At 38.5% G+C, this 57,800-nt stretch overlaps 2 protein-coding genes across 4 annotated transcripts in view; both read right to left on the reverse strand.

Moving 5' to 3' along the window:
- Positions 1–8,895, reverse strand: part of LOC137259887 (mothers against decapentaplegic homolog 3-like) — an 85,895-nt gene extending 77,000 nt beyond the window's left edge. For all 3 annotated transcript variants that reach the window (XR_010954714.1, XM_067797527.1, XM_067797526.1), the window contains exon 1: positions 8,542–8,895. Coding sequence is in view for 2 of the 3 variants with exons in the window: in XM_067797527.1 (XP_067653628.1) it covers positions 8,542–8,744 (203 nt within the window). In the remaining variant the exon portion in view is untranslated. The remainder of the gene's footprint in view (positions 1–8,541) is intronic.
- A 24,296-nt stretch (positions 8,896–33,191) lies between these two features.
- LOC137259854 (phosphatidylethanolamine N-methyltransferase-like) lies at positions 33,192–55,265 on the reverse strand. The gene is made up of 7 exons (XM_067797482.1): positions 55,144–55,265; positions 54,281–54,373; positions 47,206–47,321; positions 41,859–42,004; positions 39,466–39,577; positions 38,070–38,144; positions 33,192–37,004 (listed from the first exon to the last, which is right to left on the reverse strand). The coding sequence occupies exons 1-7, from the start codon at positions 55,201–55,203 to the stop codon at positions 36,959–36,961; spliced, it is 648 nt and encodes a 215-aa protein (XP_067653583.1). The 5' UTR covers positions 55,204–55,265; the 3' UTR covers positions 33,192–36,958.
- Positions 55,266–57,800: the final 2,535 nt, after the last annotated feature.

The raw sequence follows: 57,800 nt of genomic DNA on the forward strand, positions 1-57,800 counted from the left end.
TTGCAGCATGTATGTTACCAACAAGGCTCTTACCAACAAGGCTTGAATATTGCTGATTATAGTTTTAAAGAAAACACTATCGAATACTACATTTGCAGCATGTATGTTACCAACAAGGCTCTTACCAACAAGGCTTGAATATTGCTGATTATAGTTTTAAAGAAAACACTATCAAATACTATACTTGAAGCATGTATGTTACCAACAAGGCTGTTACCAACAAGGCTTGAATATGGCTGATTGTAGTTTCAAAGAAAACACTATCGAATACCATATTTGCAGCATGTATGTGTTGACATTATATGTGTACATATGTATATACATAAATGGTATTTTCATGAAAATGGGCTGCTAGTAATATTTTTACTATCACCTTTTCAGGAAACTTCTGTATTTTCTTTTTAAAGAGGCAATTACCTGCTCCAACAGAACATTGTCTGTATTTTCATTACCTAAGAAGGATTAAATATCAAATCAAATTACACGCATTGTGAATGCAACCCTAGTAACATTTTCTTTTTTGTCTGATGACTATGGTCAAATACATTATATATGAGTGTTTTCATAAAGATATTGGGTCATTGTAAAACATAGATGAGAGCCATGACAACCGGCTGATTGCCAGTTTCTTTCTGTGTCTTCCAGATTTTCTCAAGTTGTTTGCAGCAGAGGGATAGCATAGTGAGTAAAGCGTTTGCTAATCACACCAAGGACCCCAGTTTGATTCTCTTCATGGGCACAGTGTGTGAAATCCCTTCACTTAAAGCGGCACAAAACCATACTCACTCACTCTTATCATAAACCAAATGCAATCGTATCTGAAGTACATGCATGTAAGTGAGTTTGGTTTTACACTGCTTTTAGCAATATTCTAGCAGTATCATGGGATTCCTATACTCTGTACCAGATTTTAACTCAGGTCTTAGGTGTGTTGAACAAAGGTCTTAAATTTAAGTCCAAATAAAACAAGAGTCATCAGAAGATGACATATCCCCCCAGCCCCCACATATTTGAAATGACAAATCATCTGACAGTTACTTGATGTTTTCTTAGATTAAGTTTGAATCATGTCCATGGAAGTCATGAAAAACATAAATGCCATATATCTGTAAACAGCAAAAGGTACCACTTCAAGATCCGTCTCATATATCTACCAAGATCTGTCAAAAGATATCAAATAGTTTTCTTGTTGTGCTCCGAAGCGAAGCCCATCCCTCCATTTTGAAAGTAAGTCCGAAACGTTTCCATGGAAAAACAGAAAATGATAAATCACAAAAACCTGTAAATAGCAAAAGGCACCACCGTTGGGGTCTGCCACATGAATTGTTTCCATGGAAATCAACAAACTAAGAAATCACAAAAACCTGTAACTAGCAAAAGGTATATCTACCAAGTTTTGCAGAAAAATAAAGAATGGATTTTGATTCCTGCTCCAGAAACGAAGCCCATCCCTCCATTTTGAGACTAAGTCCGAAACGTTTCCATTGAAACCGAAAAAATAATATACCACAAAAACCTGTAAGTACCAAAAGGCACCACTTTAGGTTCTGAATGATGTATGTAACAAGTTTTGCAGAAAAATATTGAACGTTTTTTGAGTTCTGCTCCGGAAACGAAACACAGCTCTCACTTTTGAGACCAAGTCTGAAACATTTCCATGGAAACCGAGAAAATAATAAACCACAAAAACATGTAAATACCAAAAGGCACCACTCTGGGGTCTGCCACACGTATCTACCAAGTTAAGCAGAAATATATTGAGTATTTTTTTTTGAGTTCTGCTCCGGAAAAGAAGCCCACCTCACCATTACATTAACACCAACTTATTCCATGGAAAAACAAAAAAAAAATAAACAGGCCAAACCTGTGTAAATAGCAAAAGGCACCACTACAGGTTGAGATTATTATATATATCAAGTTTGGTCTAAAAATATTGAACAGTTTCTGAGTTAGGCTCCGGAAATAAAATGATTACGGACGGACGGACAGACAAGGCGTCGACTATATACCCCCGCATTTCATGCCAGGGAGATAATAAAAAATGTAGTGGTTCTTATCACACCTCTTTAAAATTTAGGGCAGGTAGGTCACAATTGTTTTTGTACATATTTTTTAGAAGCAACGTACACACTAAACACACATTGATCACCCTATCCCATTAGTCACCTCTTACAACAAGGCCTATTCTACCCCGGGACCTTCACGGGTCACCAGAAATCAGAAAACTGCTCAAATATACATATACTGCAATGGATTCAATGGCATGTGATTATCTCAGCAAGAATATTTTTGTACAGTTATGTTCATATCTAACTAAACTGAACTCAACCATGTCTAGTTATAGAATGAGTGAGTTTAGTTTAACACCACTTTTAGCAATATTCCAGCAGGATCATGGCGGTACCCATGAGGGGAATTGAACCTGAGTCTTAAGCATGATGAGCCAATGCTTTAACCACTAGGCTACCTCATCATAAATGAGCATCACACACTTACCAACCTTTCACTGATACAACCTTAACTGTATTCCATGAAATTGTTTTCAGGTTATTTGAACTCACTCAAAACATGGGAAGAAATTTTACGACTTGACCTATAAGGAATATGTATCAATCAAGGCATTTGAAAGTAGAAATAAACAAAAAAAAATTGAAATCACTATATAACTGATATTCTTTGCTTTAACAATTTCACATCTCTTGACGTTTCAGAAACAGAGCCTTCTGTGTTATAACTTCTGATTTCAACTTTGGAACATCTACATCCAGATGAAATATTGACAGGAATATAAAAATACGTACATGAAAGACTACTGTGTGAAGTTTCAAATAATAAAATTCTGCCAGCTGTAAAACTGCAAGGCACCAAGAGTTATGTCCCTTTACCCAATTCAGCCCCACGATTCAAAGTTAAGCAGTTGAAAGTTTAAGACCAGTTTCAGTAGACAATTTAAAAGATACTGGAGCAATCAAAATATTTTCCCTTAGTTACAACTGTCAACTGTGACTGATAAGGATCAAGGTTAAGCTCGTCCACTAGGCTATGGGAAGTTATCATAATCCAATTATTCAGACACTGCACCCATGAAGGTCCTGGGGTAGAATAACATGACCATGGTAATCCTTTGAGCATTTGATTCACTATGCAATCAGTTCCTGGTTATCTAACAAGACGATTAATTAGTGCATTGAATTATGGCTCCTTGTTTGGACTACTCCTATCAATGCCAGTTTAGACAGTGTTAATTACAATTGCTTGTTGGACCAGAAAGTCATGCCAGAATATGAATAGAGTGTAATATGATAGTGAAATTCCCAGATAATTGTGGAGGAAAAATCATATGACTGTATTTTTTGTAATTTTAATAAATGTTTGATCAGCATTTCCATCTCGTCTGTTGTGTTCATAACAGTCAGTGAGTCACAATATTGGTGAAGCTGAGGTAGTGCGGCAATGTTGTATTTACATGCATAGTGAAATGAAATGAATTCAGACGCATTTTCAATCCAAAAATTTTGAATTGCATATGTGGAAAATTCTGGAGTCCGCGTCAAAATCCATTGAGTTGTTGTTATTATGACCTACCATCATTGTGGTCAAACAGAAGTAGTTCTCACAATAACATTTGTTAATGCACGGTGAAACGGCATAAAATCAGATGAGCGTCAATCCAGAATTGATGAAGTCTGGTTTTTCTGAACAACCAATCAGAATCCAGTATTTCCTTGAGTCATGGTAGAATATGGACAGGTACCGGGTTAAGCCATGTTTTAATAATCATAATACCGTCAAACTTTACCACTGTTTTAACAGTGTGCTGGATTAGACAGGTGGCAGTGTTGACAGGTTTCACTGTATAGCCCAAAACAAACTTCCACTGTCCATATCACTAAGGTGAGATAGAGTGACAACTCTCAGGTAATATCACTACGATAAAATTACGTCACAATGCTTTGGAGGCCATTGTGACATCATCAGTGTACACATCCTCACCGTCATATTGCTATCACTAATCTTTCTGTACCAAAGCTGGACAGCTGTAGATTTTGCAATCAAGGCAGAATCTAACACTTGCATCATTGAATTGAAAATACTTGAAATAAATCAACACTTGTTGATGAAAGCTTAAAACTACTTGACTTTTACATGTAAACCGACTAATGATTTATTTGATATTTCGATTCTTCATTAATCATTAATATGGTTCACCAAATGATCTCAATTTAAACTGTCATTAATCTCTATGATATATATATGATTTCTTCAGCATTATTTTACAGTGTCATTCCATTCCCCAAACTGCTATGAATAACTTTTAGTAAAAAAGGAACAAGAAATGTCAAAATTAATCAAAACTCTAAAAATTACAACTGACAGAAAATATTAACTAAAAAAGATGAGATTATGAAAATCATGCCATACACAACACCAATGCTTTTCAACTTTCAGGTTGTGAGCTTGAGAGACATAATGAAAGGGAGATAACTCCTCATTGCAGATTTCATCAGGCACTAGATTAGATATTTATTGCACAAGAGAGAGAAAAGTGATGTGGTCTAAGGGAGATAATTCTTGGAAATACTAGTTACTTGAGTGCAATGGTATCAAAATTTGAAACAAATGTCCACACAATGATTTATCTTACCTTCATGTAAAATACTTCAATTTCACTGGTCAATGATGCTTTAACAAGTCTCCGTGTCAACCCTCTGAGGATGGTGACACGTCGAAAAAATATTGCCACGGTAGACACCAAACTAACTGCCGTGAAGTTGTGTTGCTAACAATGGTATGACGTCATAATATGATGCATGCAGTGCCTTGAGTTCAAAAAACGTTGGATGAGCTGTTTTTGTAGACATAGCCTTATTTAAATTATTTTATATATTGAATCATTTGCACACTCAATGTAAACATATTTAACCATTCTTACAGCAGTTTTATGCTTGTCAAAATATGTTCACTGATTTTAAAAATCCAGCCAAGAGGCAGATGCCATTTTGTTTACATGTCATATAGTTGGTAACGATATTCCAAATGAACTAAAATGATATTTTGTACTTTTAACATGGCAGTAAGATAAATATGTTGTATGCGTCTCACTGGAAATACGGTCTGATGTACCATCTTACTCGCCTGACGACTTGGATCACACTGCCACCAAGATGGTACATCAGACCATGTTACCCTCAAGATATGCATCAAAATAATAGACAAGGAACATTTTCTTCTTCATTATGTTAATATTATTTCAGGGCTCTTTCTTGTTTTATTTATTATTATTTTTCATTTTTTATTATTTCTTGCATGAAGTGAAGCAACAAACATTTAGATTTTTTTTAAATAATAAAAATACCTCGGATTCTGTTATAACTTTTGTTTCTCTTGCTTTCGGTACATCAGATACTTTCCTGTGCCACTAAATCTTAAAACTATGTGTGAATAATATTATGTGTTTATCCTTGCACTTTGGTGTACAGTTTCCTTGAAAATCTTGATTCCAGTTTCGTGTATATTCAGATATATTCAGCATATATACATCCCTGTACTTGTCAGTGCAAAATAAATACTCTTATTACTATTATTATTATGCCATACCATAGTTGTTATTTATTGCTATGATACTAAAAAAAATTTGGTCATTACAATCGAATTGCCGAACAAACAACAGTCATCTTTGTGTCATATTTGCAGGTTCGTTGCCATGGAGAATATTGCATGGAAAGGTGTCTCTGAGTTCTTATGACGAAGATAAACTGAAGGTGTGATCAAGTGAAGTGACCAGTGAAGTGAGGTGAGATTTAACAAGATCAAAACCTTAACATTAGTTTCAATGATGGCTGTTATCATAAACAAAGACATGTTTAACACCATCTTTATAAATTTAGGCCCAACCAATTTTATTTTTTGTTTTACAGATCCACCAGTAATCTTGTCTCTAGAATAAGAAGGAAAAGGCCTAAGTTAATCTTTCTTGCTCAAAAGAGGGGGGCTATCATAAATAACATATGACAAAGAGTTAAGGACCCTTTTTCCCTTATGGTAAATGTGATATAACAGCAACATATTCTAATTATTTACCATGTTTAATGATAACAATAATGGATAGCATTTATTTAGCACTAATCTCCGAAAGGACACTTTGCGCATTTCTCTCACAAAAATTGGATGGAAAAGTACACATTAAGGGAAAGCCTGTTTAAATAAAGAGTGTGAGTGAGTTTAGTTTTACGCTGCACTCAGAAATATTACAGCTACATGGTGGCGGTCTGTAAATAATTGAGTCTAGACTAGACAATCCAGTGATCAACAACATGATCACAATTGGGAACCGATGACATATGTCAACCAAGTCAGCAAGCCTGACCACCTGATCCCGTTAGTCGCCTCTTGCGATAAGCATAGTCGCCTTTTGTGGCATGTTTAAATAAGAATGTTTTTAAACCAGTCTTGAATGAACTTAGAGAAGGGGAATTGCGGAGAGCATTCCATTTGGAAGAGCATTCCAGACTGAGGGCGCACCGTACTTGAAAGACTTTTAACAGTTTTAGCATATCAAAAACAGTTATTCTTCATATGCCGTGTACCAACTTAAAACTGGATATCAAGTAATTATATAATGACATTCTCACCTCTCCCAAACTGTGCCTAAGCCTTTCAAGTACAGTGGAAGCTGTCTAAACCGGCATTCATCAGGACTGAAGAAAGTCTGGTGTAGACAGCATGCAGGATTTTAGAGCTGATGATAAATGTACAAGCCATGGATGGGACTAGGACTTTATACTGGTGTTGACAACTTCCTGGATTGGACAGATGCCGGTTTTGACAACTTCCACGGTATTCTTGGAATAGTCACATTAATACACTTTTCCGCAGATCAGTGAGTAGTCAGTCGACAATGACAAACAAGTAGTTCTACCAATAGCACACCTTTCAGACACAACTGTAACTAAGTCAGTAGCCATCATATAATATTTTAGGTAATTTTAGCAAGAACAAAAATAAATATATTAGTAATTTGACGTAATCAAGGGGAAGCTACTCTTTTCCCTGAGGCAGCACCTTGCTTAAAAGGCAAAATCCATCTTGGTGCCATTAAGGTTTGGGAGCTACTATCAATTTTGTGCTGCAATCGCCCTGTACAAATGCCATCAAAGTTACACAGTATTAGGAAATTATGTCTGATGTACAACATAACAACATGGAATAAAGTAAAATTTCAGGCTTCTACATTCTCAAAGTGAAAAATTCAGAACATTCAGACTATTTGCAGTTCCTGAAACACTTTACCTTCCCTTCCGACAAACCCCTTCTATAGCACTGTACCCTAAACTGCCTCTGGTTTAAGACTGATTATTTACAGACCGCCACCATATAGCTGGAATAATGCTGAGTGTGACGTAATAGTAATCTCACTTACTGAAAAACTGATGTGCCCTTATTGCCCCTGTAAATCAACATCAAAATTATCATGATGATGAATAAATAAGGCCTCAAACTGTAAATAGCTCTACATTCCTGTGTATATCACTCTAAACACCTTAGAATGATCTGAAAGTATTATTATTATTAACATCATTACTAATCATAATCATCATTATCATCGCCATGTAACACTGACGCAACAAACTGTCATGTGGCCTATATTCTCCTATAAATCATCAACATCTAGAACAAGGTCTCAAACTGTCATCAGCGTTAAATTCTGATGCCTCAAACTGTCATTGGCGCTACAATCATCATCATAATAATCATCACAAACATCACAACTTAAAACTGAACCTTCAAACTGTGGTTGGCACTAAATTCCTATGTAAATCATAATCACCATCATTATCATCATCACCACGTAAAACTGAACCTTCAAACTGTCATCCATGCTATATCCCTATGTAAATCATAATCACCATCATTATCATCATCACCACGTAAAACTGAACCTTCAAACTGTCATCCATGCTATATCCCTATGTAAATCATAATCACCATCATTATCATCATCACCACGTAAAACTGAACCATTAAAGTATCACTGGCGCCATATTGCTATATATATCATTATCATCATCATTATCATCATCACCTAAAACTGAACCACGAAACTGTCATCGGCGTTATAGTTCCTTATATAAATGACAGCTAATATCTGATTCCAATTCCACACAATAGAAAATGAGCGCAGTGTCTCTTTAGTACCTGCCATGATGTACAGTACCACTGAAATATCACATAATGAATTCCACATTCAGTCATCTGAAGAATGCATGACAATCATGAATAACAGATATTCCTAACCCTGTTTTGATGTCAGGGATTCAAACCTCCAAGAGGTTGAACTTAAGACATTTTACGATACTATTCTTCAGGTTCCATAGCAGTCATCAATTAGTGGTATGCTCTCTAAGGGCTGTTGTCAAAAAAGGGGCGGGGTGGCCATAAAAGCTGCCAAGCACCATGCACCTCCCTGTGAGGGGTGAGAGTAAACAACTCGGCATCACTTCAGGGCATCCTCGTCTCGTCATCGTCATGCTCACGTCTTACCTTGGGATCGTGATACACTTCGTGTTGGGATCTTGTGTCGACAGGGCTTTCTTCAGCTCGTCTATTCCGCCTGTCTTTTTCAACTTTTTAACTAAACTTTTCACAGCCTTTTCGGACCATTTGTCGTCTCGATCGTGTTCACCCTTCTTCCACGCCAATAGACTCTTCACAATCGGCGGCGTGAACGGCGACAGGGTCGTCATTGTTTCTGCACGACTCACTCGACACGGCTTCTAACTTGTCTTATGTATCGTACACGTAGATTCTTAGCACTCGGATGATAACGGCGATTAAACGTTATCAGGCGAATAACAAAAGTTTGCCTTCGGAGAGGCCATATTGTGATCTGAAGACCGACTTCCCTCTAAGCTGCTCCTCCGCGCACAAATATAGGCCCAGGTTTCATTCGTAGTGTTGTAACACTTCAGCTTTTCACACCATAAATATAATTCTTAATATGACTGAACATCTAGGCAATGCGGTATGCGTTTGTGACAGGACTATTTGCAATGTTTACATTGAATATATTACTACGCGATGGTTATGTAATTCGGCCTTGCGAGAAGCATCAAAATATAGGGACCAGTCCGTATTGTGCATAGAAGTGCAGCGCTGAAAGGAACGTTCTAAACAAAGAATTAAATGGTGTGTACTTTTATGACAATGGTTCAACTCGATCCAAGCAAATCGCAAACCCTTTCGATGTAAAGGACAGCCATTAGGATTCAACATTAACGAAGGCTATAAGTGTAGTAAGTTCAGTGACCGTCAGTTGATGAACGCAACCTTTAACCCAGTGCGGACTTGAGGTCACGGCACTAGATCTGTTAACCTGTCCAGTTAAGAATATACAGAATCTTAATTAAAGGAGGCTACGTAATGTATTGAGCGTCAGCGTTGCACCATGATAGTAACTAAACTATACTGTGACGCTTTCTACTTTAAGAATTATCAATTTTCTCAAGAATGTACCCATACATATCATTTCAAATATTTCTGTGATGCGTCATGTTCGTCTCAGACATGGTGTATGCTATTTATCGCACGGTGAGCCGTTCCAAATTGTTGTAAAGTGTCCAAAGGGAGGAGGTTGTATTTTACTCATAAATGTCGTACAATTTATTCTGTTTTTGGACATAGTTACACAAAGAACTATCAATTTCCATTGGGGTTTACTGAATATTATATTTGTACCAATTATTTTTCTGCGTGTTCACAAGAGTAAGACACTGCTTGTTGTTGCTAAACGCCGCACTTAACTCTGTTTCAGGTAAATGGCGACAGTCTGTGATTAATCGTGATAATCAATTAGAACGTCGATCGCTATATTTTATCAAATATGATTTATTTGTTAATAATAAAAGATTACCTTTATTTCCCCGTTTTGTTGTATTTGTTTTATAGACTAAACATTTGAGTGAGTGAGTGAGTGAGTGAGTGAGTTAATATTTAACGTCACATCGGCAATATTTCAGCCATATCGTGACGAGAACATTTAACAAATGAAAAGGAATACATGGATATTGTAAAACCTGTCAACGAAGGACAGTAAAACAACTAGAATATCACAATCTGAATTAAAACTAGCATGGAAAGTTAAAATTAATATCACTATTCAGAAAATACAATATAAAAACAGGCTAAAGATCACCAACAACTGAAGGTAGGTCACCATACTAGAGGCCATGGGGACTTACAGTGTTTTTGCTTCCTGCATGGTCCCCAGCTGGATTTACACCATCCCCTCAGCTGCTAGCGACTGTATGCAAGATTAGCCAAAAATTAAAATGACAGAAATACTACGGCTAAAAAGAAGGAAGATTAAATTTGCCTTCAAATGTTTCGGGCCTTACGTACCCTCTCAGGAGGACAATAATTTTACGGTACTTCAACCCCCCTCGAGGATACAGCCACTAACAATCTCAGTTACTGATTTAACTTCCAATCACAAAATACTTATTTATTTACAAGTCACTCAACAAATCTAATTCTTTTTAAAAAGCAATAATTAAATGAGAACTTGCGTTACTAAAAAGGACCTTCATAGTTCTTGATTTACAATAGTTATCCCTTGTGATGGAATATTCGATACAGTCAAGCAAGACATGCTAGACCGTGATTATTTCATCACAAGGGATGCAGAACGGAGGATCCTCACCTTTCAATAGGTATGCATGAGTATATCGTGTATGGCCAATACGACATCGCCGTAAAATAACCTCTTCAAATCTAGACTGACAACCCAAGTAGGTGTAACCAGTATACGGTTTTATTTCATGTAATTTATTTATACCTACTTGGGTGTCCCACCTCTTCTGCATCAGATCACGGATATTGGATCTAATCGTAGCTTTATAATCGGTGTATGGAATAAGAAGTGGTATCACAGATTTGTTGAGTGCTGCCCTAGCAGCAAGATCGGCCATTACGTTACCAGAAATGCCAACGTGGCTGGGTAACAAACAAAAGTGATGTCGTATTGGCCAGTAGCAAGATCATTATACAATTTAATAATGTCAACTAAAAGTGGAAATATTTTTAATAGCCTGAAGACAAGAAAAAGAGTCGGAATAGATTATATACTGTTTACGTTTAGGGTGTCTTTGAATATATCTGAGAGCTGTTAATATGGCGTTTGCTTCTGCAGTAAAAATAGAGCTGTTATCTGGAATTCTAGAAGATATTGCTCTGGATCCAATGACAGTGGCACAAGCTACTGCACCACCGTCCTTGGATCCATCTGTAAATAAGGGTTTGTAATTGCTATATTTAGTTTTTAATTGATTATATTCTTGTTTATATTGTAATTCATTAGTTTCGGATTTTTAAAAAGAAGTTAATGTTAGGTCGACTTGTGGTCTAACCAACTGCCAAGGAGGAGAAGAAAGAAGGCGAGAGGAAGCTATGTTTTCAAGCTCAATGCCGGCTGAAGAAAGAAAGGGTTTAATTCTGTGACCTAGAGGCGGAACAAGAGTAGACTTCTTGTCGTACAAATCCTCATAAAGTGGATTGAACACACAGTTATATGCAGGGTTAGAATATAATTTAGTAATGTATTGTAAGGATAATTTTGTACGACGTTGTGTAAGAGATGGTTCATCGGCTTCATCGTAAAGACTGTCAATAGGGGAAGTCCGGAAAGACCCAAGACAAAGGCTTAAACCTTGGTGGTGTACAGAATCAAGAAGTTTAAGATTGCTTTTGCAGGCTCCACCATATACGATGGAGCCGTAATCAAGTCTCGAACGGACCAATGATCGATAAAGTTGTAGGAGGGTAGCTTGATCTCCCCCCCACTTACAATTAGAAATGACTTTCAACAAGTCACGTGCCTTCAGGCATTTAGTTTTTGAGGGATTTGATATGGGGGAGAAACGTTAAATGCGAGTCAAAAATCAGTCCCAAGAACTTGGCCTCTTTTACAACTTTAATAGCAGTGCCATTTAGAAACAGTTCAAGGTCTTTATGTGGTTTATATCGTCTACAGAAATGTATACAACTAGTTTTTGATTTAGAAAATCTGAAACCATTCTCAAGACACCATTTATTAATTTTGTTTAAACACAACAATAGTATGCATATTTTTACCACGACAAGAAATATACAAATCATCCACAAAAAGTGATCCGTCAATCGAATCATTTAAAACTTTTGATAAACTGTTGATTTTAATGATAAATAAAGTAACAGACAAAATACTGCCTTGTGGAACACCCTGATCCTGATTATAATGATCAGACAGGGTAGAACCCACTCGGACTTGAAATTGCCTGTCTTGTAAAAAGTTGGATATAAATTGAGGCCTCGCAATCCAAAGTCATGTAAATCTTTGAAAATGCCGTATTTCCATGTAGTGTCATATGCTTTTTCTAAATCAAAAAAGATAGACACTGCATGTTGTTTTTTAATTATAAAGTTTTTGACAAAAGATTCTAAACGCACAAAGTGATCAATGGTACTTCTGTTTTTACGAAAGCCACACTGAATATCGGTTATGAGGTTATTGGTTTCTAAGTACCAAACTAGTCTATTGTTTATCATGCGTTCCATGGTTTTGCAAACGCAGCTTGTGAGAGAAATTGGGCGATATTTGAAGGATCGGTATGGTCACCTCCAGGTTTAGGTATTGGGACTACTATAGCATCTCGCCATGATGACGGAAATTTCCCCGACGTCCAAATACCATCAAAAATATTTAAAAGGGTTTCTAAACAGGATTCCGGTAAGTGCTTCAGAAGTTGATAATGTATGTTATCAGCCCCTGTAGCAGTATCGTGGGTCTGGTCAAGAGCAGTATGGATTTCATGAATTGAAAATACCTCGTTATAATCTTCCCCATTATCTGAAGTGAAATTAATAGATTTCTTTTCTTGTTGTTGTTGATACATTTGGAACTGAGGTACATAATTTGTGGAAGAACTACCCGTGTGTTTATTAGCAATACCAGATTTATTAGTTAATAACTGGTCTCCGTCTTTGAAATGTTGAATGCTAGATCTACAGCCCGTACCTTTGATTTTCTGGATCATATTCCATACCTTAGAAATCGGCGTACGTGAATTGATTTTGGATACATAGTTTTGCCAACACTGACGTTTATTTTGTTAAAAAGTACGCCGCGCTTTAGCGTTTAAGATTTTACATTTGTTCAAGTTATGGACCATAGGATGACGACGGAAATAATGTTCAGCCCTTTTCCGTGCCTTGCGAGCCTGTTTGCATTCCACATTAAACCATGGTTTTGTGATACACCGATCAGCTATGTCGTTCAGTTTATCAGAAAAACATTTAATAGCATCTGGAACATTAATGAAAAATTCAGGTTTAAGTTTGTCAATGACGAGAGTTTCATATAAACTCCAGTTGGCCTTTTTAAAATTCCACCTAGATGATGGAGGGACATCGGATGGGTTCACGGGTTTTAAGATTGTAGGGAAATGGTCACTTCCACAAAGGTCGTCGTGGACTGACCATTCAAACTCACTCAATAGGCCAGAATCAGTAATTGACAAATCAAGAGCTGATTAAGTTCCTGTGCCAGGGTGTAAATATGTATTTGAAGAATCATTATATATGCATAAATCATTGTTTGTAATGAACTCCTCCAGTACTTTCCCTTTAGCATTAATATCTGTACCACCCCAGAGTGGATTGTGGCCATTAAAATCACCCATAATAATACAGGGTTTCGGGAGTTGATTGTAAAGGGTTTGGATATCAGCCTGCTGAAGAGTTTAAGATGGTGGAATATAGCCGAGAGTAAAAGTAACATGCAAAGTAAGTCGTACTGCAACGACTTGAAGATTAGTTTTAAGTACAACAGGGCTTTGGAGTACATTATGCCTCACAAGGATGGATGGTCCTCCCGTGGCTCTATCACCCGGAGGAGAAAAAGAATGATATGCATTGAACTGACGCAAAATGAAATTGTCTGTCTGCTTTAGATATGTTTCTTGCAGACAGGTGATGGACGTATGTCTTGGACCAACAGTAGTAAGTCATTAAAGTTGGTCTTTAGCCCTCGGCAATTCCACTGTATAATATTGCTTTGAGAAGCTATCTTTTGGGAGGTATGACTGGGGATCTACCCCGTACCTTTTTAGAGGGCGATACGCTATGCGTCCGTGGCGGGATGTTTTCAGCCACATCCATTCTTTCAAGAGATCCAAACATATTAAATAGTTGGATCGGATTATCTGACCCCTTTGAAATCCTATCACTTTGATGTCCGTTCGAAGATTCAGTTCTTGATCTGTTTTGTTTCACATTTCTTTGAGATATTTGTGGTTTATGTGCTTGAGACTTCTTCTGAGTGAGAGATGATGACTGGCCTTGAGAAAGAGTCTGTATGTCAGAGCATGATTCAGATGTTTGAGTTGACTGTTCATTTGAACATATTTGAGGCGCTTCGGAGTTTAACCATGTCACGTCTGTCTGGCAGTCAACAGAAAATGTTGTGACTTTGGCGGTTATTTCAGAGGTTGTCTGGAGGACAGACGCATACGTTTCTGTGCTTTCCTCAGACTGGACAAGTTTCTTTGCTTCAGAAAAACTGATGTTTCTGGAAAATTTAATTTTATTTATTTTCATTTGGTGTTTCCAGACAGGACAGTCTTTAGAGTATGATGGATGACTCCCTGAACAGTTGGTACATTTTTTAGCCTCATTGTCACAATCTTCCGTTGTATGAGTTTGCTCACCGCAGTGAGCACATGTGACAGGTCTTGTGCACGTATTGACCTCATGGACAAATCTTTGACATTTGAAACACCTTAATGGGTTTGGAATAAAGGTGTCAACTTTGATATTGTTGTAACCTGCTTTTATTGATGTTGGGGCAGTCGGTGTTGAAAATGAAAAAAAGGTACGTATTAGTTGGTTGTGTTTGTGAGTTCTTTCGTGTTGAGAACCGTTTAACAAACATGACGCCTTGATCTCTCATTTCAAACACTATGTCCGCTTCAGTCATATCAGTAAACAACTGATTCCTGTCTCGTACCTTTACTGGTATTGAGCGTTCTATGTGCTGTAACTGAAACAGGAATGCCGACAAACGAAACTGTTGCCATAAGGTTGGTAGACTGCTGTTTCCTGTTGCATTCTATCAGCAAAGAACCTGATCGTAATCGTCTGAGGTTTTTAACCTCACCGGCTATGCCTTGAATACCCTTAGATATTGCAAAAGGGTTAAGTTTGAGAGGTGCTTTGTCAACTGTCTCAAGCACTAAAAATCGTGGCCAATGTTCTACAGATTTTAAAGGTCGCTGCTCATCTTCATTATCCAGTGGACGTTTGCTATTTTTGGAAGGGGTTTGGTATTCCACGTTTGTTGGTTATATGGTTCATCATTCGAGCTCTCCACTCACCACGGGGTATCACAAGGACAATGCTAAATACAAGTGGGTCTCCAACTTGCAGCACCAAGGATACCCGGATGATATACTCCAGCAGAAACATTAAAACTATTAACAGTTCCACCAGATTGTCCCATGAGCCACCGCCTTCTGGGCATAAGACGCTAGGCAAAGTTCATGTAAACAAAATCCAAGTCAAACAATATTCTATGAACAAAGGGATCCAAGCCTAAAATTTAAACAATTCCAAATCAAATTTTGTGCAATGACATAAAATCCATGCACAGGGCTTGACATGACCAGCCGACTGGTTGAACCGGGCCCAATCAACCACCCGTCTAGGTGAAGTCAGGGCCAAAGTGGTGTATTGAGCAATAGGAACACTGGTCCTGCTCCCATGCCCTCAACCACCAGGATCCCTTCCTCCACCGACACAGGGCCGCAACCCACAGCAAACGGGTTGGTGGACCAAATATGCCCCCGGATCCACACGGGGGGTTGGCGACCACTTAGCGTTACCCAGCACCCACCACGAGGAGGTGGCTTGCCGCAGGTGCCCCGAGCAGGTTCATGCTCATGCTGTTGATCACTGGATTGTCTTGTCTAGACTCGACCATTTACAGATCACAACCATCTAGCTGGAATACTGCTGAGTGCGGCGTAAAACAATATACAAACGAATAGGTTCCCAATTGCGCAGGTCGATGCTCATGCTGTTGATCACTGGATTGTCTAGTCCAGGCGTAAAACAATATACAAATTACTGGAAAGATTAGAGCCTGACATTTCCAAAATGCTAAATATTTTGACTGTAGACCTAAGGACAGCGGTGTTACGGTCTGTTAAAAATCGTTTCCTTGGCTAATTGAGAACCCGGGGAGTGGTCAATGTTGCTAGATTTTACTGGCGCTTCCTTCAGTTATCTGTGCAAGATGCCAAAATCCGAAGCACGCACCCCATCCAACTCTTTGTGGCGTAACTGTGGCATAATTATTGACTTTTACATGACAATAATGTGAAGCAGAAATGTTCTCCATTTAATTATCTACCGGTTGATATCTTCAGACATCATATTCATTGTGTTTTCGAAGAGCAGCGATATGTTTAAAAACCTTAAAATCTGCGTTTTTACAAAATTGACCAACTTCCGAGAGTGATAACTCTGTAACTATTCAAGATATCAATATGTCTTTTATCAATATAAGTAGCCCGGGGTGTGCGCTTTCGATCGACACATCAAGCACTATGGTACTGTTCAGTGTTCAGGAGGAGGCAATCTTGAAACACGGGCAGTCAAAACTTGCGAAAATGTGTAAAATCGCAAAGTTTCTCTTTGGGTCGTTATTGTGACGTAAGTATTGATTTTTACATAACCATAATGTGAAGCAAAAATTTTGTCCATTCAATTGTCTACTGTTTGGTGTCATATATGACGACATCTCACAATTGTTATGACATATTTATGAACCATATAAAAACACGTCTTTGAAAATTTGACCATCTTCCAAGTTCGATAACTCTAAACCAATCAAGATATTGACATGCCTTGAACAAATCAAGCTTTCCAGGGCATGGGCAATCTATCGGCGTAACAAACGCAATTGTGTCATATGCCGTTCTGGAGATGAAGATTTTCAGAGACAGGCACCGTCAAAACGCGAAAATCGGCGTAAATTTCTCCTTTTTTTCCGAAACAGCGAAAACTTTCTTCTGCTGCAAATCTTTTTTTGCATGTTGAATCGATGGGGAATGGGGTTGTCTACATTGAGTGTAAATCTGGTGCATTCACCTCTCATAGTTTTCGAGATATTCAGGGTGTCAGAAAATCACATTTTGGGTTCTCTGCCCTTACCGGAAACCGGAAGTCGGGACTTTTTTGTTCATTCTATACCTTTCAGCACACAGGCTATCATCCCTGAAAGCTTCATCAAAATCGGCACCGTGGTTAGGGCAGGAGAGCTGGTACAAAAATCGTACAAATAATAATAAGAACTAGGATTGCCTCAAAGGCAATACTTATCGGTCTTCAGACTTCCTCCATACACCCACCGTGGCTATCGTCACTTGAGCAGTTTCTTTGGGCGCAAGCTGGACCGTCCCTTACTATGTTTTTTTTATTTAAATATCAATTTAGCACTGAGTCAACACTGCTGACACACACACAAAATTCACAAACTCCAGAAAAAGAAGCTGGAGCGATTAGAGAGTGACGTTTCCAGAACACTAATTGTTTTGATTGCAGACCTAAGAACAAAGGAGGGATGGCTTGTCATAGTTACGTAATTGCGCAGATCGCGGTACACCGTATGCCTTCTTCACATTGTTGAGCATGTGTTGAGAGATATTTCTTATGTGAAGCATGTTTTAGTTTATTATGCATGCTAAATATATAAATATAATTATATATATCTGTCCGTTGAATTCCCAGAGATGCCAGCTGTATTTCACTAGACAGTAGTCAGCAGCTATCGAGGTATACTCACCACTGTTTTCGCGTCAAATCTTCGTCTCTTTCATATGGAAAAGGAAATAACTTACTGCAAACGCCGATACACGGCACTCACGGACAACTGTTAGTGTGAAAACATTGTGAGTTAAAGCTGACACGACATAACTGACATGTTTTGCTATATATACTTTCCTCGCGTATTTATGACTTCTATACTACAAACCAGATTATGGGAACACCCTAACATTTGATCGTCATATCAGCTTAAACGTGATGGAGTCCTTTTACTCTTTTTGTGCTCAATGGGCACATTAAACGACATGTTGGAACATGCAATGAAACAACTGAATTTGAGTGAAATGAAACATTGTTTAAACAGCAAGAAACAAAGGTGTTGAAACACATCAGCACCACGTTTCATTCAAACACAGACAGTATTTACCTTGGAGTATAAAGGCCCTCGACATATGAAAGTTTATATATGACTGGAAACATTATCTCTTTTGTATTTTATTTCCGTGGATCGATTTTCCTACAGTTGATCACTGGATTGTCTTGTCCAGACTTGATCATTTACAGACCGCAGTTAGATAGCTGGAATACTGCTGAGTGCGGCGTAAAACAATATACAAACTACTGGAAAGATTAGGGCCTGACATTTCCAGAACACTAATTGCTTTGATTGTAGACCTAAGAACAGAGGAGGTACTATCAAACAAGGTGGAATGCAGCTTACTGAAGACACTAATCTGGCAAAATGTACAGATATATACTACAAGAGACATTACGCAGCGGGAAATGGTATTTGACATATGAATTTTCTACACTACTAAAAATATCTACCTACAGGAACACAAACAGGAATGCTTGTCAAGACAGAAGAAAACCATCCGGCAAAGCATACAGATATATACTACATGAGACATTGAGTAGCGGTAAATGCTATTTGAAATATGAATTTTCTACACTACTAAAATATCTACCAACATGAACACAAATAAGAGTGCATCTCAAAACAGAAGAAAAAATATCTGGCAAAATATACAGACATATCCCACAAACGACATTAGGTAAATGCTATTTGAAATATGAATTTCCTACACTACTAACAATAGCTACCTACAGGAATACAAACAAGCAAGCATCTCACAACAGAAGAAAAAAATCGGGCAAAATATATACACATATACTACAAGCGACATTACGTAGTTGTAAATGGTATTTGAAATATGAATTTCCTACACTACAAAAAATATCTACCTACAGGAAAACAAATAGGAATGGCTCTGCAAACAGACCAAACTAATCATTCAGGATATACAGAACTGTCTGATGGCATTTAGAGGTCAGTAGCGGAATACAACATACTTGATATGGTTATGCACTTTCTTCATTATCAACACATTGGTTTCTTAAATACACACAAATATTATCTGCAAACATCTGTAATCTTTGTAAGGGAATATAATGGACGTGATGTAAACCTGAGCTTAGCAGTGACGAAGATGTTTAGTGCATTTATACACTGACACTATGGGTGCGTTGCAAGCCGAAAATCGCTTAGAGTAAGCAAATGAATCGCTTATTCCGGGCTTGCGACAGCTCAAAGCGTTTATCGCTCTTCCAAATATTACCGTTTGCTAAATTGGCGCTAATAAAGAACGTATTAGGAGATTCTCCATGACGAGTGATGAATTTATGAGTGTTGATGACTACATTGAACCTGTGGAACAAACTTAGGATGCTGGGATATGAGCTGTTCTTGCCATCTTGGCAGTCGAAAAAAATTGTTCAGCCTTCGAATTCAAATTTTCCTAAGCCGCCATTTTGGTTTGAGAAGGAAGCGACCTCATCCAGCGATTGCTGCGACTGCAAGCGGTTGAAAGTTAGCGCTCCGTTGTCAGGTGAATCGCTGTACATTGCTAGCAAGCGATTTGTTGTTTGCAACGCAAAGTTTAATTTCAATGTATATTCCTTACTTGCTGCCGACTATGTTCATTTACATCATGCAAATATTTTGTCATTCTCTTCCCACAGTGGTTACTTGTCGCATTTTCCTACGTAACCTCTGTTCTAATACGACCCTTTCATGGTCCGAGTGTTCAAGACTCGTGATTGGAAGCAATCAGATGTAGTAGTGCAATCAGCGACCATGTTTCAAAAATGATCGTTCGAAGGATCTCGGTAATTTCCGGATGCATCCTGAAAACTAGAACCTCTTCTCGAGCGCGATACTCAAATGTTTCTTCTAGACAGAACTCAGTCATGTCATTTTTGTTTCTCCTCATTGCTTGTATTTGTCAAGTTGAATCTAAGTCGATGTAACACGTGTTCTGATTGGACAGAAAAAGGGAGATAAATCTGCTGTCATTTTTGCCGCTAGGGGATTTTATGAGAACCGCGAAATATGGCCGTATGGGGGTAGCAAGTAACCTCTGTGGGAAGAGAATGATATTTTGTATAATCCACCCACTATTTTCAGTCACTTGATATCCTTTAGTGGCTTTGAACTATGGTGACCTAGTCACCTTATGCAAATGTGCGGTATGAACATTACACAGATTCTGATGAACGCGTTTTTCTCCAGAAACTCTTCCAGAAATTTAGCACGTAAAAAGAAAGACATGGTTTTCCATTGTAACTTACAGATAAATACAGAAAGAAACAATGCTGAATGATACGGCTTGAAACTACTGAAGTACACCAAATGTCTACATCTATTTGAACACCTGGTTACAGGAAAGAACACTTCATAGCATGGCCGTTTAGAGATGTGAATGCTTGAAACTGGCTGAAATCTCTGAAGATGAAACTGATTTTAGATAAATCATCTGGGGAAGAGATGGTAGTAGCGGTTGTAGTGGTGGAGGTGGCGATGGAGGTTTGAGTTGGTGAAGTAGAAGGGAAGTAGAAGTAGAAGTAGAAGTAGAAGTAGAAGTAGAAGGGAAGTAGAAGGGAAGTAGAAGTAGAAGTAGAAGTAGAAGTAGAAGTAGAAGGGAAGTAGAAGTAGAAGTAGAAGTAGAAGTAGAAGTAGAAGGGAAGTAGAAGTAGAAGTAGAAGTAGAAGGGAAGTAGAAGTAGAAGTAGAAGTAGAAGTAGAAGTAGAAGGGAAGTAGAAGTAGAAGTAGAAGTAGAAGGGAAGTAGAAGTAGAAGTAGAAGTAGAAGGGAAGTAGAAGTAGAAGTAGAAGTAGAAGGGAAGTAGAAGTAGAAGTAGAAGTAGATGTAGATGTAGAAGTAGAAGTAGAAGTAGAAGTAGAAGGGAAGTAGAAGTAGAAGTAGAAGTAGAAGTAGAAGTAGAAGTAGAAGTAGAAGGGAAGTAGAAGTAGAAGTAGAAGTAGAAGGGAAGTAGAAGTAGAAGTAGAAGTAGAAGTAGAAGGGAAGTAGAAGTAGAAGTAGAAGTAGAAGTAGAAGTAGAAGGGAAGTAGAAGTAGAAGTAGAAGTAGAAGTAGAAGTAGAAGGGAAGTAGATGTAGATGTAGAAGTAGAAGTAGAAGTAGAAGTAGAAGTAGGCTGGGACATGTCCTCCATTAGAATGGCAAGCAGTGCCATGTTATCAGCCTCCTCCTCTCTCTTTTTTTCAAGCTCTTGCCTGAGATATGCCTGCGTCCTCTCTAGGTTAATAATCCTCTGAGAGAGGATGTTTCTCCCATGGATGTGGTCAACGTGATTTTGAATGGTGGTCATTTCTTTCTCAAACTGCTGTTTGAAAATTGGAATCTCTGTACAGCACTTCTGCAGATTGTGGTGCGCCACACCATGGCTATGCTGCGAAAACGTGCACAGCGCAGCACTCATGGATGTGTCCATATTGTCAAGGAAAGTGGATAGTTTCGATTTGAAATTCTGGAGCACGTACGGCAGTCTTGGGGAGTTCGAAGGCAGAGATGCTGGAGATATTTTAATGACTTTCATGGCAGTAGGAGGAGGAGTCTGAGAACATGTTTTAGTCGGTGTGTTTTGAGAGGCCATGTTTAAAAGTTTTTGCAATAGACAAATTGAAAGACAAATGAAATAACAGTCTAAGCAAATGGAACCTAAATCTAGCCTAACAATATTAACACACGAAAGATAGGCGGTAAATACAAGAGTATGAGCAGTGAGTAATGGTAATTGGAATCAGAATGAGAATCTCTCAGTAACAAATTTAGTGAAGAAGAAAGGACATCTGCGAACGTGAATGAAATCCACGGTATGTCTTCACAGAGCTGTGGCATTTTCATATATATATATATATATATATGTGTGTGTGTGTGTGTGTGTGTGTGTGTGTGTGTGTGTGTGTGTGTGTGTGTGTGTGTGTGTGTGTGTGTGTGTGTGTGTGTGTGTGTGTGTGTGTGTGTGTGTGTGTGTGTGTGTGTGTGTGTGTGTGTGTGTGTGTGTGTGTGTGTGTGTGTGTGTGTGTGTGTGTGTGTGTGTTCAGCAGATGGCCAGTGTGGTCTCGCTGACCCCTCAGTGAACAAGCATCAGTGTTACCTGTCGAGAGATGAGTCCATTAGAACACACCTCGGCGACCTCATAGAGGTTATGCGTCGTGAGTGTGAAAGTTGGCTATGAGAGAGAAAGAGAGGAACTGAATCGTACATATAGAGAATATCCACCCTATTAATCTTTTCACAAACACTGTTAATATCAGTTTAATCATGTTATACACAGTGTACATGTTGTTTTGAATATGAATTCTACTGAATATCTTTTTTTTTAAATATTTGAACACGCTAAGCTCGTAAAGGCAGAAACAACTTTGCATTGCATGTACAAACAGTGACAATATGTATACATAGTCCTAAAATATGTGTACTAAGAGTAGTGTATGGAAGGATATCAGTAGTTACCTAAGTTACAATGAAAGTAACTTGTAACGTGTTTGCAGACCTGTTGAAAAGCTCAGTCAATCTGCCAAGTTTGTTTCCTAGCAAGGTTTAAGGCCCACGTGTAATAGAAGATAATAATGCAAGTGTAATTATAAGATACTGGTAAGTTACAGTCAGATTCATATACATAATGAATCAATGTAAATACATCCTTATGTATCTAAAACCGTTTGTTCCTGTTGGACAATTGGTCCGTGATAGTGTTTTCGTGTTCATTTCGTGTAATTTGGTAATGCTTTTAAATACGATGACAAATTTTACATTCAAATAAAAAGTGATTCACCAAGTGCTTTTAATTGTCTTGAACAGTGCAAGTTGTCGGAAATGTTGCGTGAGGTTGTTACATGTTCAAACAACGATGTTTGGGTATTCACAAACAATCTCACAAACATATAACCTAGGGCAGCTAACATTTCATAAACACACTAAAGAATTTCGTGTGTCTGAAAGCTGCTTATCATCGGAATGTATTGATGCTTATGGCAGTGCTCAAATCATAATGTATTGGTTGAAGTTGTTATAAAGCATAATGCAATAGCAGAAGATAGGTTATAGTACAGTACATATGCAGGAATCTGAGTTTCTTTGCTTATTACAGTGTCCATGTTATTCACATCCAAGGAAGAGTGCTTTGCCATATGACTATTGAAAGTTCAATCAGTACCGAAATCGATTTTGCAATTTTAAAAGTAATAATTTCTATATTGTAAACTGAGCAGAGAAGTATGTCTTGTTTAGATTGGAAAAACGTGCTAAGTTTCTTGTGAAACCATTGCACACCATTACTGCTAAATACATCGTTATCACAACCAAGTATTCACCGTTAAGAATGTATGAATGAATCAAATCAACCATACAACATTTAATCATAATTCTTTACTCATGTCGAAAGCATTTTAAGGCATCAAGAATATTTCAGCACAAATACTTTACAGGCAGAAGAAATAAAGAATATATAAAAACCATGCAAGGAACACACACATTTAAGCGCCCATTACAGTGTTTTTTTTTAGATTAACTTTGTCAAATGTGATCATGTCACGGTCAGGCGATAGGTAAATAGAATGCATTTTGTTGATGTCGCGTACATGACGCGAGGGCAGAAGTTAGTTAGAATTTGACAGGTTGGCAATTGTTTGACGAAATGAAAGCAATATCATCCGGGAAACGATGTGCGTTTTGTCGATGCGCGATCATTTCTGTGAACATTTGATCCCATTTGAGCTAAAAAAGCTGAAAATAAACTGAAGTTAGCCCGAGACACTGTGTTTTGCAAACAGAAATGTCTTTGATAATGTTTTGACCATAACGTGAAGAGTAGAATTTTACTACAACTGAAATTGATTCTCAAATTTCTTTTGAGGCATCGGTAAATGTTTTCGGAATAAGGTATTACAAACAATCGGCAAGACACACATCGCTTCGCGGATATTTGTAGCGATGGATGTAAATATTGTTTTGCCCCTTTTAGGTTGGACCATGGTCATTGTGTATCCACACTAGCTTGCTGGTCCTAACGTGGCGTGATTTGATATAAGTTGTTGAAATTGCGATGTGTTCGCAATTCTCTTTGCCCTTTGTATCTATTATATTGGTTACATTTTATCCCCCCGACATGTAATGCGGGGGATATAGTTGACGCCTCGTCTGTCCGTCCGTCCGTTCGTCCGTTCGTCCGTCCGTCCCCCGTTCGTCCGTAATCATTTGGTTTCCGGGCATAACTCGGAAACCGTTCAATATTTTTAGACCAAACTTGATAGATATAGTAATCTCAACCTATGGTTGCGCCTTTTGCTATTTACAGATTTTTGGCATTTATATTTTTTTTGTTTTTCCATGGAACATTTTGGTGTTAGTCTTATGGTGGGGTGGGCTTCGTTTCCGGAGCAGAACTAAAAAACCGTTCACTATTTTTCTGCAAAACTTGGTAGATATATCAGTGAGAAGCTGAAGTGGTGCCTTTTGCTATGTACAGGTTTTTGTGATTTATTATTTTCTCGGTTTCCATGGAAACCTTTTGGACATAGTCTAAAAATGGAGGGATGTCAAAGTCATTCACTTGAGACTTACCAACACTCAACTCATTGATTTGACACATTTGGTTTTAATTATCATCGTGTTGATGTGTGTCATTATCAGTTAGCCATCAACAACAATGCCACGTAAGAAATACTGGAAGAAGTCTGAGGCTAAGACAGTGAGAGATCAAACAGATCCTACTTCAGATGACGTAGCGGTAGATGATGCAAGTGGTATGTCTGTAGATGATGACTGCAATGTTATATCTATGGACCTGGGCCCCGTTTCACAAAGCTCTCGTAAGCCTAGGATCTATTAACTTTTCTCGTAGCATCCGTACCCCCTATACTGTAATATAGGAAGTAGGAATGTTACGAGACCTTAGGCTTACGAGAGGTTTGTGAAAGGGGCCCCTGGTAGATAGTGACAGTGATGGACAAAATCCCATTTTCCATCAGATAAAGCTGACAGTCGTTTTCATCAAGGGGATGAGCGCTTTTTGCCAAATTCCGGTCGTCAGTGCACTTGCTGTGCACTCATATTTCTGCACAATACACATATTAAACCATTATATAACTGAACAGTGGATCATCTAGACAATGTTCTTATTGACGGAGATGAGTTGTGTGGGCACATTCAAAGATCTTCCACCATATCGGCAACACACCTGTTAATCAATGAACTGCCGGAATATATTTGTGCTTCTGATGATAGCACTTTCAGACTAATGAGGCACGAACCAAACTCTGGGTTGTTATGGCCTGCAGAAGACATAGGCAATTTTGGAGGTTTTGTTGGTCTTGAGCTTGCATTAGAAAGAGGGTTATTAGCTCATGTTTTGTGAACTTTTGTGATGTTGTATTTGCCGTTGTACAACGTGGAGGCTCATTCTTTGTTTCTGATTCACATTCTAGGAATGAGGAGGGTACAATGGCATGTGATGGCACAAGTGTCCTCATTTCGTACAGCTCTGTTCATGGGGTTTATGAACATTGTATGCGTTTGGCACCGTCCTTGAATGCTAATGTTAATACGATGTTTGAAGTGACGCCTGTGTCCATCCATCGGGACTATGAAATGGAAACTACAATTCCAGCAAGGATGGAAAACCTGTCAAACAAAATTTAATTGAATCTGCTGAAATGATCTTCTCAGACAGTGAAAACTGTGAAGCATCTAAGAGAGAAAGCGTTGTTGATGAAAATGTGATAGTTGTGAAACAAACACAAAGAAAAGAGTAGATAAAAAATTCAGAAGCGTGAGAAGAGAAGGAATGCTCATTGTCTTTCACAAAATGCACCTAAAAAACGGAGGAGTCAAATAGCTAGAGAAAAATACAAAGCAAATGAAGAATATCACTCTAAACTGAAAAGAAAAAGTGTGGAAAAGTATGCACACGATCAGAAATTCAGAGAGCGCGTAAAACATTTCAGTATCCAAAAGTACACAACCAAAGAGAATTTTAGGGACTCCGTGAAATCCTCAAGTACTGCAAAGTATCTTGTTGAATCATCTGTTCAGATGATCCGCGTCAAGTTGCAGCGGAAGTAGGCTTTCAAGGGTCATTACCAATATCAGTATGTTAACAAAGAAAACATTAGAGCAGCTATATCATATATGAAAACAAATAACATTTATTACAGGGATGTAGAGTTCAACAAAGACTGGATCAACCCTCATGGTGCTGATACAGAGCATGGTGAATCAACAAATCCTGACAATGATGTGCCGGTTGAAATTGTTGAAGATGTTGCAAGAACGCTTCATTCTGATTATTCAAGTGTTCCAAAGTCAAATTCTGCTTCAACTTCAAAGGATACATCTGAAGTCGAGAGTGATGAAAATGGACTGTTATTGGATACATGTCTTCAACCAGCTGATATTCTGCAAGATATTTTGGACAATAATTACGAGAATGACATCAACATTTCTCCATGTGAAAATAACATTCCAGTCGCAATTTCAAATGACAAAACCAATGAAGCTAAATGCTTTCCTGCTTTATTTCCAAAAGGAACACCTACATTTCACGATGAAAGAGAGGGAAGGCTGACATTAGGTAGATACCTGAACACCAGATTAATGAATGCAGATGGAAGGTTTGCTCGAAATACTGATTACATATTTTATGCTCAGTATCTCTCTGAACTCGAGCAGGTCAAATCTAATGTCCAAATTTCCATTCGTAAGGGGACTGCTTCACAAAGCAACAGAACAGTTGTAGCCAGTAGTCTTGCTGACAAAGAATCTCTTTCACAAATTTTAAAGCATGATGAAGGGTACAAATTTTTGAAACCGATTAGAGGGACACCTCCCTTTTGGCAGTCAGTTCAAAGGGACCTTTTTGCGATGATCAGACAATTGGGAATACCTACATGGTTTTGTTCATTTTCTTCTGCCGAACTCACGTGGAATGAGATCATTGATTGCATCCTGCGTGAAACATCTGATACGAGGAAAGCAAAAGACCTTGACTGGAATTCCAAATGTTCAGTACCGAGAAGAAATCCAGTAACAGCTGCCAGAATGTTTGATCACAGATTCCATACTTTTCTTAGGGATGTAATCATGTCTCCAGCAGCTCCGATCGGAAAAGTCATTGACTACTTTTATCGAGTGGAGTTCCAGCAAAGAGGTTCGCCACACACCCATTGCCTTTTCTTGATAGAAAATGCTCCAAATATCGAATCTGACTCTGATGAAAGTGTCGACATGTTGACATGTGAACTGCCAGAGGATGACAAAGAACTTTGTAGCATTGTTGACAGTGTTCAAACACATAGCAAACGTCATACAAATACCTGTCGGAAAAACCTGTCGGTTCAATTTTCCAAGACCTCCATCGTGCAAAACGTTCATTTCTCACCCTGAGTCAAACAATCAAACAAAAACTGTTGACGACTTGCCTAAAGATGCCCATGGCAATTCAGGTATGCGATGCCTGAATAAAATTCTACAACCAAAAATGTCGTCAAAAACAGCAAAAAAGATACTAACCCAAATTTGGAGAGCGATAAACGATGTGAGTCAGTATGTTTGAGGCAAGTCAAGAAGATGTCAAGAAGATGTAGAAAGTGCATGTGCTGCACTGTGCAAAAGAGCAAGTCTTATACTGCAAAGACGACTTAATGATGTATGGATTAACCGGTATAATCCTGCTCTACTGAAATGTTGGAATGCCAACATGGACATTCAGTATGTCATTGATGCCTATTCATGTGTAGTCTACATCATTTCATATATCAGCAAAGCCGAAAGGGAAATGGGTTTGCTCATTGCCCAAACTGAAAAAGAAGCACGAAGTGAGGACAGCATCAATGCAAAGCAAGCACTTAAAATGCTCGGCCACACTTATCTCACTCACAGAGAAGTAAGTGCTCAAGAAGCCGTGTACAGAACATGCAACATGCATTTGAAAGAGAGTTCTCGTTTGGTACAGTTCATACCTGTAGGTATGAATACCACACGGTTAAGCTTGCCTCTTGAGACAATAAAGCAAAGATGTTCTTCTGGAGATTTCGAAGAAGAAGACATGTGGGCAACAAGTATGATTGATCGGTACGCTCACAGGCCATCTGGCAAAGAGATGGATAAGGTGTGTTCAGCTCAATTCTGCTCCGAGTACTAAATAGTAACAAAATCAGAAATGTCTCACGTGAACAAGGAGAAACGCAGAACAACTATACTCACTCTTCAGAAAGGCCTTGGTTTCATGCAAAAAAGAACAAAGAGCAAACCAGCAGTCATTCGTTATCCCAAATTCTCCCAAATGAAGGATCCAGAGAAGTACTACCACTCACTGTTGCAACTATTTCTGCCATACAGAGTCAATGCACAACTCAAACCACCTGCTTGAACTGCATGAACGTTTCTATTATGAGGGTAGTGTAAAACCTGGCAATGCTATTCTGTTGGTGAAAACCATTGTTGATGAAAACAAGAATCTGTTCGAAAAAGATGCGGATGAATTAGACAGAGCTGAAGAAATTTTAGAGAGTGCTGGTTCTTTAGAAGATGCATGGTCCCAAATTTGTCCTGAAACGGACAATGCTGTTGAGGCCGGTCTTGCTGTCAAGGCAGCACTCAACAAATCTGTGACACCACTTCTTATTCCATACTCTGATTATAAAACTAGCATTACATCCGTGATCTGATGCCGAAGAAGTGGGACACCCAAGTAGGTATAAATAAATTACATGAAATAAAACCGTATATTGGTTACACATACTTGGGCTGTCAGTCCAGATTTGATGAGGTCATTTTGCCACGATGTCGTGTTGGTCATACAAAATACACTCATGCATACCTATTGAAAGATGCGGACCCTCCGTTTTATATCCCTTGTGATTAGAGAGTCACGGTCAAGCATATAATTTATTTTGCATGTTTAATCTATGGGGAATGGGGTTGTCCACATTGTGTGAAAATTTGGTCCATTTACCTCTTTTCGTTTTCGAGACATTCAGGGTGAAAGATTTTCACATTTTGGGTTGTCTGCCCTTCCCGGAAGCCGGAAGTCGGAAGTCGGGATTTTTTTATCATTGTATACCTTTCAGCATACAGGATATCATCCCTGAAAGGTTCATAGAAATCGCGCCAGTGGTTAGGTCAGGTGAGCTGGCACAAACTTCGTACAAATAATAATAATATTCTCAAAAGGCTCATAAGTGGTGACTAATCGGGATCGGGTGGTCAGGCTCGCTGACTTGGTTGACACAGGTCATCAGTTCCCAATTGCGCAGATCGCTGCTCATGTTGTTGATTACTGGATTAGATTATTTACAGACCGCCGCCATATAACGGGACTATTGCTATGTGCGGCGTAAAACTAAACTCACTCACTCACTCTTCGTGTCTTCGGAGTGACGAGCGAACGCTTTAACCACTAGGCCACCTCACCGCCTTCGTTTTACAGAGTGAGTGAGTGAGTGAGTGAGTGAGTGAGTGAGTTTAGTTTCACGCCGCACTCAGCAATATTCCAGCTACACGGCGGCGGTCTGTAAATGATCGAGTCTGGACCAGACAATCCAGTGATCAACAACATGAGCATCGAATTACGCAAATGAGAACCGATGACATGTGTCAACCAAGTCATCTAGCCTGACCACCCGATCCCGTTAGTCGCCTCTTACGACAAGCTGAGTCGCCTTTTATGGCAAGCCTGGGTTGCTGAAGGCCTATTCTACCCAGCGATCCTGACCACCCGATCCCGTTACTCGTCTCTTATGGCAGACATGGGTTGCTGAAGACCCATTCCACCCTGGGACCTTCACGGATATATAAAACAAAAGCACAAGCTGTGAAACATTTTGAAACCGCCTAAAGGCCAATGATTATTGTACGGCATTTAGCCATGAGTGAATGAGTGAATGAGTCCATGAGTGAATTTTGCTTTAGGCTGCGTGTAACCCCAAATATAACATTTGACCACTTTTTAAATGGCGTTGTGCAGTCAGATTTTTTGTTCTATTCGATTGACATTCTGGAATTTGGTGAGTGATGAAAAAATATAACATTTTTATCTACGTCTCTATTATATACGATGCGTCGTTTTAGGTATAGATTCTTTCATAGCTAAACTGGATAGAGTTATCATTAAAACGCCCGCATGGCCACCACGACCGAAAAAAGAAAGATCGCGTCGCTGGCAAATGAAGCGTACGTAAAAGATACAACTTAATTCGATTGAATGCATACAATCCTGCACTTAAACAACTGTGTGGCGGCATTATGTACCATGGGCCAGTCCATGCAGCAATCAACAGCATGAGCATCAATCTGTGCCATTGTGAACCTGTGACGTGTGTCAACCAGGTCGTCGAGCCTGACCACCCGACCCCGTTCGTCGCCTCTTACGACAAGCAAAGGGCTGCATAAAGAAATTAAATGTTTCTCAAGCACATATTTTTTTTTAAAAAGTGACGAGGGCCTTCGGCAACCCAGGCTTGCTATAAAAGGCGACTATGCTTGTCGTAAGAGGCGACTAACGGGATCGGGTGGTCAGGCTCGCTGACTTGGTTGACACATGTCATCGGTTCCCAGTTGTGCAGATCGCTGCTCATGTTGTTGATCACTGGATTGTCTGGTCCAGACTCGATTATTTACAGACCGGTGCCATATAACTGGAATATTGCTGAGTCTGGCGTAAACCTAAACTCATTCACTTCTATTACCTTCCCTAGACTCAACGCATGATATGCACGTGCACAACGCAGTAGCCCCTTACACGTGCATGGGGTTCCATTCTTGATTTTGACGTCTTTCCAAGAAGGTCGAGAAATCACTTAGAACATTAATTCTGACACTCATCTTGCATCACACATTTGTTAGTGTTTGTTTCTAGTCGTGTGTTTTAAAATGAAAATCGTGTGCATGCAAATTACATGCCATACACCAGTCATCATTCAAAAGCGACTACATTCCAAATAACTACGGTTGTAAAGAAATGCAAATGGTGATGCAGTCTCAAAACATTCAGTAATATCATATCAACATTCACTGACTCCGATAAATATCCTAAATATTTTTAACCGAAAAATAAGGAAGATCCCCTACTAAGAGTATATGTTAAAGAAGCTGTAATCCATAGACCTCTCGTTGTTGTACAGACCCCAAGTTGATGGCTCTGCAACACAGACTGCAACACCGACACTGCAACACTGACTCGGGACAGATACCATAGACCTCTTCCACTATCCTGACGCCGTCTCATATCTGTTGAAGCTGTCCTGAATTTTTTTTCATATTTGTCATTTAACTACCTTTCTTGATAGCCATGTTTTAGTTATGTATTTTTGTGATTTATGAAACTGACATCAACCCATTCACGTGTTTCACAAATATGGTATTACACGGGACATAGTTCAGCATTCTCTATTTATATCAGAGACCATATAATATGGTCTCTCTTTATATTTATCATATAAAACTGTGTTCCACGGGAGATATCGCTTGTGTGAGAGTAAAGTGAAGAAATGGGTGCATACCTCTGAGATATTTTATTTTGACATGAAAAATATTTTTCGAACCGAAGCGAGGAAAGTACGTTGCCAACCTTTGCTCGCTTCACTCGCATGTAAGAAGACTGGTACTGGTCATTTTCTCTATGATGCGCAGCCCATTTACGCTACAGTTTGCCTGTCTTGTATATCAACACTCTTTGATAAAGGTAAAAATATCTGGGGCAAGCCTCGGATATTTGTAATCAGCTCCTGTTGATATCGGTATACACTTGGTTGAGATTCTCTCTATATTTTTACAGAAATATGTATTTCTGTAAATTTATGGAAAACAAAACATGTATGTATATTGTATGCAACCAGGGATACTCTACAATTTGCCTGTGCTTGATGACTTCCAGAGAATATCATTTCTAGAGAATTAACTTGAATCTATGTAAAATATGCCCATGCTGGTATGTACCTTGACATTGTAGGTCTATTTGACTACTTGCCCATTTCTACAGCACTAAGGGGAAGCTATGTAAAATCTATTGATGTTAGTTTGTATCTTGACACTGTAGGTCTAGTTGTCTACTGCACACGGATCTGACTTTTATAGACAGTCTATGTGACTAAACACAATAACTTCCAGAGAATATCTTTAACCTGAAGATACACAAAGCACCCTGAACGAACCTGTCACCCCAAGCTCGCTGGATCACATGCCTGGCGCCTTAGCCAGTTCGCTAACCATGCCCCATACTCGTGTGTGGTCGTCTTGAACTGTGTTTTGTTGTCTTGATACGGTGTATCTGTTCCGTTTGCACAATGTTATGACTGTGATTTCTGTGGAGGGGTTAACGATTGCAGTGGTTTATGGATCAGTTACTGAGCTCTGATTGCTCATCTGCATATTGTGCTCGACAACAGTGCACAGTTATTTTTTATGATACACACAAAGCGTCACATTTTATGTACGTCAAGTTCTGTAATGAGAGATACGACACCCAATGCATTCAAGTGGAGTTCAGAAGCTGGTTTACATACAATCTTCCCCTTCGGTTGGTTTGCTTGTTGTTTAACGCGGCATTCAGCAATATTCCAGATATATGGCAGAGGTCTATATAATCAAGTCTGAACCAGGTAACCCAGTGACCAACAGTATGAGCATCAATCTACCCAATGACATCAGACAACCAAGTCAGCGAGCCTGATCACCTGATCCCATAGTCCCTCTTACAACAACTATGAGGTACTGTTATATAACGGTCTAGGGGCAAAACTGCTTCTTGCTTGACCGCAAGGGACAGCAAGGAAAGGAGTATATTTTGAAATGACCTGACATTAAAGTCCAATTATATAATTACTGCATTTATATCATTTGGTATAGCTGAATAATGGATGATATATATTTGCGATGCTTGTATAAAAGATCCAACATATTATGAAAACAAAGACACTGATACTGAGAAGAAATGTATAAAAATAATTTATTTTAAAACAAACACACCCACAGAAATTCGAAATATAGTGCATCAAATTCTTACTTATAAGAAGCAACACTGTAACGTGATTCTTCCATTCCTCTATTGTGGAGTATCACAGTTGACCTCATGCTTTTCACTCCCCCGAAACAAAGGCTAGCACACTGATGCATGACATTGGAATGCTGACAATTGGAGTCTTACCTGAGTACCCTTTGATATCAAATATACATCAATATTCATCAAGTTCGAATGATCCTGTGTGTGTCAGTTATGCCAACAGGTGCATTGAATATATTATACAACTGCAAATTTAAAGGCATATTGTCACACATTTTTGACAATATTTTGTCTTATATTACATGTACTAGGGGCATATACAAACACTTTAGCTTTCTATTGAGGTAGCAAAAGACTTATTATCCCCTTGCTTGAAATCAATAATTGAAACCTCGAGGTGAACTGCTGCCAATCAGAGAAGACTTGCCATATGTGGAATGTAAGCTTTAACTCCACGGTGGACAAATGGTGGTGTCAGTATTTGCTGAAATTGTTCCAATCACACATTAATGGATATTGATAAAGAACGCTCCAAGGGATATATATCTCTATGGGGTTTGCAAGAAGTAATAGTAAAGTTTGCTGGTACAGACGTGAGAGTCGATTTAATGCAATGTTGAACTAATTCATTCAAGTTTTTCTATTAAATATTGTAATCTAATACACATAGTTTCTTGGAATAAATTATATGGTCACTTCCATGAGAGCTGATAGTATTACTGGGAGAAATGCATTATATATTGTTTTTGAAGTGTGTTGAAGTTATTTCCCTTACCATGTCTCTTTTTGGCACCCTTACCGATTAGAGTCAACTCACCTACCAAATCCTTCTATGGCGCTTTTATGTATTTGAGTTACTTACCTTACTGAGTCCCTGTTTAGCTCCTTTATCAATTCGAGCTATTTCCTTTACTGTGTCTCTCTGTGGCACCCTTACCGATTAGAGTCAACTCACCTACCAAATCCTTCTTTGGCACCTTTACTGATTAGAGTCACTTCCCTTACTATGTCTCTCTTTGGCACCTTTACTGATTAGAGTTATGTCCCTTACCATCCATATCTTGGGGATCTTTACCGGTTATACTTACTTCCATTACAACATCACAGTTTGACACCTTTACTGATTAGAGTCACTTCCCTTACTATGTCTCTCTTTGGCACCTTTACTGATTAGAGTTATTTCCCTTGTCATGTCTCACTTTGGCAACTTTACCAGTTCAAGCTACCTCCAGAATTCTACCTTTACTATTGACAGCCCCTCCCCAATCCAATCTTAACACTATAACTACCTCAGCTCTATGCTAAAGTATTAACATGAAAACATAGTGATAATACTTAGTGGCATGGCACCCTGTGTTGCTTTGAAGATTCATATCGTGTTCATAAAAGACGAAACAATCCCACTATTCTACACATATGACATTTAAATGTGACTGAACCAGCAATGTATGACAGTTGCATTTACGGGTCGGACCAATAATTTCCTTACCTCCCTTTGCTAGCTCCGCATTCTCAAGTAAGCCAATCAGCAAAGCCGACGTAACAGCCAAGCTTGTCAACAAAGATAGTGGTTGCAGCTGTGATGGTTTGTTTGCAGTGTGAGTCAGATTTTGGAGAAATCACACTGACAAATTGACAGGTCTGAAACGTTTTAAAAATATGCAAGAACTCCTTCTTCTTTCATAGTTCCTCTGCATGGTTTGTTTTTGCCAAGTTTGAGTGGATAGATAATTTAAAGAAAGTGAGTTGTGATTGGTACACTCAACTTCCCAGTGTAGACACTTGATTGGATGAACAGCCAGACAAGGGAGATAACAAATTCATTGGGCTGAGCCACAGATGCATTCAGGGTATAGTAGAGACTTATCGGAACATATACCCTGGAGATATCGAGGATGGCTCAGTTATTGCTATTTAACATATAAATGAGTTTGCCCAAGGACTGATCTACTCATAATATGTGTACCAGCCAGTTTATACAGTCACAATTTGTTATAAACAAACCAATATAATAAGCCACTTGAATTTCCCACGAGCCATTAGCATATGACTTTATGGAAACAACATCTTAGTTATTGGATACAGCAACATTTCAGTGATTAAACTTTTAGTTTGATAACAGTGTAAGAACCAACACTGTAACAGGATTCTGTGCAAAAACAAGTTGTCATCCATAAAGGCATATGCATCATTTTTGACCCACTAACTTCTAGAATGTAAACAACAAGATCAACTAGCTCAAACAACGTTGACAGTGGCCCTTATGGTTCATTCGATAATGATTAATTCCTACAAACTCGTTTATAACTACTGCTTTACTACTGCAAAAGTTGCATACCTTTGCAAAACTATTTCATGAGTTCCATATCTTCACAATACTATTGCAGTACTTGAATATCTTTGATATACTATTGCTTATACTTGCATAGTTAGAGTTCATTCTAATGCATCAGTTTCATACCTTCGCAATACTATTGCAATAATTGCATATCTTCATCATACTATTGCTAATAAATTACTGTTGAAAATAGAAAAAAATGGGATTTTTTGGGTCATGTTTATCTCTACAATTTATGTAGTGAATATGCAAAAGTGTGAAATATCTGTTAAAATGAGGTTGGTCTATCTACATCCCACTGAATGCCCAGTTAGGCCGAGGTGAGTTATTTTGACATATCCTTTTTGCAGTTGTGTAAATTTGTTGAGATACAACGTAACAGCTTAAAAAAGAGGTTTTTTTCCATTTCTGACAGTACTCTAGTTGCATACCTTTGCATTACTACTGCAATAATTGCATATCTATGCTATACTTATGTTTATAGCTGCATACCTTTGCAACACTTTTGCAACAGTTGTATTGTCTTCACAATACTATTGTAATAACTGCAGTCCTAGTGAACTTATCCTCAGTACTTTCCGTTACACTCCACTACTGAGTCTAACAAAACCTTATGCGAGGTCGCATCAGGAAACCTTTGAGACTGACCAATCACAACACAGCTTACCAAATCGCGAAAGTGTACATTTGGACATACCTTTTGAACTTTTTATCTCGAAAAGATTCGTACCCGAACGATTCCAAATGTTATTTAGCGTATGCTTGCTTCTGGGTGATGCACATGGCGTACGTACAACCATGACATCGGTGAGTAAAAAGTCACTGAAAACAGTGTTTTTGGCAATAGTCAAGGATGTTATCTTGCGGAAATATTAGCTAATGGTAACAATGTCAACAGAAACTCCAACGCATATATCCTGTGTTATGTAGGGATTTTTGTTCGCAGAGAGATCTGTGTCAGTGACTTGAATATTTTGAAAGTCCCTCTGATCCCTAAATAGTAGCCGTTGTGTGATTGATTAAATCTATTTAACCATCTTGTGTTTGATTGGACGGTCATCTGTCACTCAAAGGTTACCTGACGCGACCTTCTACTAGGTTTTGTAAGACTCAGTGGTGGAGTGTAACGAAATACACTGAGACTAAGTTTACTTCGACTGGTAATAATTGCATGCATTCGCAATACTATTGTATAGTAGCATACCTTGGCAAACTGTTGTAGCTATATCAGAAAATATCCCAATAGAGAAAAAAGTCATCCCTAAATGCTGTGGATCTGAGAAGATGAACAATATTATGAATTCTAGTCTGGAACTACAATACAAACATTGTGTAAAAGTAATGTAAACCAAGCTGCTGCATAGGAATGGCTCTTCTGTACTAACAAGTCTGAAGACTATGATTATGACCGTTTCTTCTTCCTCCTGTAGATTTCTTCTGTGAAGGGTCTGAAAAAATTGCAAAAGGAAACATAAGTCACATGATATTATCTTATATATATATATATATCTTATATATATCTTATATATATTACATAAATGTCGCTTTCCAATTGGCGAAGCGCTATTCTACTATTTTCAATGTACCCCGCTTACAGGCGATGTATTATTTTCAACGTACATCGCTGGAAATTCCGAATTCTACTGGTGCTTCATGGCAGTAATTCTTTATCTTGAATAACATTGAATCACGCATCAAGCACAGAAATTACCGATGACAGTAAACTCTAAATCTGTTTACTTTGTGTCGTCTGCAAAATGGCGATTCGCCTTGCATTCAACAGAAGTGCTTCAAACAGTTCAAAATTGAAATTCGGGTGTTCGGTAAGATAAATACATTGTTCACTGGTCCCTCCGGGTCCATGGGCTCATGAACCTTCGAGGTTTGTTTATGTTCCCCTCGCCCGCCATGAGTCCATCGCCCCCTCGCAACCAGTGGACAACTTATATTAAACATTTCTTGAATGGTTATGATACACTTGAACATATTGTTTTAAGCCTTGCACAAGAGAGAATATAGGAGACGGGGAGCAAGGTGAAATTTTAATTCTTTTTCACTCGCCATGACACAGAGTATGTCCAGCAGAATATTTTGGTTTGACTAAAAAGCTGGGGGAAACTGGCAAATTACGAAATACCGCCACCCACAAAATCAAGCTACTGATCCCTGAGGTTGAACAATTCAATTTTGGCTTTCTCATGATGATTTGTTTGTTTGTTTGTTTAATGCTGCACTCGAGCTGTATGTTGGTGGACTATAAATAACAGAGTCTGGTGATCAACAGAATGAACATCGATCTATGCGATTGGGATACAACTTGTCAACCAAATCAGTGAGTCTGACCATCTGATCCTGTTAGTCGTCTCTTAGCATGAGTTGACCACCAATATTTACCTGAATCTTCTTGGGTTTTCCTATGAAAGAGTAAACTACATGTAGATGGTCTATAAATCAATACACAATGTCCAATATCTCTCATGACAGTGGATCTTTCATCAAAGTGATGTACTCACTCCTCAAATAAAATTGCTACATAGTAGGCCAGTCCTACAGCTGCTGTTAGAAACAATCCAGCACTGCTAGCTCGTCTGAAACACAAGCATAACAGTACTTATCCATTAGTTAATCAACAAATAAAATGAAAACGTATTTAACGAGGCATGAGTTAAAGAATTGTTTTTCTTTTCTCAAGAACTTTAATTAAAATACATCTGAATAGTGAATTCAATAGAAAAGGTATTTTGGAACTATGGTACCAAACGGGCAGTCATACACAATCATACTGAAAGGCACATGCAGAACGTGCTTAATACACTAACTTCAAAAGAACAAGCACATACCAACACTTACATGAGAACTATGCTTGACTGTGCCTCCAACATCCCCAAAACATACGCTTGCATGAGAGCCACACAGAGGTAGCTGACTGTACTTCGGACACCCTGACACCCACACTTACATGAGAGCCATACCCAGGTAGTTGACGGATTGTCTGACATCCTAATACCCACACTTATATGAGAGCCATACAGAGGTAGTTGATTGTACTTCTGACACCCTAATACCCACACTTACATGAGAGCCATACCCAGGTAGTTGATTGCACTTCTGACACCCATACGTACATGAAAGCCATATCCAGGTAGTTGATTGTACTTCGGACACCCTGAAACTTGCACTTACATGAGAGCCACAGCCAGGTAGTTGACTGAACTTCTGACACCCACACTTACATGAGAGCCATACAGAGGTAGTTGATTGTACTTCTGACACCCCAATACCCACACTTACATGAGAGCCATGTCAAGGTAATTGGTTGTACTTCTGCCACCCCAACACCTATCCTTAAATTAGAGCCATACCCAGGTAGTTGATTGTACCTCTGACACCTTGACACCAACACTTACATGAGAGCCATACCCAGGTAGCTGATTGTACCTCTGACACCTTGACACCAACACTTACATGAGAGCCCCAACACCTATCCTTAAATTAGAGCCATACCCAGGTAGCTGATTGTACCTCTGACACCTTGACACCAACACTTACATGAGAGCCCCAACACCTATCCTTAAATTAGAGCCATACCCAGGTAGTTGATTGTACCTCTGACACCTTGACACCAACACTTACATGAGAGCCATACCCAGGTAGTTGATTGTACCTCTGACACCAACACTTACATGAGAGCCCCAACACCTATCCTTAAATTAGAGCCATACCCATGTAGTTGATTGTACCTCTGACACCTTGACACCAACACTTACATGAGAGCCATACCCAGGTAGTTGATTGTACCTCTGACACCTTGACACCAACACTTACATGAGAGCCCCAACACCTATCCTTAAATTAGAGCCATACCCAGGTAGTTGATTGTACCTCTGACACCTTGACACCAACACTTACATGAGAGCCATGCCTAGGTAGTTGATTGTACTTCCAACATACATAGGATTGCTGACAAGGTTGAAAGGGAAGCTTGTTACCTTCTCATCCATCAGTATTCCAAAATAATCACCTGAAAGAACATAACATCCAACACTGTAACATAGGATTTCCCTTGGTCTGTTGTGCGAGTAATCATTATTTTCCTAAGACAGGTATTGTGAGTGAGTGAGTGAGTGAGTGAGTGAGTGAGTTTAGTTTAATGCTGCACTCAGCAATATTCCAGCTATATGGTGGCGTTCTATAAATAATCGAGTCTGGACCAGACAATCAAATTATCAACAACATGATCATCTACGATTTCATTCCATATCTGCTCAAAATGTTGCTTATAAATCTTGTAATAATAAAGTAGAGTTATCTTTCTATGCTATTTGTCACTCTTGATTATGACATAAAATCAGGGAAAGTTGAAAATTAGTCAGGACAAGTTACATTCTTAAAGTGGCTTGCTCTGTGACAAGTGGCTTCTAAAAAAGAATGAATCCCTGGACAGTAGTGGTGTACCAACTGTTTGAAATGATTGAAGACTCAGCAATATCGAACACCAACAACTTTGGAACTACTATTTTAATATTTGAATTGCTTGATGAAGGAACATTTCTTGAAGCTGGGCCTGAAAATGGTTTAATTCTTATGAAATTTATTTCACTTGCTGAAAAGTCATGACTCACTATTTCTTGAAGAATCCAAGAAGTTTATGTACATGATATATTTGTAATCACTTTAAAGTAGCAAGATGTATAATTTTAAACTGGATGCGACATATGCAAATTACATTTGCATAGTTTGTAATTTGCATACAGTCAGGCCGCGTTAGTCCGGACCCCGACAATCCGATTCCCGTGATATCCGAACAATAGCTAGCTGTAACCAATCTTGTTTACTATGTAAACTCATTACCTGTTGATTCAGTAATCCGGTGCTTCACTCTCTGTATCCAAACGTTAATCAGCGGTAATAGATTAGCTAATTACACATAGTTTTGCTTCATTAATCCGGCGTTACATCAAACAAGGTTCGGATAATCCCTTCACACCATGAGCCCCATTCAGTGGTAATTGTTAAACAACACTTGCGAGTTGAAGATGTCGTTAGTTTGTGATTTTGATCAATTAGTAGGTCTCACTTTTGGTTAGTTGGAGTAATACCTGTCATGCTTACTTCCTGTATAAAACAGTGATCATGTCAAAATGAGATCACCTGACGCTTGTCAGTCATGGCAAGTCCCGCCCCTAGGTGTAAAAGATGTGAAATTACTGCCGCACAAAAAAAGAGAAAACCCTAAAGCCAATTTTGATCTTATGTGTAAACATTTTGGTCAAGAATTCGGACATTCTATCGGCAAGAGCACAATTTCGGACATCGGATATGTTTTGTGATTGGTTATGATCATTTGACAGACACATGCAATCACGTGGTTGACATGTGATCTTACTTCGTGACAATGCTGCCAGTCACAACTGTGCCAATGTCAAACTGACCAACGTGAAAGTTAATTTCTTGCCCCCAACCACCACATCACACATTCAGCCAATGGATGCTGGGATCATCAGAACTTTCAAGGCCCACTACAAGAAATATCTCGTCAAGCATTTCATCCAGTGTGCCGACTGGCCACAGACGCTTAATCTCCGTGAAGCACTGAGAAAACTGAATGGTCCGAAGTAAAAAACTCCACCATTCAGAACTGTTACCGTTATGTAGATTTCTTTCACAAGTGAGTTTTGTTACGTGTATGTATAATCTATCCAAACATGATTGTATGCTTTGACTGATTATTATATGAATAATCAAGTTATTATGTCTACAAACTGTAATAAAGTCTTTTGAAACTTGTATACGTTTGTATGTTTTATTGCCATGTCAAAGGGAAGTAACCCTACTGTAGTTGTGTTCATAAAAGTTCGTTTCAGTAGTCCGTACATTTCCGAACGTTTTTGATGTAAAACAGAAGTGTCCGGATTAACGCGGCCTGACTGTAGTTTCTAAATAAAGCAAAAAATAACAGATGACTGTGTTATACTTATCTGCAACAACAACCTGAACAGGAAAATCTGCAAAATGACGCTAACCAAGCTTTTTCAATGACTGCTCACTGGTTATGAACCAAAATGAGATTTCAACCAGTTCCGAACACTACACTAGGGAGAAGTATAGTACTCAATACTACTCACGGTCACCCAGTGTGGTTATTTGGTGGTTAAATCGTTCACTCGAAATGACAAAGACACAGGTTCAATTCCCAACATGGATACAATGTTAGAAGCCCATTTCTGGTGTTCCACGCCATGACATTGCTGGAATATTGCTAAAAGGGGCACAAAGCTAAAACTCACTCGCTCACTACTCACCCAAGTAGGTGCCAAAAAATCCTAGAGCTAGGAAACTACTGACAACCAGCAGCACACCCACGTAAATGAGGAAGTATCCCAGCCACAGGATCCAGTTCTCGTGGAGTAAAATGCAGCGAGGCTGGCTGTCCATTGCCATCTTGAACCTGAGATGACAACAATTTGTCTGGTACAACTAACAAGGGCTGTTACAATGCATCGAACTTCGATGGATTGCAAATGGTGAGTCTCTGATAGCAAATAGTCAGTGGTAAAAACAAATCAATATAAATTCCGTTGACAAATGTGCAAAATACAGGACATACCAGATTCATTCACCTGTTACCTCTTAAACAAATATGGTAACAAATATGGTGACACACGCGGCATGTGACTTGGGAGTTTGAAATTGTGAATAACAAGAAACTGTTTTCTTGATCTGGGCTGCAAAATTTTTGTCAATATATCAAGGATGTTTGCTGGTAATATAAATAATATTTAACTTTTTTTCTAACTGGTATATTTTTTATGTATGACGTTTGTCTTTGCAAAAACAGCCCAGAAAAGCAAGAGTCACTGTGGGTTTTCATGAGATATGGACTCTCAAAAATTCCTTGGTCAGCCAAGACTTTTAACATGGGAGTCAACGGGAAAATCAGCAAACTTTTCACATAATCCCTCATTTTCATAATTTCTAGTATTAAACTTTTTCCTAAAGTGAGATATGTTAATAACAACAACTACTTCAACTTGTTTTTATTTCACATAAACCATACATTCGTTTGGGCAATGACTTCAGATGAGACAATTCAAGGAGAAAAACACTACAATAGTATTTCAAAAGTTGGTTGCAATAGACTATTGCTGTCACAGTAGTTGTTTCACTCTCAGTAGTCACCCTTATAACTAACTGACAGACACAGGTTCCAGCTGCACAGAGAGAAGACAGTGAGTGAGTTTTGTTTTATGCTGCACTCAGCACTATTCCAGCCATATGGTGGAGGTCAATATTACCTTCTCTAATGTGCGATACATTGTGTTACAAATGGCACATTTGTTATTTGGTCTGTAAATAATCGTGTCTGAACCAGACAATCTAGTGATCAACGGCATGAGCATCGATCTACACAATTGGGAACCGATGACATGTGCCAACCAAGTCAGTGAGCCTGACCACCCTATCGCATTAGTCACCTCTTACAATAAGCATAGGCGCCTTTTATGGCAAGCATGGGTTGCTGAAGGCCTATTCTATCCCGGGACCTTCATGGGTCTGGAGAAGCAAGAAACATGGATGGCAGGCCATTGCAATCCTGAACCTGGGAACAACAACCTTACCATTCAAATGACAGACAGGGGAACTGGCAGACAAGAAATACAAGCCTCCTTTCACCAAAAAATTACAAAATCAGGGATTGAGAAATGCAGGGGTCATGGGCCATTTTGCATATTAGAATAAAAAAATGGTCCTCTAAAATTTGAAGTTTACTCCTGATACAAGGACAGTTGCCCAATCTAGATTCAGAAAATAGCTAATAATCCTGAAAATGGCCCTTGAGCAAAGTTATCTATCCCAATCCCTGCTACATCTGTCAGTTCAGTGATCACTTATAATGACTTCTGAACTTCTAATTTTGTAGGTCAAGGCAACATGCTGAACATCTGATTAAAAACAAGTTCCTGACTTCAAACCAACCTTAGTGATTAAGGGTGGAGATTATCAATCATTAGAGCCGTCAATCAGAAAACAAATCCACTATCGATTATCTGAGGACTTGTGGGAAACAGACATTGACTATGATCGATATATACCCTTCAATACTTAAGGGTTTTTCTGACTTTTTTCAAATTAATGTTTTTAATAATTATTACTGTCGTATAATGAAATGCATGCATGCAAGAATGACACTTTTATTGTAATAAAACAATAAAAGTGGTTAAAAACTTACAATGCACACAGCTTTACATTTTTGAGTGCATGTTTGTTCGTGAATATTCTTCAAATTAAATAATTAACTTCATACAAGATTGTCACACTAAAACAACAAAATTCTAATTGATCAAAAATTCAATCCTTCTATCTTTCATTTTCTATCAGTTTTTTATTATTTTCCTTCATTGGAGCACACTATGCTGTTTACCAGTGACATGACTTTCCATTGTCTATGTTTTGCTGTGGTGAGTTCTATGTTTAGCTGTGGTGAGTTCTATGTTTAGCTGTGGTGAGTTCTATGTTTTGCTGTGGTGAGTTCTATGTTTAGCTGTGGTGAGTTCTATGTTTTGCTGTGGTGAGTTCTATGTTTAGCTGTGGTGAGTTCTATGTTTTGCTGTGGTGAGTTCTGCCGTGAGTTGACAACAAAGTGGAGTTACCTAATCGAGATTCCAATCATTGACAGGCATTTAGAAGTGGAATGGAAAAACAAGATTAATGCAGGGCTCCAGATAATTTTCCAACATCACGAGTACATACTCAGTATTTATTCCATACAGGGCTACTAGAAAAACCTAAAAAGACACTTAGAGTACTGACAGGATTTTAATGGAGTATCAGTAATTTTGTGTTCCGTTTCATATATGCACCACAACATTGCTACTCTTGTGTATACAAGTCAATAAACAATAAAATAATACTTTCTTCAGATAGATACGCCTGTAAATGATTTTAAGCTAGTACATCATTGCTGTAGTATCTGCTACGTTTTCTAAATTATTTCCTTCTGTATAGTGCAGATTCTTTATCTGTACACACGCCGCTACAGTCCTATCTGGAGCCCTGGTTATGGGTGTAAACTTCTTTTTTGTGATCAACACAATTGGGAGAGTATGCTTGCTTCTTCATCATCAGGTTGACAGAACTTTGAAATGCTGATATCCATGAACCGTGCTTTTCCTAATTGTAGCTTGGCTATTTGTCTTTTTCTGGCTAGTTGAACACATTGTGTTCAGTTCCAGTTTTGGGGAGTGAGTGAGTGAGTTAAGTTTTACACGTCTTTTAACAATATTCCAGCAATATCACGGCGAGGGACACCAGAAAATGGGCTTCACATATTGTACCCATGTGGGGAATCGAACCCGGGTCTTAGGCGTGACGAGCGAACGCCTTAACCACTACGCTACCCCACTGCCCCTCCAGTTTTGGAGAGAAGGGATGTGCTATGTTGGCAGGGAGTGAAGCGTAAACTCAATATAACTTGTCAGCATGATCTGAATGAAGTACTCTGCACTTCACATTTCTTACTACAGATTTATGTTTTGACATTGAGTGGATCGTGGAAAATGATTTCAACAAGGAGTAAGACTATTTAACATCAGGCTTCCATGAAAAAGATGTTAACCTACTTGCACCAGGTGCAACCTAAGATGAAAACCTAGCTGCACCAGCCAAATTCTAGTTGCACTACTTTTATTGCAATGTGTAGATGATTGAGATGTTTTACTCAGAAGTTTATCCACTGAAAAATAACTTGCACCAGGTGCAAGTTAGACTTTTAACTAGGTTGCACTTTGTAATATTAGGTTGCACCAGTGCAAGTAATAGAGCACTAAATCAAGCAATGAACATATTCATCTGCTGTCACTAAAACCTGCTTGCCATTGTACCTTATGTGAAATATAGTTAGTCTGTCAGAATTAAATTGTCCTTGGATTTGTAACACATTACATTTGAAGTTACACTTTCTCAGTGAAGAACAAATTCCCATTTGGGATTTGAATCCACACCCTCAACGTCAGGCATCTTATCTCCAGTACATAAAGTTAGCCATCTAACCCACTCAGCCACCTTGGCTCCCACAGCCTTGTATGCTGGCAGTAAGGTGGCCCTGAGAGTGTTTGTTTAAATGGGACTTAAACAAACAAAAAGTACTAGAATCTGTCCTTTACCAAGAAAGTGTTGTCCAAAACATATAACACATGTTACATTTGTCTACTTTCTAAATGGCATTGTCCCAAACATATACTGTAAATCATGAAATTAATGCAAACATTTTATTAATGCGAAAAATGCATCTGTACATGTGTCGCATTATTAAAATGACGCATTTCAGTCTGGGGGTGTACATTTGAATAAACGTCAGAAAACGGAAATCTCTTCCTTTCATTGACACTACTTAATACCTATTGAAATTATTCATCGGCAAATTTTGTCACTAAGCAGAAGTGTTGACACTACACACTACACTAGTGAATACAGGTCACTTCCTCATTACGGGTATCGCCAGTCAGTTATCACTGGTTACAAAAATCACTGTCAATTGTTCAAAGTCATTGAAGCACATCAGCCAGACCGGACATTCTCCAGCCACGCAGGATCGTTTAGCGATCTTTGCTCACCTTTGCAATCGCGGCCTCCATCCATTTGGCATGTAGAGGCTTCATCACACTTATTCGTAAATCCACAAGTATGTCCTTTTTGGAACCTGTCAAATTGTCTGACACTTTGTTGGTATACCAATTAATGAATTGGTTCTTCATGGCCACCTTGAATTCACCATTAATTGTTCTCATAAGACAAGTAGTAGCAAGCGAACACGTGATCAAACATGGCAACGTAATCAGAATATCGTCAGCTCCATTCCATTCAGTGCTTAACAAGTTCAATTCAGGTAACTAGTGTGTGGTAATAAGAAATGAAAAGAAAATGAACAACAAAGAATCAGGGTGTCACATTTTCTGATCGACACAGCTTCCTGAGCTCGCATTAATTTCATGACGCATTTTAGACAAGACCTTTGCACTCGCATTAAATTCATGACGCATTAATTTCATGATTTACAGTAACACATGTTACATTTGTCTTTCTAAATGGCATTGTCCCTAACATGTAACATGTTACATTTGTCTACTTTCTAAATGGCACTGTCCCAAACATATAACACATGTTACATTTGTCTTTGTAAATGGCATTGTCCCAAACATATAACACATGTTACATTTGTCTATTTTCTAAATGGCACTGTCTGAAAAAAACATACAACACATGTTACACTTGTCTACTTTCTAAATGGCATTGTCCCAAACATACAACACACGTTACACTTGTCTACTTTCTAAATGGCATTGTCCCAAACATATAACACATGTTACATTTGTCTATTTTCTAAATGGCACTGTCCCAAACATACAACACATGTTACATTTGTCTACTTTCAAATAGCATTGTCCCAAACATACAACACATGTTACACTTGTCTACTTTCTAAATGGCATTGTCCAAAACATATAACACATGTTACATTTGTCTACTTTTTAAATGGCATTTTGTATTCAAGTTTCAGATTGATGTGCAGTCTGTCTTTGCCACTAATGTAGACATTATCGTGGATCAACGCATAACGATATGGATAAAGGTAGAGGACAAGCAACAAACCTGTAACTCTTGTACAGAGTGGCAGAGATAATACACAGAGCAAAGGCTGTACATGCAAGTCGGGGGTTCCCAAACAGCTTTGTCAGGAACTGGGTTCTGTATTCAAATCTTCCAACCTGTGAAAGTAAAGCCACTTATATTACAATTGAGATGGCTCAGCGGTTAAAGCTCCTCACACTGATGACCAATGTTTGATTTCTTTCCAACTACTATGGCTAAGACGAGCTACCTGGAAAGACATTCGCCTGTATCCCTGCTTAACCCTAACACAGATCCTAATCCTGATAATTCAGTGTCTGTGCACACAATGCTCTGGTGCAAGATCAAAGGCACTGACAGAACTTCATCAGAAGATAATGTGCACGTTTTGCATTACGTCACAAAGTACTGGCGCCAATGCGCCATTCCCGCCTGTCCCTTTGTAATCGAATGCTTTTGCATTACATCACAATGTAACCGATGTCATGACGCAGGGCAGCTAATATCACTGGTGGAAGCATAATGCTTGCGTCTGAGTGCTTTAACGTTATAATATAAGTTGTTCACTGGTCACGAGAGGGCCATGGGCTCATGTACCTTTGAGGTTTGTTTACGTTCCTTGAGCCCGCAGGGACCAGTGAACAACGTATTTATCTTACCGAACACCTTAATTTTAATTTTGAACTGTTTGAAGCACTTCTGTTGAATAGGAGGCGAATCAGCATTTGTAGATGACACACGGTAAACAGATTTAGATTTATCTCCCTTCCATCGATTTTCATTTGCAAAACATCGGTAATTTCCGTGCTTGATGCGTGATTCAATGTTATTTGAGGCAAAGAAGTACTACCATGAAGCACCAGAAGAGTTCAGAATTCCCAGCGGTGTACATTGAAAATAATACATCGCCCGTAAACGGGGTACATTGAAAATAACAGAATAGCGCTTAGCCAATCAGAAAGTAACATTCATGTGCCAGGTAAGATAATAGTTCAGGCCGAAAGTGTGCTTTACTACATTACACATGATGGTAGGGTGAACTGTATTTCTTGATTTTCATGTCTTCTAGTCAAATCATATTACCTGAACACACATAAAGATTCTCCTGCATCGTCATCATTTCTGGTGTTCTTCCTGTAATATTATTGGAATATCATCAAAGGTGACGTAAACCCCAAATCACTCACTCAGTCATCTGCCCAAGAATCCATATCCATATGATTCAAATATATATTCCTCATCTGATAAGGATGAGTTTTATCATGTTTCTTCAGTTGTACCTGAACATACTGAAATCAACATCTTTAATCAACAATGTTAATACACGCTAGGAACTATATATATACAAATATGTATCTTCATGTAGCCGGTAGTGGAGTCATTAACTACATTGCCTACAGTGGGGCTGAACACATTCACATTAAAGGACGAGGTATGATAGAGGCCCTTATTGGCCCACAACATGTCATGATTATCAAAATTTTACAACATGATAATTTTAGCATAAAAAGGGCTAAATTAATTGTTGAAGTTACCTCCAATTGCATTTTTATGTTTTTAGTGTTGTTAGTTTTCCTCTTTGAAGACCTCAAAGTTAACATACTTTACAATATCTTCTAGAAACCTACATTTTCTGATTTTCAGAGTGATAGAAAAGTGTGAGCAAAACATGACCCATCCCAATTTTTTCACCACATATGAAGAGACTAAATTAGAATGCACACCTGAAATATTGTGGTGGGTCACGCTTTTGCTCACATCAAAATCTTTAAAAAAGTACATTCTTTTTTCATCTATGAAAGTGCCCCATACATCTAAAAAAATAAACATTGACATAAAATAACATCTTTAAAAACAATCCATCACATTTACACATCCGTGTCATGATACATTATATTTTGAATGGTTTTGTGTTCTAAAATACATATATCAAACATCATTATTAACATTTTCAATATCAAAAGACACTCGCAAGGCTGATTTATGAGAGGTAAACATTGGTTTGGGTTGTTGGTCTCTGCTAGAAAAGTAAGAAGATGTGTGAAGATTTTCAAAGTATGAGCACTATAAGGGTGAGAATCTTTGTTATTATGTCAGAATTTGATAGTAGTTTTTCTATCATCTGTTTATCAAACACCTTTGAGTCACCTGTCACTGTCAAAATAACACTGTCATTCAACAAGACTGCACATATAAACATCTTCATTTTCCAAGAACTTATGTACTTTGATGTTTCCAATGACATATTAGATTTCATTTAACCAAAATGGCTACACTTAACTATATGAAAAGGATTTTTCTTTAGCTAGAAAAACAACATTGTATCAAGGTCTAGCAGATGAGGAACACAAGGGGACGTCAAGTCATACATAGTTGTAATAAATTGTAATATATAACCTTAAATTCACACTGGGAGGCAAAGGAATATGTAGCCTAATGGTTGCAACAGTGGATTATTGGGGATTTTTTGTTATCAGACATGCAGGTTCAAATCCATGTAACTTTTCTTTCTTTTTTTTCAAAGTTTGTTTATCAAGTCTACAATGTTTAATTAAACTATTTCACATCAAATCCAAATATTGTAATTTTTTTCTAAAATTTAGTAATCTATGTTACAACACTGTTGAAACAAACTTTAATTAAAGGAGCACTGATGCAGGGCAATTTATATTTCTCGCCAATGGTTTGATTACGAAACCAAGCAGCAAATTGGTCAGCACCCGCTCCTTCGACAGTGACAGACAAAGGGACTGGGCTCCTGTCCACATTAGCAGAATTTCTTCACCCTAAAAAGTGAGGAGGTCGGATGCCACATGCCGTTAATATCTATCCATGGTATTCCTTATCTGATCGTAACAAAATATCCCAGCGGTGTAGCTTTTTTCCTGATGCTTGGATTGCATAGTGACTTATCCAATTTGATCCTATTTCTGTGTTTTTTTACCTCGATATTAAATCACTTCATGTGAAAATATGATGTCTACATACACGTATGGTATTCCTTATCTGATTGTAACAAAATATCCCAGCGGTGTAGGTTTTTTTCCTGATGCCTGGATTGTATAGTCACTGATCCAATTTGATCCTATTTCTGTGTTTTTTACCTCGATATTTCATCACGTCATGTGAAAATATGATGTCTACATACACGTAGCAAGTCATTTGTTTCATATATGTCTGGAAGATTGCAAAGCTTTACATTTAGATAGCTTTGAGGGTTGGCCCAGCTGAGATACCAAACATCATACGTAAATTTTGCTAGCTGGTTTATTATCTATGATAATAAAAAACACAAAGGTGATTTATCTGAATTTGTGAACTAATAACGACTTTGCCATTGGTAAGGAAATCTGAAAATTTTCTTACATTAAAAACCCTGATTATACCCATTTACCCAAGTACACAGCAAATACCTATGTGCATTTCTTACGTAACTACAAAGTTCCGTTGGTATCCTCAAAACAGTTTCGGACCAATAGTGTTTTCAGGCTGCATGCGACACGTGATTACATCTTCCTTGCTGTAACTTGTGTATGATGGTATAAACCTACACATGTTATTTGTCATCATTCACTTGATGGTCAGTTAACACCTATAAAATTACCCAACATAGGTTCCCATTTGGCATTCCTCCTGTCTGGAGTAAATACTCAACATTATAAATTAAGCTCTGTAGTGGCAAATGTATTGCATGTTATGTAATATGTGCAGGTAAGTGATGCAAGAGGGTTTAACAACTGAGTTACAAAAACAAACATCGATCAAAGGATTAACAGATAACATACTGATTGATTACTTACATCCACAGTGGATTTGTCAAAAAGGCAGTGTTTATGAGTGTAGATTTATGTAATCTATACTGAATACACCCTGTCGTAAAGTACGAGTGTGAAAACAACATCCTTCCTACAAAGAATTAACCGCCACTGCCTTGAATGACTGATTGTTGCTCATTATTGGCTGACTAATGGCGGACATCATACAGTTAGTTGCCAGGTGTGCTGTCCTGAGTGACCAGTGAGATTATGTGTACACCAGTGTGAAAATTTCTCAAATGATGTGTCACTTTTTCGCATATTGGACTGTTGAAAGAGACAAGACATACATCAGGATTATTTACCAGCTGCAGATGAATGGAATATCGTTCTTTTATGTGGACATTGATGGATACATTCCTGAACGAGGTGATAGCCTGACATTGTTGCTATAACTTTCGTCTGTCTTAAATTTAATATTTGCATTTTGTTTTAATTTATTTCTTGTAACATTCAGCAGAATCTGTATTACAGAAAACATGCACTAGGTCGCGAATAGGGTGTGTATGAAACATGATTCATGTTGGCAATCTATACAATGTTTAGATATTAAAATCATGTTAGAAATTCACTGTAAGCATAAGCAGAGCGTGTGTATTTTTTAATTAAGTTTCAAAATGCATACAAATGTGACAAGGAACTAATTAGGTTTATAAGACAAAATATAAAGACCTACACTGACTTCGTTATTTTTCAGTCCTAATGTGTTTTTTTATATCACTGGCAGATGAGTAAACTTCAAGGTGTTTGATTTGTTTTCATAATAACAAAGTAAAATGACTTCATCTTTGTTGATCAGTCTACACATAAACTATCAATTGCGCGTATGGGAGGTGCAGCAGAGATCACGAACCAGTCACGAATTCTGGGATATCATCCAGGTACTCACTGGAGAAAAACAACAACAAAAGAAACCACCAGTCCACGGAAATTGCTCCGCATCAGTGCCCCTTTAACATGCTGTAAATGTTTTCTTAAGAAACTAACCATTCAACTTTTCAAGTCGGTCTCGTTGCCTTTGTTCCCAATATTTTAAAATTCATATTTTATATATTTTGATCTACTTTTGGTTTATACACTCTTGAATGCTGCAGTTCTTGACAGTGAATCAGAAACTGAGATTGATGACTGTGTGAACGAAGAGTAATAGTGGATGTTTTATATCTTTAAAGTGGATAACTTGTGAATAATTACTCTGTGAAGTCTTTTGAATTCTGACTTTAACATGTGCGTGGTGTTAATATGAACCTGCGCTGACAATGAAATTTCACCAAAAATGGGCCCCTTTGAGGTAAAGATCTGTGATTTTTAGTGCAGCAGTGACTTGTAACACTTCCTAGTTAAATGAAGCTGTGCCCAAAATGTAGTTTTACCCAAAACAGGCCCCTGTGATTCTTAGTAAACATGACTGGTTACCATACTTACATGTTGTAAAATTGACACATGGATTACACTTGCAAAGAATGCTGTGAATAATGAGTGAGTTTTGGGGACACAACTGGCAAGTAATTGAATTAACAATGTTTTGCAAACCCTAATTGGGCCCCTTGAGGTTAAAACATTATGATTGATATTGACATGCTTTACAGCATGACTACCTGTTGCAAAACTGCTGTAATTTGTATGTAAATAAAATGACAGATGTAAATAAGCCATTATTTCTTGTTATTTTTCATGGGAACTGATAAAACCCATTTTGGGACCCTCTGCAGTGAAATCACACCTCAGATCATATAGAATATAGCATTTTTATGCAAAGCTAACTTGTCACTAAACAAATAACATGTTTTTAGCCAATTCTGTTAGTGGGCCAAAAACCACCCTTATCATACCTTGTCCTTTGAGCAAAATAAGACCCAATACCCTGCTATGCGACTTGGGACAAGCCTTTTGTTGACGGGGTAGTATGTAGCAGGGCGTGAGTCATCCCACAGATGACATCCTTACCTTGTCAGCTTGCTGACAGGGTTAACCTCTTTGGTCATGTGGACAAGGCATCTGACTTGGGATTAGAAGGTCTGTTGTTCGAATCCAAGCATGTGACTTGGGAGACTTTATGGCTGTGAAGTTCACATGTGGGGTTTGTTCTTTGGCAAACTTTTTTGTTAAAGTGCAACAAACTGTTATGCTGATTTTAACTATTGCCTCACAGGTCTATATTTCCCTTCAAAATATCTCTTAGTACCTTGAATATCTTTGATCCTTTAACAGAAAATCACTGGTCCAGAAGAGATCATATAACATCAGATTAGACTTGCTCATCTCTCTATCTAAATATGAGGTAAATTCCATTCTTTCCCAACGTCATAATTAGCATCTTGCAGTTGAAATATGTTCCTGGTGCCATAGTTTTCAGATGATGTTTCACATGAAGTGGTATTATTAATACTATTTTATAACATTTACGACTTTATATAGGTCTGTTTGTTGTTTGATGCTGCACTCAGCAATATTAAATTTATGGTGACGGTCTGTACCAGACAGTCTGGTGATGGATGTCATGAGTATCAACCTATACTATATTGATTTGATGACATGTCAACAAGTCACCGACTCTGACCAAGCGACCCTATTAGTCGCCTCTTATGACAAGAATGTGATTTCTGAAGCCAGAAAGCTGTTTTGCTTCATATTTTTTATTCTAGAAATATGAAAGTTCTAATATGTTTCTGTTCATATCACTGTTCTAGGGGGGTTGTATAATTAGATAGATAGATATAGGATATTTATATAGTGCACATATCCAAGCACTAGTGCATGCTCAAGGCACTGGTATTTTTCCCTCGATCACTGGATGTCACTCTCAACTGCACATCGGATGTCAATCTCAACTCCCTGGGGAGTATACAACTCTTGCTGCCACTAGGCGCACTGAGTTTACTGTGGCTCTCTCATGCTAACGAGGTACCCAATTGACAGCTGGGTGGACGGGGACACATAGTCACAGTACATTGTCCAAGTTTACTGCACGTTGCTGAACCCGCAACTAGGTGTATGCACGTGTTCATGTGGCCACTATCTGGTCATATACCAACGGATTCGTGGGTTCTTTTAAGTGCACAGGGTTGTGTACTGTACACTAGGGGTTGTGACAACACTGAAAGAGTCTGCACACAAAGTTGACTCCAAGGTTTTTACACTCGGTCACAGGTGGGCTTAATCCTGAAACCGAAACCTCACTGGATCACTAGCCTGGCGCTTTAGCCAGCTCGCCCACCATGTAATTAAGTTCCGTGGGTATATATCCATGACATGTAATGTGGAATAAGTTGTGTACTTACTACATTCCAGGTGAAAGGAGTTAACCACAATGCAGCAAGTCCAAACCAAATATTAATGTCTGTCCAGTTAATTGCCAAGTCAGGAATCTCCATCTGAAACAACACTATCATAATTAAAGTCTATCCTTAAGGCAGAGTGAGTGAATAAATACGATTGTACATTGCTTCTAGCGATATTCCAGCAATATCATGGCGGGGAAACCAGAAATGGGCTTCACACATTGTACCCATGTCAGGAATCGAACCCAGTCTTCTGCATGAGCGAATGTTTTAACCACGTGGCTACCCCATTGGACTCAGAGTGACTGAGTGTTATACAGGTGTTTATGTACTTATGCATTTTCGATAATACAGTGCATTATTATGCATCGAATACATACTTTCCAATGACAGTTAAGATGCATCGAGGGTCTAAACTTTACTCCTTTTACTACCCTTATGTGGGATACAGGTAACGACTCTTTGTCGGAATCAAGAGGAAAGTCTGACAAAATATCCGGCAAGATTACAGAATACCGGATACCTTCTGTCATCTCTGAAAGAAATCAAGTTTACGTTTGGTTAGGGTTGGGATAAGGTTTAGGGTTTTTGTTAGAGTTAGGATAGGGTTTAATGTTAGCGTTATTATGTAACTGCCAAATATCCAACATGTGATCATAGATGACAACCTCGAAAAGGTTACTGAAATCAATCAACGACAAAAGCCTAGTAAGAATTTAGAGAAAGCCATCAGTTTCATCGACAATACAACGCACGTGTTTCCAACATACTGACTGAAATATTCACAACACGCAGCAGATTCTAATTTGCATTTCCCTCTCGATGTATACACGGCATGCCTTCGATTTCAAAATTGTAACAACCTTGCTCAAATCCAGCATCGGCCTATCTTCACAACATCCCATAAGTTGCCTCTGATTCATGTGATGATCAATGATAAACTGCCAACACCATCAACGGACCTTTGGTTTATCAGTATCGTCGCCATACACCGTCCATCGTCTGCTGATAGCGTACAAATGGCAAGCGCGGATACACTACTCCGCCAGGTGGCGCACCGGTATTTCCAACCCGGAAGTGTTGCGAATGTAAACATCACACTCCGGCGCAGCGATGACTTAGCATACTAATCACTGCCACAGGCTAATTCGCATATCACGTGACCGGAATTTTCTCTTTGGCATAAGGCGAGCGATTCTACGAATTTTTCATAATGTTTTATACATTGTTAAGAAAATATTTTCTCCACAACTGCGTCAGTAAGGTTTATGGCAACATATTTATTTCAAACCGGCTGCAACGTATGCTCCCAATTAGGCTTCGATGATAGCACGTGGAGCCGTACAACCCATGTACACAAACGATAGCTACTCAAATCGAAATAGTGTTACAAATTTTAGTAAAACTTCTCAGTGACACTGAACCATTTTAACAAAGATGTTTAATTAGATGTGTAGATTCTTCAAAAATAAAACAATTATGAAATTTGTACATTTATATTGACTGAACTGTGTAAGATGTGACGAATCGTCACATCTTTCTGGCCTGTGACAGCTTAGAAAAAAATGAAGACAGAATTACGAAGCCGTAAAGCTATGCGGAAAAAAGTCAATTGCATATAAGTGTTATGTTGTTTCAAGGAACCCGCGAATAATGCGTCAGTTGTCATTCCAATATTGGACATGCTTCTGGATGAAAATCATCACCCTCAATGTTGCTGGAATATTGCTAAAAGGGGGCGTCAAACCATACACACTCACTCCCAAAGTTCACAGCCTTTAGCTGTGGGCTGTGGGCCAGTTCACACTTGTCAGAAGGGACACCAAGTCTGAGTTCCAAACAACCAGTTGTCCCACAGGAGCCAATATCGCTTAGAAACAGTGTATAGGTGTATATAGATCCTACCCTAGTACTATATAAAAGGATCATGTCATATAGCACTAGGGTAGGGTCTATAAACCTATATGTATATGTCTTTCTAACACTGTTTCTTGGCGATACAGGCCCCCGTGAGTTGTCCGACGTCCATTTTTGTATATGTCTGCATAAAACTAATTAAACCTTTCTCGGGCACATTTTTAAAAAAAGAGTGACGAGGGTGGAACATATTTTTATTATTTAAATTAATATTAATAACATGTTTTAAATTAATATTTAAATTCAACTCAAAAGTCTCCTTTTTCGTAAAAGTCATAAATTTTATATTCTAGTGACCGGGATTAAGAACTGAATTGTTAATGAAAGGGGCATGGTTCGATTCACAGAATATACCAGTAAAGTATGGTGACAGCCATAATTAGGGTATACTGGTGTATACTTCATTTTCAAGAGGTTTTAATGGTAAAATAATAAACCCTCAGGGCAACAAACAAAAGGGATTGTGTGTGTGTGCCTCTCTCTCTCTCTCTGTGTGTGTGTGTGTGTGGAGGTTGGTCCAGACGATCCCGTGATCAATAGCATGAGCATGGAATTACGCAGTAGGGATACTATCACTTTTATCAGCCACGTCATCGGTCCTGGCTATCCGGTCCTGTTAGTTGCCTTGTACAACAAGCATGGGTTTCTGAAACCAACTTTTGTATACAACGCTACTAAGACGCATGTAGTAGACTCACCTGAGACTCATGTGGGAGCGTTGTTGTTGTTTAGATATATTCCATACTGATTACCTCACTTTGATAATTAACATGATGGTAACTAGGTAAGGCAATGAAGTCAATCACATATCCTCAGGAAATGCATCTCCAAACCATGACTGACCTCCCCTCTAGCTCCTACCCGGATATCGTGAGGTACCACAGAGACTCACCATATAGGTGTACGACCATTCCCCGTATGCAATATGAAATGACTCTTGCTGGAATAGAGAACCAGCCGTCATGATGGAAAGCTCCAGCGGCCATATTGATGACACCAGCATGTCGTGTAGCTTTGAAAGCAGGTCACAGTTTTACACGCTTGATGTGTCTCCTGCTGCTTCCAGCCGGTCCCTGACAGAAATGGGTTTCCCTGACAACCCGCAGCCATATAGGTACAATGTTGCTTAGCACGGCGTAAAACTAAACACACACACTCACTCACTCACTCACTCACTCATTAGTTCTGTGTTTGTTCAAGAGTCTTGAAATGATGGAAGGATTGCGCCGAACTTGATGTCCAATTTGCCTGAGGAACATTCCTGCATTTCTCATGCCAGTAATTTGGCATAACAGTTATGTAATTCCATGACAGTTTTGACAGTTTTGAAAAGAGTGAAATGTGACAGAGAAAATGTGATTTGAACAATGTTGCGGGTATGAGATTCCACGTTCATTTGCGCGACGTTGCTCGTACAGTTAATACCTCCAAACAAAAATCAGGCTAACAGCAAGAACCAAAATAAATGTGAATAAATGATTTTAAAATGTGCTGTTTTCTTATTTTGCAGGATTAGAGGTCTGTGGAAAAGATATTGCTTAATTAATTTCCATATACATGTGAACATACATTTGGTTAGTATCGACATATTTTTTAAGATAAG

Source organism: Haliotis asinina, chromosome 13 (genome assembly GCF_037392515.1).
Source record: "Haliotis asinina isolate JCU_RB_2024 chromosome 13, JCU_Hal_asi_v2, whole genome shotgun sequence".
In the NCBI taxonomy this organism is placed as follows: domain Eukaryota; kingdom Metazoa; phylum Mollusca; class Gastropoda; order Lepetellida; family Haliotidae; genus Haliotis; species Haliotis asinina.

What these genes read in the sequence shown, in the direction of transcription:
- LOC137259854 (XM_067797482.1), bottom strand. Translation starts at nt 55,203, where the DNA reads ATGAATCAGAGGCAACTTATGGGATGTTGTGAAGATAGGCCGATGCTG. An exon ending in TACCTAGGCATGGCTCTCAT is followed by an intron (nt 38,145 to 39,465) that starts GTAAGTGTTGGT and finishes CTTGTGTTTCAG; the next exon opens with ACGAGCTAGCAGTGCTGGAT. An exon ending in GTAGCAATTTTATTTGAGGA is followed by an intron (nt 37,005 to 38,069) that starts GTGAGTACATCA and finishes CAATTTTTTCAG; the next exon opens with ACCCTTCACAGAAGAAATCT.